The sequence below is a fragment of the Dendronephthya gigantea genome, unplaced genomic scaffold (genome assembly GCF_004324835.1).
Source record: "Dendronephthya gigantea isolate DGI-Jeju-01 unplaced genomic scaffold, DenGig_1.0 000004F, whole genome shotgun sequence".
Taxonomy (NCBI): domain Eukaryota; kingdom Metazoa; phylum Cnidaria; class Anthozoa; order Malacalcyonacea; family Nephtheidae; genus Dendronephthya; species Dendronephthya gigantea.
In genome coordinates, this window is record NW_021163014.1 from 3,694,952 (window position 1) to 3,767,040 (window position 72,089).

The 72,089-nt window shown below is 36.9% G+C and overlaps 3 protein-coding genes across 3 annotated transcripts in view; all 3 read right to left on the reverse strand.

Moving 5' to 3' along the window:
- Positions 1-20,191: 20,191 nt before the first annotated feature.
- Positions 20,192-46,782, reverse strand: LOC114515555 (matrilin-2-like). The gene is made up of 22 exons (XM_028534838.1): positions 46,656-46,782; positions 45,668-45,784; positions 44,985-45,323; positions 42,904-43,020; positions 41,964-42,305; positions 41,236-41,475; positions 41,112-41,135; positions 40,684-40,829; positions 39,594-39,795; positions 34,365-34,516; positions 32,992-33,193; positions 31,881-32,032; positions 30,574-30,775; positions 28,528-28,767; positions 28,181-28,207; positions 27,682-27,827; positions 27,045-27,246; positions 26,256-26,372; positions 23,962-24,078; positions 22,265-22,396; positions 20,485-20,600; positions 20,192-20,266 (listed from the first exon to the last, which is right to left on the reverse strand). Exons 1-22 carry the CDS (start codon positions 46,780-46,782, stop codon positions 20,192-20,194), a joined length of 3,534 nt encoding a protein of 1,177 aa, XP_028390639.1.
- Positions 46,783-47,200: 418 nt separating this feature from the next.
- LOC114515556 (tolloid-like protein 2) lies at positions 47,201-49,578 on the reverse strand. Its single transcript, XM_028534839.1, has 5 exons — positions 49,533-49,578; positions 49,339-49,365; positions 49,091-49,236; positions 48,558-48,759; positions 47,201-47,265 (listed from the first exon to the last, which is right to left on the reverse strand). Exons 1-5 carry the CDS (start codon positions 49,576-49,578, stop codon positions 47,201-47,203), a joined length of 486 nt encoding a protein of 161 aa, XP_028390640.1.
- Positions 49,579-69,060: 19,482 nt separating this feature from the next.
- LOC114515557 (cubilin-like) overlaps positions 69,061-72,089 on the reverse strand; it is a 15,666-nt gene continuing 12,637 nt past the window's right edge. The window contains exons 14-17 of the mRNA XM_028534840.1: positions 71,839-71,984; positions 71,261-71,462; positions 69,749-69,894; positions 69,061-69,372 (exon numbers count right to left, since the gene is read on the reverse strand). Coding sequence (XP_028390641.1) covers positions 69,169-69,372; positions 69,749-69,894; positions 71,261-71,462; positions 71,839-71,984 — 698 coding nt within the window. The 3' untranslated portion in view covers positions 69,061-69,168. The remainder of the gene's footprint in view (positions 69,373-69,748; positions 69,895-71,260; positions 71,463-71,838; positions 71,985-72,089) is intronic.

Below are 72,089 nucleotides of genomic sequence, written 5' to 3' on the forward strand. Positions count from 1 at the left end.
ATCACATCACTTGCACACTGTGTTCATGTGGTCTCAAATTCCTCTTTAGCATACACACCTGTGTCTAATTTCGCACGCCCCTTTTTTACATCCACAACGTGGAGAAAAACAGAATAGAAACATATCGCTTCTAAATACTACCAATAGGTGCATTATCAACATGCATATTGGATATAAATGGAGTTATTTTCCTAGACTTGAGGAAAGCCTTTGATTGTGTAAATCATAATATTCTCATGAGTGAAAATACACTTATATTTTTAAGGAACGTACGTGGTATTCGCTGTGGTGTACCACAAGGCCCCACTTTTTCTGCTCAGTTATGTAAAAACTTTCCAAGTTGCCTATCTCACTCAGTAGGTAGTATGTTTGCCAATGATACGAATGTAACGTTGAAATCTCACGCAACTGCATCCGGGTGAACGGTGAGCGTATTTTCCGTATGACAGCGGAGGGGACACTTTTCTGCGCATGCGCTGGTAGGAAATAGCGTGGTGTACACGATATGCGCGATTTTCGCGGGAAATTTAAAGTTCAATTAATTTCTAAATAAACAAACTGCTTGCATAATATACATTTACTTAATGGTTTCCGTGTTTGGATGGCCTGATCCAAACACGCGGGAATGTTGCGAGAGTTAAGAAAAGCGCGCGAAACACGAGCCGAAGGCCAGTAACCATAATAAATTTGTTTTTAAATTCCCGCGAAATTTCCGTGTTTGGATGGCCTGATCCACGAGGCCCAAACACGGGCTTAAACCAATCAGAACAGGCGTTATATACATGTTATTTTATAAATAAATTTACTGCGATATGAAAAAGTATAAAAAAGGTGACAATACTTTCTATAGGTGTTTTAACATTGATAAACAAATACGTGCATGGAGAGCAGTTTTGCTATCCCAGCCGAAAGTCTACAAAGGCGAAATACATTTTTCCAGAGAAATATGCAAGGGCAATTTAATGATCTTTAATGTCGTTCTTTCTGAATTTTTGATTGTATAAAAACTAGTTTTATTTAATAGACAATAAATTCAACTTTAAAATCAAGCATAAATTTTTGTGGTGATATAGGCTAGTTTTTTTGCAGAGAGCGATACAGTACTCGGAAATGACTTTTTGTTTATGAACAAAAGCCTAAAATAAATTCAGCACGCTTCGATATTTAGAGATCACGCTTATTACTATTATTTTATGGATAGACATTCAACCTAGTTCCTTTGGAACTGATCCTAGAATACAAACAAGAAATCGAAAAGCATGCTGCAACGAAAAATGACCATGAAAAAAGGGTCTCGGAACTGTCAATTTGCACCGAATGGCCAGGTGCTGTGCAAAGAACGCCCATTTCCCGAACTTTCCTGCAGTCGATCATAGGGCAAATATGTCAAGAATTATAAATACTTCAACATAAAAAGTAGATTTTAAAAAAACCCCGACTATATTGTCTTACACGAACGAAGCGATAATTTGAGGCATTCAATACATACGCAAACCAAAATCGGCACAAATATTCAAAAAAGAAAAAAATCCACACATTTAAAGATTTTGGAAATGTAACTGGCATTCCAAAGAAACGTTAACTTACCTAAATTATATCTAACACGACTACTAAACTGATGCGAAGCTCTTTCAAACACGCGTGTCACACAAAACTGTAGGTTATTTTGTGGTATCGAACTCGCCAAAGTATCGAAAGCAATTCGTAGCAATTTTAAACACCTAAGTGTACAAATCATGTGAGTTATGATGCCAAAAACAACGGATAACAAAATCTACCACCTTGTACGGTAATTCCTTGCAAGGATTTACTTAAGATCCAAAATCCGATCATATCATGTTCTCACTGCACATAGTAAATAATAGTCCAACAAAAAATCGCCAGTCATCTTCCTCGTGTCAGAATATATATGTTTTATTACCAAGTGTTTAAATTTGGAAACACTCTTTAGGTTCTTGATGAGTTACTCTACAACTTCCAACAAAGAAAATATCAAGACTTTCGAGAACCAGTGAAAGCGCAATGCTGAAAACTTCAACAATCTTGAAAATTGCAAGCAAAATATCGAAAACAAAAATAAGCAATATAAAGCAAAATTTCGCATCGTTTTCGTTTTTTTACTTTTGACTTTGGAAGCAAGTTGCCAGCAATTCCTGACTTCATTTGTAAAAAAAATAGATATAGTTAGTGTCCAACAAATATATGAGTAAACGCAAACGGTTAGAAAGACATTTTATTATATGACTAGTGTTTGTTTTTGTAAATCCTGCAATTTGATTGGCTGCTGACGAGGCGGGATTTTCCCAATACGCTCAATTTTTATTGACCGGATGTAATGGAAATGAATTATTATTCGTGTTTATGGTTTTCCCAAATTAAGTCATATAATAAATAACTTACTGACTTCGATTGTTCGGTCTGTACGGTAAAATATCAAACCTCGGTCGTGCCGTATTGACCTCGCTATCGCTCGGTCAATACGGCACGACCTCGGTTTGATATTTTACCGTACAGACCTCACTCTCAGTCAGTAAGTTCTTAGTATTCCCTATTGCCCAATTTGGAAATTATTTCCCCAATCGTCTTCTACAGGGGTCGCGAGGCGATATCAAAACTCCTTCGTGATTCGCTCTCGACGGATGAAACGCTCACAATCGCAAAACTTTGACAAGCTTAAGTGGCATATATAATAACTCTCATTAATCATTTTTTGCGAACTGAATTCCCCGCATTCTTCGATGGCCACTTATGAAAGGTTTGTCATCGGAAAGCAATATAAAAGCGGAATCGTTATTCGTTAGACTATTATACGTCAGCTCATTCTTTTGTGTGTTATTCATGATTTATGGCCAAAAGAATTAGTAATGTTAAATATGATGTAAAGTCCGTTCTGCGCATATATTCCGCGCAGCAACACGTTCCATTAGTGCGGAGCGCAACACCGCGGAAAAACGTCTGCGCACGCGTCAATTCTGCTTGTAAGTGAGATTAAAAATAATTAAAAAGCGGTTCCGAACGTTTCCGAAAGCTAAAAATTGCGGCAAAAAGGAGTGATTTCATTCGTGTCTTCAAATCCATATTTCGAGGGCATAAATAAACACTGCATTATAGAAACTAAGAGAAAAAACGTCCAGAGAGTCCTAGAAGTGGCATCCTACAAAAACACCTGTAAAAGGTGACTGTTAACAAATTTTTCGTCTCAAACATTTTGTTTATCAAATAAGCAACGACAGTTTCCGATCTTTTAATTGAGACACGTTTTATTAAAAAAAAATATGTCGCTAGATACGAGACGTTTGCGTGTTCTCAAGGATTGAAAATTAAGATGTATTTTACAATTTAAATCGATTAGAAAGCTTAACTTTCAGCGGGTTTTCTTAAATTTTAGGTTTAAACTTTTGTTTTCGAAAAATATTCTAAAACCACCCCGTAAAAAAAGGAAAATTTACCGTGAATTCCAGTTCGTTCGATACTCTAAATGCTAGAAGGCTTTTAATTTATGTTCTGTCTGGCCATCTTGTATATTTTTACCTTTTCTTAACTTATATTTGATCAAATAATGGGCATGTTTTGTTCCAAAAGTTGATATTTAGATTTACCATCATATTTTGATATTTCGGCGCGTGCGCAGACGTTTTTCCGCGGTGTTGCGGAGCGCTGTATTACAAACAGACAGTTCGGGGGCACAATTATTTTATTTTATGTCGCAAGGCGAAGAGGCTGCAATTGCGAGTGACGAAGATAAAGCTGCTAGAAAAAAGCAATATATTGTGCTGAAAGGAGTGCTTCAAGAATTTATTTGTTGCCGCCATTTGTCGTCGCTACAGACGCTACTTTCTCGCTTGTCCTATACAATTACAAAAATATAAAGTTTTAAATAAAGGTTTATTTACAAGCTTTGCTTTATATCTTCTTCAAAATATAATATAAAATAAGCATATTCATCCCATGCAGTCGGTCGAGCGAGAACAAAAAGAAAATAAGAAAATTAAAACGACACATACGTCAAGTAAAGATTATATAACAAACGTAAACAAACATTCTTATGCACGGTATATATGCGCAGAACGGACTTTACATCATCTTCAACTATTAACGATTTTGAATGTTGTGAAATTTGATACATTTACTAATGCTTCTACTACTAATATGTCCATAAGTTATGGAATGTTTTAACCCAGGCCTCAATTTAACGAAACAATCAATCAGTTTTCCCGTTTCTTATGCTCTGTTCACAGGATAAAGATTCTTTCCTATCATTCAAAATATATTTTTGTATGCTATACAACTCCTCTCTATATTGCATATACGTGTATAACAGATCGCAATCTGTATGTTTATGACTGAGTAACTGAATCTTGCTATGATTGGCAGTAGCGTAGCCAGCCTGACGATTTAGTCATACTATGCAAATTTTACGTTATTATCATTATTCATGTCTTTAGAAATTCATTGTTTTCACAGGCAATAAACACCAAAATATTGGCACAGCATGACTAATATGTCGGGCTAGCTATACGCCACTGATGACTGGTCAGACAGTAGCTAGGTTTCCTTGCATTTTGGTTTACCTATTTGCTGGTAAAATTTGTCGATTTTAAGCGTTTTTGAGCATCTTTCTGTCTTATATTTACTTCCGTGAGATTATAATTGTTGCGTTTCCTTGGTTTCGGACGAGTTATAAAAAAAGTTTTTCGTCGCACATTCACCTCGCGTATGGCTTGCTCTCTTTCGCAATTTCTCGACTGATTGGCACAGAAATGTAAGATCTTCGGTTAGATCTTTTAGATCTATATGTGTGTATGTATGCATGTGTACTCCAACACAGCTCTCAAAGTTACATTCAGAATCACATGACAAACTACTTGACTTTGATTTCAATCGAAGCAATTTTATCCCGCTGTTTCCTTATTCGCTGCATCATGCTGTAAATATTATTTAGGCTGGTTTCTTTTGTAGTTTTTCTTCCCATTTCCATTTCGCACTCAAGTTTTGGTAATGGAAATGGAAATGGAAAAAACTTTATTTAAACAGGGTAACCCCTTCAGCACGAAGGCTGGTATCCATAGGGGCCCTGCAAAGGGGCCTTGGTAGGGTAGCTATTCCTGTTTAAACTCGTTTATTTGCCGTACTGATGTTTGAATTGTAAGTTAATGCCTACACAGCGTTCTCAGTGCGCGATATAAAGCTGTTTAGCCATATAGTGGAATGATATGAAAATGCCCTGGTTCTGAGAGTGTATTGGACCGCACTTCATGTTTTTGCCAATATTCTTGCGAAAAATAGTGAGGAATCAGCATGAAAAGGGGAATTAAATCGACTGCGTGATCATTTTTATTCAAATATATTGAAGTGAATCCTAGAAAGTATTTAGGTCCGTTCGAATAAACCAAACATATTATTAATGACCAGTACAATGATATAGTATAATATGCAAAGAAGAGGTGACATTGCTAGTTACCTTCAATATCTTTAGTTTAGATCTTCCCCAGTTCTGCAAAGTGTAAAACAAGAATTAATGTTTCTTTGCATGTATCTGCGTAGAAGATAATTATATTGCTTTCTGCTTGATCACTGTTCACTTCTAGCCAATCAACGACTTGTATATAAGCATTACGTCATTCTACCTAGTAAAATTCCGCGTCACCTGATGAGTAGGAAGTTTACGCTTCACGACGCTGCCAGCTCGACGACGCGCTTGCAAACCAAAGAAACTCCACACGCGAGACAATATGTATGCATGATTTGTGGTCTCATGACAGCGTTGTCATTCTTACGACGCCTTTTAACGAAGCATTTTCATGGCCTCTGGATGACATGAAAGCAGCCTCAACGTGATAGCTTGAATGAAACTGCAATATCAGCTAGATATAGTAGGAGGTTCTTTGCACAATTAAAACGTTTGTATGGTTATCTCAGAGTCCTATTTGGCAGCAAAATCAATTTCCTGTAGCTTATTTCTAGCAAAATATTGACTAGCGACTTGTTAGAAATTAAAATTAGTGCTTGCTAGAAATTAATCCACTTGAATCTGTTAACGCATCAGCCTCTAAGCACGCGAAATAGTCTGATCGCGAAAAATGCATGAACTTGCTTGAAACTACAAAAGGACCGCAGCAGGCTTCAACGGTAACTGAACAGTGCTAGAATGCATATTTCAAGAGGATTATACAGCGCGACCAGTAGAAACGCTCCTTGTCAAAAAGCTATCACCTCCTGCTTAAAGTACGCGACTATTTCAAAACACAGACACAAATTTGCAAGTGAACACACGATTTTAAGAAATATTAGAATGGAAAAAACACCAAACGTAACGCGTCCGAATTAAAATGCTTCGTATCCATTTTACCCCAAAGAGGCATTTCCTCAATTCGTCCGACACACGAATTGGATGAATACACCAAACCGTTCGCAGTCATTCTATGGCGGTGGATATTTCCCTCATGTTGCACAGCCACCGACTTTTCCAGGAAACGCCCAATCTGACAGTTCGAATGGCTCGAGCAATGCGGATGATTCAGATACGGCAGTTCCCATCAATACAAGCTCACACGAAATTGGCGCCAAGCTCACAAGTACAACATGAAGGGAAGAGCAAACGACTGTGTTGATGCATCGTTAAAGGAATTTGAGCAATTTCTCTTATGTCAAACCGTTTCGGATCTCCTCGCTGTCATTGCGGTTAGATTTATCTCTACGGATCAATTAACGCATCCTTAAAACGGACACGATTAATTAAGAGCAATTAACGTTAAATACCTATGGCTTCTAAACAGGAACAACTTCAACAATTGAAGAAAGCGCGCAGTTTGGCAAAGGCAAACGTAACCAGAAAAAAGAATAAAATTAGAGAATTGATAGACAATTCTGATAATCTGCAAGCTATAAAGGATCTTTTGCCTGATGTTTTAAATGATTGATTTCATACGGCAAACAGGGCTTATCTTTCCTAGATTTGTGACTAAAACGAGTTGCATGACTCCGAAGAATATCGCTACGCCGTCAAGATATCCGTTACAGAGCTCGAGCGTGACTTCGACGCACTGGTTAAACAAGTGCAACTGAACATTGAAAAATCTTTCAATGATTATCACATTTTCGACCCCCACGGTCATAAAGAGCTCATCCTGCAACAACAAAAGAAAGTTACAGCTGAGCGGAAAAATAGCTCAAGAAGCTCAAGAGCTTTTAAGCTCTTGAAAGCAATCCGACCCTTTCCTGCAATTAGACGCTCGTATTGGAAGGTCAAACAATCAACATCAAGGTATGGAAAATACCCCTCCCCCCCAAGATCAATTCAAAGCAATTATCGAAGGCATGGCTTTGCTAGCAACCCAACATAAACTCCACGTGACGAATCGCTCCGACGAATTGTGGAAATACAAGATCAACAAAGCAACGCTCTTCAACAACTTATCCGCCAACAACAACAGGATGTCTTGGCTTTGACTCTGCCCCAATCAAGTATGCCAGTCTTCAGCGGAAACCCTGTCGACTATTGCGATATCATCCGCTCCCTCGAGCATCTGATCGAATCGAAAACCACAAGCCCAAGTGCACGACTCCTACCTTCAACGGCTGGTCGACGGTCCATCAATCAAAAGCGAAGACGCGGACGCTCTGCAGCAATTTGCGATACAACTAACCAGTTAAACAAACACGTACAAAAATGGGAGAAGATCGTGTACTTAAATAAGTTAAATAACTCGGAAAACCTGAAGAAGATAGTCGAGCGCCTAGCTGACGCGATGAGAATAAAATGGCGAGATACGGTAGATCGGATTGTTGAAATAGAACAGCGCGATGTCACAATAAAGGACATCAACAAATTTGTAACTTCCAAGGCAAGAGCTGCAAATCATCCAGTCTTCATAGATCGCCATAGAGAAACCCAAACCGCTCAAGCAGATTCAGAGAACATCACAATATGGAAAGGCTTCAGGATTCACAATCTAATCAACCTCGCAATCACCCAAATGTCCACAATGTGGCTCCAACCATTAGCTGTCTCGCTGTGATAAGTTTAAAAAACAGTCTCTAGTAAGAGACAGAAGTTGTCGGGAAATTAAACCTTTCGACCCACAAGCAATGGATTTACGTGTACACTCGTTCAACCACCACGGCTCTAGACGACGACCCCGAAGTAAAGCACGCGATTGGTTCGTTTGTTTGCGCTGCTAGCATAGCGCACGTTTCTAAAGAACAGTTTGCCGATCAACTAATCGAATCAACTAACTCGATCATGGAGCAGGCCAAGAAGAGTATTCGCCCTTAATTATACTATGTAACTACGCTGTATAAGAAATCTGCGTTCGCGTACCCAATCTCAACAGGAAGGTGGGCAAAATCACTACTCTCGGCAGATATCCCACCGACTAGTTTGACAAAATTAGCCAATTTCGAACATGAAGTATTGAAACTCATACAGCAGGGCTCTTTTGAGGAAGAGTATCGACATGTTGAAAACAAAAGATACAACAATTTGTTTAGCAATTGTAGCAGCATTCCAAAACTGGATCCTATCCTAGTCGACGGCCTCATTCCGGGTTATTCAGGAAACGAATTAGAATCTATTCAAAGAAGGAGTCTGCAAATAATTGGGCTTCCTTGTGACACTTTGCCTTCCTTGGAAGAAAGAAGGAAAGCAATGACGTCTTGTGAATTGAGAAGAATAGAGAAAGATATAAACCATCCGTGCCGCGCATTAATTCCAGAACAAATGAATCGTCAGTATAATTTAAGAACAAACAAGCTATATCATTCTGTAAAATAAGGCACCGAGAGACATAAACACTCATTCATACCTAGAGAAATTTCCCTAATTAATTGCTAGGTTTTCATCTATATCATAATTGTATTATAATGATAACTGTATTCAATCTATATAATATTGTATTATTTAGCCTTGTAAATATTTTTCTTAACATTGACCGATTTGTAAGGTAGAATTCCTATCTGTAATATATATAATTCAACATCTTGTACATGTAAATCCACTGTATCCTTTATCTTAAAATGGGTAGTAAGTACTATTATTATTATAAAAAAAAACAAAAAAAAAACAAAAAAACAAACTCGATCGTATGCTAGTCGACGGCCTCATTCGCGTTGAAGGTCGTATCCAACGAACACAGATCAGTGAGGACGCTCGTCACCCAATTATCTTTCCTAAAACCCACCACGTAGTCACCCTAATCACCAAATATTACCACGACGTCTCTGGTCACCCTGGCATAAAATACACGTTCTTTTTATTAAGAGAGCGATTTTGGATTATCAACAAAAGATGGCAGCCCTCCCGGCAGACCGCGTAACTTACGGAAAACCTCAGTTTTCCTTTACTGGTGTAGATTGCTTCGGTCCGTTCTCCGTATACGCTGCAGCAGAACAAGTGCGAAACGATATGGTATTATCTTCACCTGTTTAACAACTCGAGCTATCCATGTGGAAGTAGCGAATTCATTGGATACAGATTCGTTCATAAATGCTTTACGAAGATTCATCGCAAGACGGGGCCAACATGAACTGCGGAGGTAATTTCCTGAAAGGCGAAAGATAACTTTGGCAAGAAATCGAAAAATGGAACCAAAATCAAATCCATGACTTCCCGTGCAACGTAGCATTAAATGGACATTTAATCCGCCTGCCGGTTCACACCACGGCGGGGTGTGGGAGCGATGTATAAGAACAGTTCGAAAGGTAATCAGAACTATTACGAAGGAACAGTTACTCGATGACGAAGGCCTCGACACTTTGATGTGCGAGGTCGAAGCTATTGTGAATCGATGGCCATTGACAAAGTTGTCAGACGACCCACACGATCTGCAACCTCTAACCCCCAGCCATCTTCTATTGCTCACATGGAAATTTTTCAAAGGTTGACTGTTGCAGCACAAGGCGATGGCGAAAAGTACAATATCTGGCCAATGTACTTTGGATTTCACGAAAGCAATAAAATGTTTATTCGCGCGCTGTTTTTTTACTTTCGCGGTGCAGCTCATATAGTAAGATAAATTTATGAAGACCAATACTCTGGTGGCAATGATAGGCCGGGTGAGCTCTGTTTTCTGTGTGAGGACCAAATTTAAAGAATTATAACATTCTCCGGTTTGGATAAGTAAATGGCAGTGTGCCAAAACACAATGCCGGTTTATTAAGCAAATGTAGCAAATTACGGAAAAGTGTGCGCGTGGCACCGCAGAACCAGAAGGCATCCTGAACAGCGGGCCATCCGATGCGCCTCGTACGGATAAATATTCCAGTAAGTATTGAACCGGGCATATATCGGAACGACGTAACAGCTAATGACAATGCAACAGGGTGTTTTTTATAAGAATGTTTGAAATCGTGAAATGTAAGCTTAAAACCCACGATAAAACCGGATGTCATTACAATCTTAAGAACCTGGTCTGATCGAAGAACAGACGGGGAGAGAGTGCAGGTGGTAGTTTTCCCGATGCGCAAAAACGCAAAAAATGCAGTAGAGCACATGGCAGTAAAGAGGCGCCGCTCGAACTCGCCAGAACAGATGGCGCATATTGATACTTAAACATGTAACCAATAAATAAAATTGAATCGGTAAGGGTTAACGGAAGCGAAACAACGGCCCCACGAAGTGATCTCATGTGCCTTTGAATGTCCTAGCGACCGAAATTGAACATCATAAAATTTCCAATCGGCCTCCTGCATAGCTAAATCGCGCACTACCTCCTCATTTTTCGATAAGGCTGGTGCTTCCTGGGGAAATTTACTGGTGTAAACTGCTACGAAAATCTGGAAGGCTGAAGTCCACGCATCAATAGTGGTTATATAGGTTTAGTTTTATTTGCTGGCTCTAAAGAAAGTGTGGGAACGACTATTCTCCCGATGCCAGAGAAAGCTGGTATCGTGTTTCCCCAACATGTGGTTTTAAGAGAGAACCAAAATCAATGAACTCATTAGCCCAGATGTTAGCCTTCACTTTAGGACTGACCAGGGCATCGATAGGAATGTTAACCGAATTAAAGGGGAAACCAGAACCAGATGATGCTGGACGCACAACCGCCATATTAACGTGCTCGCCTGTAAGGTGCTCTAAGACTGATGCTACCGGCCCCTGCATTTGGGCATCAGCCTCATTGCTATTTTGAATGGGTACCTTTCGGGTATCAGCAACCGATGGAACTGGTGAAGACTGTATAGCTGCAACAACTGCCTGGGCAATCGCCGATGCAGCCCTGGTTACGGTTTCGTCTGCTAGACCTGAAAGAGTTGCGACAGCCATGGGGAGAATTTGCCGGATCCAGGGAGCAAGAGGCCACAGAAGAATTAGCCTGATCAGGGGAGCCCAAAGATACATTGGTATTGGGTGCTAAGTGTCTGGCTGCATTGAGATTGGTTGTTCGTCGAGACCCTGCAGGTGTTGAAGGATTGGCACGACGTTGTATCCGAGTACTCGGACGTGTGGCAGGCATAGTCTAAAAAAAAAAAACTAAAAAAAGCCCTTGCAACCAATTATGTTATCTAGGAATGAAGGTCACTATGTAACACTATATCACACAACAAGCACATATACACCAACAAGAAAACTCAAATTATGAGCGGACAAGACAGGTTTCATATGAGCATGGCATACCACAAGGTAGCCGAATACAGAATTGGGTATAACAGCACATAACAACATGATGGCAACCATCTGTGTATTGAACCCAGCAATGGGCATCTGCAGTAAACATTGCTATCCCATGTATGCATACTAATCCATTAGTGGAGAGGCAACGTATGTAAATTCCCCACTGAATGTAATTGCTGAGTTCTCAACAGGGGTCATAACAACCGCAACCATATATGTACCCGAAACATTCATGCTTAGATCTTACCCATAAGGGTAAGTTCTATTCCCCATTGCCTCAGGATGTTACCTTTAGCCACCAAGAAGTGCTCCCAAAAAGGGGAAAACACTTGTTTGAATAAATAATCAGTCGTAACATTTAACAAGAAATAGCATATACCATGTCCATAATAAAATAAATATCATCATATATAAAAACAAAGATCACCAGTATAAACCTATCATATTAACCATCAAACATCAAAATGGTGAGAAGTATTAACCAACAAATAATATAACAAATATAAACAAAAACATGCAAACATAGATCCGGGCTGGGCAAAGGTGGTAGAGTCCCAAGCAAGGGCAAATAAGGTAAAAACTTGAGAGCCTTCAGGATGGCCCCCTGATAACTTTTATATAAATAAAACTGCTCTTTTGGGTTACAGTGCACCCCATCCGGAGATAGTAAACTATGTCCAGCTTTATGGAATGGTCGATGTTCCCATAGGAGAACACCAGGCATCTGATCAAGCACCACAGATAAATATTGCCGCAAAAGTGCTGCCTTGTTGTTAAAAACGTTATCAGGCGTTTGTGAATGTGAGATATAACGGTCAATTACTTGGCAAACAACGACAACACTAACATGCAGAGTATCACGTAAAAATACGGTTAATTCTTCCAAACGCGAGCCAGCCGCCTCAGGAGACATAACGGACAAGTCATTTGTGCCTAATTCTATAATAATAATGTCCGGCCGTTGACTTTTTAGATATGGCAGGTCATATTCAAAGACCTTGTCAACAGTGCGACCGCCCACGCCGTGTAAATACACGCCTGCGGAAGACGCCAAATTAAAATTTTGTTTGGCACGTAAATTAAATACATTATCTTAAAGGAATACCAAATGATTTTCCGTGCAGGATTGCGTGATCCATGCACGCGGGATGTTGCGAGACTTTCGGAAAGCGTGAAAATACACGAGCCGTAGGCGAGTGTATTTTCACGCTTTCCGAAAGTCGAGCAACATCCCAAGTGCATGGATCACGCAATCCTGCACGGAAAATCATTTGGTAATTGTTTTATAAAATAACTGTAGTGAAACAACGGTTAACTTTATTAAAATTAAATTTCGCGTGCAGGATTGTCTAAAACGCGTGCAGGATTGTCTGATCCTGCACGGCTATTGACCAATCACATTGCGTGTTTCACTATAGTTATTATATAAAAGTCATTCTGCATACGACGGACAAACGAATGGCCAAAAATTAAAACCTGAGGTACTGAACCATCCATAGTTACAACACAAATAATAAAATGAAAGGTACGATACCTGTTAATAATGAATGAGCGATATTCAGGCTGAGAGTTGAAATGTTAATCAATGACCTTGAACTAACAGTTCATGTTCTCTTTTTTACGGTAGGCTCATGTATTCACGTGAATCGTGATACGTAAATTTACTGAAATGTCGCAATATTCCACGGGAAAATCAACAGGTTGTAAAGTTTAATTGCGATGAATATATAACCAAAAACCCCATTTCACGTTCCCCACAGTCCTTGAATAGCCCCTATAATCCCCACGAAAGCAATAAGATGTTTATTCGCTTAAGGAAATAACTTTTTTATTGTTCATCTGTATGGTCAGGAACAAGTGCGGAAAACGTGGGAAATTGCAGCTTGTCCAGAACTTTGCAACTCGTATACTTTCTGACATGTTAAAGTATGAACATATAACACCCACACTCAAAGAATTTAACTTTTTACCGATAGCTAAACTTCTATATTTAAAGGACGCCGTCCTAATATTTAAATGCATGAATGGTTTAGCACCTGATTGTTTGTCATCCATTTTTAAATTAAGATCCGAAGTGCATAGTCGAAACACTCGAAACTGTGACAAATTACAAATCTCGAAGTGCAGAACTTCGCTAGACCAACAGGCCTTCCATTACAGAGCTGTGCACATTTGGAACTCTCTTCCTAATAATATAACAGAGATCGACGCTGCGAAACCTTTTAAGCGGGCATTAAAAAAGCTCCTCATAGAGAACTGGAAGTCCGAGTAAAATTAGTAATTAACTGTTAACACGTGCGAGATTGAACTATAAATTAATTCATATAGCAGCCAGTTTTACCTAGTTTTTATACACTTGTAATATTCATACTTATACACGAAATCTTTATTGTAAATTAAGTCTAAAAAGCCCAGTTTGGGAGACTAATTAAAATATTGTATTGTATTGTATTGTATTGATTTCATTCACTGGCGTCGCCAGCATCGATAAGTGGGGTTACATATTCATATATTCATGTTCAGAGACCGTTAAAAAATCAATTTGGAAATAGAAATGAATAATGTGATACACGAATATATGAATATCCCCCCCCCCCACACCCACACACACACACATCTACACACATGCACACATATCAAGCTGGCGAAGTCACTGATTTGATTTTATCTTGGTCAATATTAAAACGGAGTTTATAAAAAATAATTATAATGTCGTTTTTCACGTAGCGCATTCAGATTTATAGTGCATAACTAGACTGTTGTTTTTACCAAAAACGAATGACTTTATAAAGCGCTAGCTGTGCGCTAGGGCTGAAATAATTTCAAATGTAAATATTCCAACTTCATTGTACCCTGTAAATTCGGTCGAAATTTGTTCCTGTTAACTGTGTTAAACCGTAAAAGTCGGACACTGAAGCCTTTCTTAATTGTAGATATGATCCAGTCCTCCGGAGCGAAAATATTGTTGGTAAAATGACGACAATTGTATTATGTATTATGTATCAATTGTATTAGATTTCTTGTTTACTCCCCTAAGTCTCAAGTACAATACAATAAACCCCCCAAATAAATGAATTCAGAAACTCTGTAACTCACGTGACGTTATGATCATTTAATTTAGATAATGTCCGACAAGTGGCTTCACCCTTCCTGACCAGCCCACGCACGTGTTTTATTTTCCGCCATCTTGGCTTCACTGATTAGTGAGGGAAAAGTCAGAGAGCTAGCGTTCCAGTTTTATTCGAGTTCACTGCTTTTATTTATATCCCAGGGGAATTAGTAGTACCTTCACCTAACGTCACGAGGATAATAGGCCCTTCTTTTAATGACGTCAAACGCGAAAAATCTGAGGTTACACGAAATTTGATTGGCTCCACAAAACTATCGAGCGAATCAAACTTCGTGTAACATCATGCTTTCCGCATTTTGACGTCATTATAAAAAAGGTCGATAGCGAGAAAGGTGCTTGTTGATAAATTGTTGGAAAATTGTTCGCTATATTGAATTACGGCAACAACGCGCCACGCATTGTTGCGGAGTAGTATCTAAAGTGTAGCGAAATATTAACGATGTAGTGTTTACACAACGCCATGTAGCGCTCTGTTTTCGTTCGACCACGTTTAGAAAGTGTGGTCGTGTTGCTACGGCAAAGGTAACGTTTTCGAACAAATCCGATCCGTTGCTGTGTAAACGCAACTCCGTTTTGATACTTTTTTGCACCGTTTTCAGACCGATCCGGAGTAGTGTAAACGTAGTCTTATACAGAATAAAGCTCTGTATCTTAGAATTAAAGTGTCAGAGGCATGGCGTTGTTAATTCCTTAATTATTTAAGCGTTATTAAAGCAGCGGGAAACGGAAACGGCGATAAAACGATGAAATAGGGATAACGAAACGCAACTTAAACAAAAAATTAAGAAGAACAAAGTTTTTTCTTTGAAATTGATGCAATATAACAAGGGGACAGCGTGGCAGCGTCTTCAAACAACTTTGCATCAAATGTGGTATAACAAGTACTGCCTAAAATAGACAAAGAAACTTCTCGAGATTTCGACCGGAGGGAGTTAGTTACTCTCCTAACGGAGGCCCTCAGGTCGAAGCGTCGAGAAGTGTTTTCTCTATTTTAGGGAGTTGTTATATCACATTTGATGCTAAGACACATTCAGTGCAGAATATCAGAGTTTGTTACGAAGATTTGGACCTGGAAAAACGATTGGAACGTTTCTGTCTTTTCAATTTAGCATTCGTACAGTTAATATCAATAAAAAGAAAATTATCTTCGTCATTTTTAATTCATCAACTTAGTACACTTTGCTGAAGAATAAAATCGTCATTTCATTGTTTCCGCTCGCTCTGCGCGCGGATAGATGTAAATAATTTATACTGTTACACAATTATTAAAGTTTGAGTTGCTTTGCGAATACAGGGAATTGACCGAAAGAGTTAGATAATGTAGAATACGTGGAAAATATGCATGTCGCCTTTGGAGAGAAAAGCTTCAGTTTATTTCACTAATAAAATATTGATGTGAGTGGTTTTAGCCAATCAATTTTTACTATCTTGCCGTTTTTGCTCCGTCGGCTTAGTGCAAGCTGCTGAAGATTGGAAATAACTATTTTGAGAAGGTGCCGAATAAAAATGTGGCTTTCCTTAAAGGTTTAAACCCATAAATCATTTCATTGTTTCCGCTTGGTATCAAGCGCAAAACATGCATGGAAACAATTGTTTCACAAAAAGCAATGAAGGTGGGGTATCACTTCCATATTTATACTCCAACATAGTTTCATCTTTGAACTTTAAACACATATATATAAACGTGGGGCAGCGACTCGATTTTGAGCAGTGGAAAGAGAGGCTACCAATAACTTCGCGCGAATTGTTTTACTGAATTCGAGATCCGGTGCTTTCCAAGTGGTGTGGACGTAGATATTTTCTCAAAAATAGGTTTTTATTCAGAGACACTTTACGAGATAATTATTCATCTATCTTTGTTAGAAATTTTTTTATTTCAAAGTCAATGAACTAATCCATCTATTATGCATGCTAATAATTATAGTGAAAGCAAAGAGTCAGGGTTAATTATACGCTTCTAGTTATGCAAACGTGCATTTGACTATTAGCCATAGCGGCTTGTCTATGCTATGTATAGTGTGTGGATAAGAATACATTCATTTTTTCTTGATTTATGAATCATTTCCGTGTAAATTAATCATTATGCATGTGATTGTCGCTTAGCAACTTCTACTTCTAACTTTAATTTTAGCTAAAAATTATATGCTAATCAAATTTTATAAGAAATTGTTCCTTAGTTCAGCGAAACTTTTCCTTTCTATAAAAATGCCTGCTTTCTTCGTCTCGTGGCGTTAAGCTATTTTAGACTTCCATAAGTGTTCTCGGGATCTCTTACATCACTCAACTCTTCATAAGGTGGAGAACTCTCGCGGCTGGCAGTCCCCCCAGACTCATAAACGTTGTCCTCAAGTTTCGCAACATCTAATTCGTAAACTGAATTCTGATATGAATGTTGAACATCGGCATTACATAAAACTTTTCTTTTCAAATATCGACGACGAAGGCATGCCACAACATATGCAATTAAAAGCCCGATGACAATTCCAGCCACAATTATTATTACGAAGATATACCATTTAGTTCCGTGCTCAGTCGGTTCCTTCGATATTTCTGAAACTGTGAATATACTCATTAGAACGATTACTTTATTATGATTTTTGCTATTTTCTTTGGGGATAAAGTTCCAAACACAACAATTGTGTGATTAAGGTTGTTCACTAAAAATCTCAAATATTGAACACTGAGTGCGCAATGGATGATAGGTTGTCAACATTATCAGCTCGTTAATGGACATTGCAATAAAAATATTTTTGTCTTTTTGAAAAGGAAACTTACATTTCCGATATAAAGCCTGTTTTTTATTAACGGTTGACGCCTCATGATCAAAAATAACAACTGCATGCATGTTTACTCAATTCAAACGTTATATAATTTGAGATACGTGCGATCAGTGGCGTAGCCAGCCTGACGATTTTGTCCCGCTATGTAGATTTCGAGTGATTATAATTATTCATTTCTTTAGAAATTTATTATTTTCACAGTCAATAAACACCAAAATATTAGCATAGCGGGACAAATCGACAGGCTGGCTATACGCTATACTGCGTGCGATTGTAATACCCTTAAGCTATCATTTCGAGCGGGATCGTTAATTTGAAATTTGAATACGAAACAAAATTTACCCAGGTAAAGACGCCATGCATATCAGATGAAGAATATATGCATGTCCCAGTTCGCGCGGATGGCTGAAAATTTCATTCAAAAATATCTTGAGAAGTGATAAAGTCAACAAACTATCCATAAATTAATTTGGTAAATAATCATCTCGTTCCTTTAGAACGATAACCCAAAATAATTTTAATGGTGTTTTTTAAGCTCTTTAATTCAAATTCCTAATTCGTAATTATGTACATCATCCCTTGCACCTCTCGGGTTTTTTTTAATAATGTTTTGATTAAGAGAAACTACTGTATATGAAATTAGCTAGCTAGAGGAAGTACATCATAGGCCATGGTCTGTGTGAAATTATTTACCGGTTAGAAACTGTGAACTAACCTTGACAAATTGTCCCATTACCAACGTATCCAGAATTACAGGAACATATGAAAGATCCGATTGTATTTTTACATTCAGAATTAGGCGGGCAGGAATTACTATCCTCGGAACACTCGTCGATATCTAAAAGTGCGTAAATGACATTGTTTTGACATGCATGGCATGAGGCATCGTTAATAACATCTCTTCCAACCAGGGAAACGTGTCACAAAGAGCGTGTCGTTACTAAAGGCGGTTTTCCATCAGGCAGAATTTTTCGATCGAACGAAATTTTTCGCTCGATTTTCTTTTCAAATGCAAGAATTCGACCGTAGCGGATTCCCTTCACCAGTCAAAATTGAGAGAAAATCAAGCTATATTGCTACTGCCTTTACCACCAAGCCTCGCTTTAGTATAAGTGCTATTATAAGGACGACTAATAATTTTTACTCCTTCGGCATCTGCAAGTTTAGAATGATGTATGACAAAATTATTTTATTGGTCATAAAACTTAATTTCCCTCTAAGGAATTTAGTGTCATGCGACGTGATGCATTCCAGTTGGCGCGGATGCATGGCTGACAATTTCATTCCAAAATATCTTGAGATATAATAAACTTAACAAAAATCCGTAAGTGAATTTTGTAAATAATCATGTCGTTCCTTTAAAATGATAGAAAAGTTCAGAGTGGTGCTAGTTCTCATTATGTGGCTGATCGAAAAATGTGGAGGTGTGAATTTACCACGCTTACTTCCCTCTAACGATTTTAGCGTTATTTGACGCAATATAAACAAACAATTGAAAACTATTCGCGGATACACTGTTCCCTCACTTCGCAATAATAAAGCTACGGAAGAATTTTGAACGGGCTGGTCGAACAGGAAGATGTTAAAAATGCTTCGCGAATTACAAATTTAATGTTTAATGTTCCCGGCAACATTCTTTCATCTAATTTCCTATATAAGCGTGCAAACGTGCAAAAATTTCATTGCATTTACTTTACTGGTTTTCTTTCCTTTTTACCTTGAACTCTCAGACGTTTTCCCACTTCAGTGATATTCGTACTGTCGCTTATTTTGAGACCGTTGCCAAGGAATGTTCCATCATGTGTGACTTGTAGTGAATGTGCCAGCTCATCCTGAATATTTTCCAGATCTATGCCCTTTTTATCGCTGAATGTTGCCACGTAATCGAAGCCAACCGACCCAGGACTAGAATTTTAATTTTTTTAATTTAAAGCATTTTTCAATTTCTCTTATTACTGAGCTACATATTGAACAAGAAATTTTTAGGAATTCATAGAAACCACGAAAGGATTCAAATCGTTAAGTATCATTCTAAAACTTGTCCTAATTTACATAAAATTTGAACTCTGAATTTCAAAGCTTGCATCGCAAAAATTCGTAATGTTTACGACATTAACGGCGTCGCTAGAAGCTTAATTGGGAGAGGTGCATATTCATATATTCGTGTTATACCCAAATTTTATTTTGTCATTTCTTTTATTTGTATATAGTTGTATACGAACATGAATATAATATTATACCCCCCATCCCATTTAGCTTCTAGCGACGGCCATGGATGTGTGTGTCTGGTTTGCATAAGATCAATAACAACTGAAAACATTTCCTAAAGTCTAAGCAATTTTGGTAACATTCCAATGTACTCTCTCTTTTAAGCCTGGTTCTCGTCGGTGATATATAAGAACCACGCGTAACGAGGGGGCGGTATACCAGACGAATAATGGATAATATAGCAATACAGCAAGTTTTATAGGAAATTCGGCTTGTATCAAATAATATATATATTTTGGGATAAAACATATAACCAGGCTCGAATTTTATTAAACTTTTTGATTGAAGGACTACCAGATTTTTTACAGTGCTAGATTTCGTGAGCTATGATCAGGGGATGTTGCAAGTGGAAAGCGTGAACTGAAATAAAATGGATAGTCGTCACGATAGTCACAAAAGTACTCACAACAGTCGTAATATGATGATTAAACGGAAGGTGGAGTGTATTTTCGGTGTCCTCCTGTAAAGGCTTGTTAGCTAAATGGACGGTAATTAAGTATAGCTTTTATTAGTATTCAGACTGAAGTACTAAAACCACCAAATTGGTCACAGGAAAGGTGCAACTGAAGGCAAGGAAGAAACTCCTCTTCATAAATACTGCATTCTGTTCCTTCCCTTCCCAATGGTAAAATTGTATTACCCGATATTTAGGTAATAGTTGTATAAATAAATTATATTGACGACATGATACACACCTCATTAATTAACATTTCAGTAAACTCAAAATACTCTGCGCTGTTTTTATTATTAAAGGCAGGGATGTATTTGCGATTTATTATTCGGAATTCACCTTGAACGGATGCCTGAATATCTATGAAGAAGAGTGAAAGATTGCACGGAATGAAGGCAGAGATAAAATAATTAGCATCATCTATCTTTATTGTGACTCGTTAATTTAATCAACTTTTTAACAGTCGACTGATTTGCCATGCATGTGATTTTCTTTTCCTGGCGGCCATGTTTTGTCGAGTTAAATGATTTTTTTCAGTGCTACACACCGCTAAAACCTAGCCTAACGTTAGTCTCTAATGTAGTCGTCATTGTTAACGTTTATTTATATATACTAGCAGTAATCACAGATTAGTGATGTGCGTTCGGAATGTGTTGATTTCGGTTAACGATCATTAACAAAAATTTTAACATTAAACGTCACAGGCTCACAGCGTATGTGATTCAAAAGGTTACCCGCAAAATGAGTAAAAATGTCAAAATAGAGCGAGCACATGGTCTCCAGTTACTCTGACGACACATCAGAACGAGGCAAATCTGACATCGCAAATCTCGATATGACACGGCTAGGAAGCGTTCTCCTTCGTCGAACGCAATCACAGCAAAAAATCGTTTTCTTCTTCCAGGAAAAGAAACTTGTTTCAAGAAATATTTTCTTGAAACAAGACATTTCTTGCTTTAGGAGATCAGCGAGAAAAAAATTTTAATTAAAAGAATTTGTGCAAGAAAATATTTCTCATAATAAGAAAAATAGATTTCTTGTTTTAGAACTAGAAATACATGGATGCAGCAACCCCTCGCAATTTTAAACGAAACAAAATATTTCGTGCGTTACCCAGACCTAACTTTCTACGCTAATTTTATGAAATAACTCGTGCAACACACAGTTGATAGAAATTGTCGATAACAAAAAGTCGATCACGCGACATTTTGCATTCAATGGAAAATCGCCTTTACACACGGACAGCGAAGAAAATTTGAAAAAGGACGCGCTTCTTAACTCCGTTAGCGCTATTTGTTGGAACCGCGGGATCACGCGCGATATGTCGCGCACTCGACACGACGTTATGTGGCAATCAATGCTCCTTTCCATGATATTTTGAAATTGTGATACATTTCTCTCATGATGACATTTGTTTCTAAAGAGTTCTATATTGTAAAAATTGTTTGTACAAAAGACTTAGCCAGATATAATTTACAATGGCAGGCGGAAATTATAGTATTTTTTTACTATACCCCATTTAGCTCTTTTTTTCTTATTATCTTCTTATTCCAAGAAATTATTTTCTTGAAACGAGGATCAGATAAGACAAGCTTTCCTATTTTAAGAAATATTTGGGATATTGCTTAAGATGAATTTTCTCATATTGAGAATTTCAGAAGTTAAGATAATCTTTCTTATATCAAGAAATTATTTTTTCAGTTTAAGAAAAAAATTCCAATTCATAAGAATATAATTTCTTGTGTTAAAATCTGTAAATTTGTGGCCTGACTAATTTCTTATTTTAAGAAATTACTTTCTAAACGAGATTTTATATCCTAGAGTTAGAAAAAATAATTATCTGTTGAAGAAAAATTCTTCTTTACATAAGAAGAAAATTCTTAATATAGATATATTCTCTCGACAAGAAAATGATTTTTTGCTGCATATATATGCGGTGAATAAAGTGGGCAAAATATCCACCAACTTTCTAACGTTGTCAAATAACTGAAGTCACCTAAGATTGTGGATTAAATTATACACACCAGTACACTTGTTATCAATAAATTGCTGGCCTGAACTGATACACCCACAGCGGTATCGTCCGGGATAGTTGGTACACGATTCACCTGCACCCGTGCATTTCTGTGGTTGGTCTCTACATTCATCTATATCGTCTATAAAAAACAATGAAATTAGCATATGGCTATGTATCCCCGAAAGCTATAATCATGATCAAAGATAGCTATAACCACGTACTGTCCTGGAAAATAGGACATTTTTAACTAAATCGGCGTGGAGTTCCATAAAAAATATCTGGAGGGTGTCGCATATGATCTGTGACCGACTTACGCAATGTTTATTTTTATTTGGTATTTTTATTGGCACAGTACGGCCAGACCTGGTCATATCCGTGTCCAATTCATTAGTGTACGGGTTAAGATTTTTTATGAGACTATCTATCACTGCAAAAACTACCCGATTTGGTGAACAGATGAAAGCGTAATTCTGTTAAATGCCACCGCCCCGCTGTGATAAATTCACTCTCAAGGGCTGAGATTGAACTTGATTGCTCTAGATTTCCATAACCGAGCATTAATTTTTTTCAGGTCTTTTTATCACAGCGTTTTTCTTGAAAATTTGATCAACTGATGAATGACACAATTTTAAATTTTAAACATTTTATCTCATTTTTGAGGGGACTAAAAGGAGTTTGCAGGAAGACAGTTAAAACTTTATCTATTGTGCATTTTCTGGTTATTCTTGTCAAAGGTTTGAGACAAAAAAGTTCCTTCGAGTTTAAACAAGTCAGATATCATCGGATATGAATCATATGATATCCTTTTGTCATCGGATGCAGGCTTTCGGATCGACTTTTAAGGCAGATTTCACAAACGCTGGAGGGGGGGGGGGACTGCAGAGTGTCACTCGCGACAAAATTCAAGGCTGAAAAATATTAGGTATGCTTAAGTATTCTTAGGTATATTTAGGTACATTTATCGTTTTGCATATTAGGGAATCTTGTAAAAGAAAACCATTGAGTTTAAAGTGCGGGAACTATACTGAGTATTTTGGTAAAATGTAAAATATTAAAATAAAAACTCCGTAAAAAACCGTGTACTTTAAAAACGATTAACTTCTTATTAACCGAGCGCGAGATCTTTACCGAGAAATATAGGGACCGAGGCCTTTTCAAACAGACCTAGCTCGAAGAGCAAAGTTTGTACAAAAATATTGAGGTCCGATATTTCTCGGTAAAGACCGATTTTGTACAAATATTATATATAGTTCGATTCAATTACAAATTCTCATTACATCGCTTTGCTTGTCAAGTTCGGCGGGAAAATTCCCGTGTTTCTATACAGTTTTAGTATACACCAGACTCTTGTCTTTTACAAATCCAACATTCTGATTGTCTACTCAACCATTGTCTATTCGTGATGGGAAAAATTCACTCGCGCGACCGTATAAAATTGAATTATTTAAATTATTTTTCGGTGTAATTGCGGGATATCGATTATTTTCTCGAAATAAATATATCTAGGTACAGGGTGTATACTAAAACAATTAGACAACTCGCCTTCGTTGTCTAATTGTTAAGTAGAAACACGCTTCTCGACCAATCAACACGCACGAACTATAAATGTTATACTTATTATAATGTTTTATATTTTATACATTAAGTTTAATATCTTGATTATTTTGAGCATGCGACAGTATTTTAAAAGATAAAGTTACTTACCACAACGAGTTCCATCACCGTGATATCCATGACTACAATCACACGTGTACGACCCGACTACATTATGACAGACAGCGTTCGGGGAACAGTTATTAGGGCCATTACATTCATCGATATCTTAAAATAGATGCGAACCAAGGTATACCAACTGGAACTGATCCTAACTCATGACAATCAGTGGCAATAAATTTAATTTAAACTGTAAAATATAGCGTGTGTTTGGATAAAATTTGATTTTGCACGGTTTTTCATGCATTTTATTATTTTTTTGTTATGGGTTTGCTTTGGCATGTATAGGCTGAGACAATTGGGGTCAGCCGTAATTGCGCTCCGTATAATTATTAGATGAAACTGAAAAGGTGTTGCATTATTGTCTCGAGACTCTAAAGTGCATGGTTACTTAAGTGGTGGACGTAGATCTGATTGGATGAATTTTCTGTCAAAAAATCATAATTTACGTGTTAATGCAATGTGTACTTGTACATTGGCAGCCGTTGCCTTCATACCAACTCTCAGCAGGAACATTTACAGTACCCGGGATATGGCACAATTAATTTTCATTTTAAAGACTATTATCCGATAATCGTTCAGGGCCAGTACGCGTATAAATATTAATCATCTACAGCGAATTCCCTAACAAAGGCATTGCACCCTCATGTGATCATGAGTGCTTAGTATAGTTAATGTGTTACGTAAAAATAAGATCACTTCGCAACCTACTGAACAAAATAAAGGCCCTAAGCCAAATTTCCTTTAAGAAAGCGAAGCTCTATAGCCATGTGACGAGCTGTCCGGAAGGGTGTATTGCTAGAAATTAAATAGCGAATACTAATCTGATGTAAACTTTTTTCATTTGCCTCATAAATGTAATAAAGTTTGTATTTAGATCACAAGGACTTTCTCGCACTCAATGAGGTTGAGAAAAAGTCACATCTATTTTCTTTCAACCACAAAAAATCAGCTAATTGTGATTATCGAGAAAACTTATATCTCATAGAAAACTTATATCTATGAAGAGAAAATGAATGAAGTGTCAAGGGTTATTAATCTAAAATGGATTTAAAGTAACGCAGTATTGAAGAAGCAACTTGCTGCTGGATTAAAGTGCCTATATCACTTGTGGGATCTTTACGGATTTAAATAGCTTGAAAAATTAGTTTATAAGTTCTACAACTCTTTTTGGTATAATTAAATAGTTTCAAAAATACGTTGGTTGGGGGGACTGGGACTCAGGAATGATTTGCAAACACGCCGTCTTTTATAATGTAAACATGAAGAGTTTCACTAGCGATATAGTTTGCGCTTTTCAAGAAAAAAATGTGGGAACGGTGCGTTGTTTATAGCTGTAGCAACTGGGCGAGTTTTTCTCAAAATATTTTACATTATTGGAAAATCGAAGTAAAATTACAATTGATTATATCATGTTTGACAAGAACTCGGTTCCTGAGTCCCAGCGGCTCCCGAGCACCACCGAAATTTACCCAAATCGTCATGTTAGATGCAAATACTTTCAAAACTATTTAACTATATCAAAAAGAGTTGTAGAACTTATAAACTAATTTTCAAGCTCTATTCAAATCCGTAAGATCCCACAAGTGATATAGGCACTTTAAGTTCAGAAGGGATAGATTTTATTCCAACTTATATTGGGTAACGAGAAACGAAGGATCAAATCTAAGGTTAATTTCAGTGTTTTGCGGAGAATTTGCCTGACCTAACGATAAAATGACGGCATTATATGTAATTACTTTCCTCCTAGATCTATTCTAAATCATGCGTAACATATACCCCTGTTTTTGTTTTGTCGAAGAAGGTTAATTAATCTTATATTATCTTAACATTTCAGAATACGGTCAATTGATAATTAATTTTATGCGCTTCACTATACAATGAATCCTAAGCTTTTATTTTGTAACCAATTGGTTTTTTTACCCTATAATAATGTTTTTCAGGAAGATCTGAAGCGTGAAAAACGCATTTGTTTAGGCCAATAGATCACAGTTTGTTCGTCATGAAAAAAAGAACCATGCAGCGCCATTCACCGAAACCTCAAATTTGTATTAGAAGAAAGCTTTGGTTTCCTCCCACCCTTCAAAAAATTTTCACAATACACTATACATTGTGCTGTGAATTTGTCAATATTCAAACGTGAAACCTGTGCGATCTCCACGGTTTGGACACACGTCGTTAAAAAATCATTGACAGAATCGGTTCACGGGCATAACGGGTACATATAGATGGAGCTTCATAACATAATAGAACTTCATGTAGAAATAGCAAGGTGACTTTTATACCTGTACAGCTTGTCCCATTTCCTATATATCCAGGTTTACATACACAAACGTACGAACCATTAATTTTTGTGCAGTTTGCATAGGGAGCACACGGGGCTCCAGAACATTTATTGGTATCTTTAAAGGAAATAGAACAATGTATTAGTAGTTTATAATTAATATTCTATTAATTTTGTACTATTTTCTACATTTTTGTGGTGTATAAGTCACCAATATTTTCATGCACACAATCTTCTCCTCAGAAATAACGAATCGTCAAATTCCAATAGCAAAATACTGATCCTGCTTTCACCTAAGGGATCAAATAACCCGATCAAATAATAGATTTTCCAGTTATAAAAGCTATCCAATTTGACCATTAATAATATCTGATTATTACAGAAAATGTTGGAGAGATTTTTCAAGTAGAATAAGAATAAATTTTGTATAATAACTACAGTGAAACATGCAATTTGATGCAGGATCAGCATGAGGAATTCACGGGGAATTAATAAGCACTCGCGGGAAAAACGAGTTTAAGACTATTTGGCAATCTTTTACTCAAATATACCATGGAAGCCAGGCTAGAGCTAGGGGAAATTATAAATAAAAGACTCCTATAATAATAAAAGTTTATCACAAGAATTTCCGTTCTCTCATAAAGAAAATCTCGTAGAAACGAATGTGGTAAATTTTTATCTGAGAAATTTACAGGTAATAGTAAGAATGCGTGACATGAAGATAAAGTTGAAGCACAATAAGAATATAACTGTAAAACAACTTGAGATGAAAAAATTTAAAATTTCGTACCATTTGTGTCTGTGTAGTTGAGCACAAACCCTTGTTTCTGAATACTACTGTCCGTATGAAATAAGATTAAGAGCTTTGAACCAGATGATACCAGTTTTCTTGGCAATTGCTGCCCACAGAACCTCCCCAGTTTTTTTGCATACATAGAATTACCATCATAGACGTCCAAATAATCATATGGACAACTCGAACCGCCTTCCAGCTATAAGTTAAGAAATTCCATATCAAAGTTGTAGTACCACCACTACAGAGGTTTTAACTATTATAGAGTTTTTTTTTAATTACTGAATAAATATTTAAACTTTTAATATTTATTTAAAATATATTTGCTTAAATAGGATCGTTCAATTTCGTCAAGGCATTATTTGTAATTAGGACTATTTAGTAGAAACAATGTGCAGTCCTTTCATAAGATTTAAAAATAAGGTTTGTTGAAAGTTTCATATAAGAATAATTCCAGGCGATGATTGAAGAAGATTATTGCTTTGGAACAATGTTCAGAATTTAGAGTGATCATTAATTTAATTAATATCATTTGTAAACAAAGGGCTTGATTATAATCTTTGACGACGTTTACCGCGCACACACTCATAGGGCAAAAAGACATATTACGAAGGTATAGTTAAATGTGACGTACCGAGAAGAATGAAAATTGCAGTAAAACATATGTCCCATTTGTACTAGAAATAATCCAAGTACAATTCGTGTTGCTCAAGTAATCGTTAGGATAAAAAGGACTTGTGAGTATGCCAGGAGTATACAGATAAATATTACCACATGAAGCTGAAAAAGAAAAGCAAAAAAAGTAGAACGGGTAAAACTCCAGTTGCTGCAAATATTGAGTTATGTGAATTTTTTTTCATATCTAATGTATTCACTACGCAGTACATGAGTTATAATGGTACCTCTATTGGGGAGTGGTGTGGATGAGACTATAAAAGAAGAAAAGAAAGAGCCTTATACCGCATTAACTTCGTTTGTATAATATAATTTATCAGATATTTAATCTATTCTTTTCAGTGCTCACCCCATTACTGAAATATTATTTTAAAATTTCTTTAACAAATCCATTTTCTATTGTTTCTTAAATATTTAAGATATTCACTACGCAGTACATGAATGAGTTATAATGGTACCTGTATTGAGATGTGGTGTGGTGGAGGCTATAAAAGAAGAAAAGAAAGAGCCTTATACCCCATTAACTTCGTTTGTATAATATAATTTATCAGATATTTAATCTATTCTTTTCAGTGCTCACCCCATTACTGAAACATTATTTTAAAATTTCTTTAACAAATCCATTTTCTATTGTTTCTTAAAATAACTTAACTTTATAAAATAATGTTAAAAAGTTACCGCGCGTTATGTTAGTGGTGTTACCTGTAACAAAAAAAGATCCGTTTAATTTCAACACTACATGAATGAGAGATATAATACCATTTTACCAATTCTTTTCAATGCACAACAGATGTTAATAACATACCATTGCAAGCATTAAATGACATATTGTGAGCCAAATGTGCGAATTGATTGAAATTGTGGAGTAGGAACACGTGGTCTTTTGCAGGAGAGGAAGCCATTGTTTTGAGCTCTAAAACATCGATTCCTGAACCAACTCCAATTGAGAATATTATGACACCCATGTCTTTCAGTTGTTGAGAAGGATAATAAACATTTCCACTGCTTTTTCCATCAGTGAAAACTATTAAAATTCTCTTTATTCCTAAATATTATTAATAGCAAGCATAAGAACAAAAATACGGAAGTTTTGCAAAAACGGCTTTTGCTGATCTGCGTTCGTTTAATATGTTAGATGACAACGCAGTTTCCCTGTATTTTGCTGGTGGGCAAATTTATCTCTTTCGTCCCATCGCAAAATTCGTTGATTTGGTATGAGTGACACAGGTTTTGATAAGTCCGGTGAAAAATGGTAGAGTTTTGCCGGCCGATACAATTTAATGAAATAAACTTTTGTACTTAAAACTAGAAGTAAATAGTCGACATTCTTTTGAAAGTCTCGTTTCTCGAAATATTGATTTAAAACTAAACATACAGTACTGTCCAGAAATAACCTATTACAAAAACAGCGGTTAACCTAGGTCAAACCTCGGTCTCATAGCAGATGAAGCGAGGTCAGACCGAGGTCGAACCGCGGTGAAACAGATGTTATAGCTCGGCTCGGTTGGACAGGCATTTCCTAAGGGTTTTTTTAATTGGTTATGGTATTGTCGTCCTCAACTGTTTATAACATTTCGTTCGGAAGCAAACGGCCACTGCGATGAAATTTTTTCCCTTACGGTCGTCTGCGGTTTCTATCGGTCGAAAGCAACCGAACCGCGACCGAACCGCAATCGAACCGCACAACCGCAGTGTTAGGTTATTTCTGGACAGTACTGTATACTATGCCAGAGAAAAAACATAAGTTGAAATTGGTATCGTAATTAATTTGTTTACAATCTATGATATTTGTAAGACCAGCTTACATATAATAATAGCACGAGATTTTTTGAAATATAATAAGTAAAATGATTAATAATTACAAAATCAAATGATCAAATACCTGAAATTCTAGCACCATTCCGTGTATCAAACATATCTATATATGCTTTTGTTAAAGCCCTTGCGGTGTTCGTTCCCCCTCCGCTGTATGGAATGTTATCTATTGCCAAATAAAGATCTTGTCGCGTTTTGAATATTCGAGAAAATCGAAAATGTAATGTTGGCCATGTCGCATATGTTATCACAGACGCTCTTGTTTCGTTTGGAGAAATTTTGAAATAATCCGTAAAATCTTTTAAAAACGATTTGCTTTTGTTAAAATTATCAAATCCAATGCTGCCAGAACTGTCCATTACAAACCCAAGATCGATCTTTTTCGTGCAGATTGTTACGTTTCTACCTATATAAAACGTGATAGATAGCATTAAGACAACACATTAATAGCACAGTTACAGTGGGCATGCACCGAAACGCTAAAAGATGCAGGAGCATATCTAGATGGTTACTATGGTGTTATATTTATAGATTAATGTATATATTTAGTTTGATTGAATAGGTGACCTTAGAATATGACATCCAACCTCAAATTGAATTCGTCCTTTGGCCTCGTGCAATTTTGAGGTCTTTGAAAAACTCACGCGTGCATGTTACATACATCCAAATTGCACTCGAAACCATACTATTACTCATACAAATAACCCGTTCTGAGGTCAGAATACATTTTTTAGTTACAAAGGCTATCCAATTCGTCTACTAATAATGTCAGATTATTACTGACAACGTAAGCAGGGATTTTTCAACTAGAAGAGGAATAAATTTTCAATGACCATGTAAGTCTGCCAAGCGCTAGGGGAAATTTTATATAATAAAAGAAAATATGACACGTTATAGGCAAAATCTCGTAGAAAAAACGTGGTAATTTTTTATCTGGGAAATTTACAGGTAATAGTAAGAATGCGTGACATGATAAAAAAGTTGAAGCACCATAAGAATATAACTGTAAAACAACTTGAGCTGTAACTATTCCTACCAATTGTGCTTGTGTAGTCGAGAACAAACCCTTGTTCCTGATCACTACCGTCCGTATGAAATACGATGAAAAGCTTTGAACCAGATGACACCAGTTTTCTTGGAAACTGCTGGCCACAGAATCTCCCGAGTTTTTTTGCATACATGGAATTACCATCATAAACGTCCAGATAATCATATCGACAACTCGAACCGCCTTCCAGCTATAAGTTAAGAAATTTAATGTCGCAGTTGTAATTCAACCATTTAAAATGTTTCTGGCTCAATCAATTAATTTTAGTGTTTGATATGAACTAGCTGACATAAATTTTACAGACTTTATTTGACAACCGTTGAAAATTTTGCACTGAAGAAAGATAAATATAATCAGTGGCGTAACTGGAATGATAATTGGGAGGGGGGGGGTGTGTGTTGATGAATATTCATATAATGCATCCAGTTCTGCCAAACGGATTTCTTTTGTAAGTGCAATAGCTTACATTAAAAATCCGTCAGGGAGAATAAATGTATGAATTAATATATCCCCCCCCCAATGATCGTTTAGTTACACCCCAGAATTAAAAATTATATACGTAAATTTTTGATAAGTTAATTTTTCCGGATGGTTATGTGTATCAAATATTGTACAACAACTGCCTAAAATAGACAAAATACTTCTCGGCGTTTCGGTCCGAGGGCCATAGTCAGTTAAATTAGTAACTCTAGAAGTGGTGCGATACAGCGAGATATCATAGAAAATTGAAGACCAGGGCGGAGGAGCAGGGGGCTGATATTCATATATTCCTGTGAACAAACCGTGAAAAAAATTTAACGTAGATATATAAATATTGGCGCCCTCAGTTAAGGATCTTACACGGCGTCTGGCACCTTACAATAGATCAGGATGAAATCATTCACAGACACTGTAGTGTTTTTGAATCAATTAAATATTTGTAGTAAAGCAAACGTTGGTTAAATTTTGTTTCAATTTTGTAAAAGAAGGCGTTATTTGTAGTTAGGACCATTTCGTTTGAACAATATGCAATCCTTCCATCAGAGTTCAAAAACAAGGTTGGTTGAAATATTGTTTCATGTAGGAATAATTAGGAATAATAGGCGATGATTTAGGAAAATTATTTCTTCGGAATAAGGTTCAGAATTTAGAGTGATCATTATTTGAATCAATGTTTTTTATAGGCAAAGATTGCTTGATTATATTCTTTGACGACGTTTTCCGCCCACTCGCGAAAAATATTACGGCAAAAATAATATACCAATACTATCGAAGATGAAAAAGATATATTACGAAGGTAGCTAAATGTGACGTACCCAGAAGAATGAAAATTTCAGTAAAACATTTGTCGCATTGTTACTAGAAATATTCCAAGTGCAATCCGTGTTTCTTGGGTAATTATAGGGATAACGAGGACTTGTGAGTCTGCCAGGAGTATACAGATAAGAATTTCCACATGAATCTGAATCTGAAGAAAAAAAGTGAATTAAGTAGCGGGTAAAACTCTAGTTGCTATTTGTTTATACCTAATATTCTATTAATTTTGTGCTATTTTCCTTATTGGTTTTTCGTGGTTTAAGTCACCCAAATGTTAGAAAATTCCTCATCATGCACACATTCGTGTCTGCGTAATTAAGAACCATCACATTCCAATAACACAATTTCAAAAAACTGAACCAGCTTTCACCTAAGAGATCAAAATTGATAACACGTTCTGAGGGCAGAATAGATTTTCCAGTTATAATGGCAATCCAATGAGACGATTAAAAATGTCTGATTATTACAGATGTTGTTGAAAAGATTTTTCAACAAGAATAAGGATAAATTTTATATAACAACTACACTGAAACCCGCAATTTGATGCAGGATCAGGCAAGCCATGCAGGAACATGTAATCCTTCATTAGGAATTTAAAAGCACTCGAAGGATTTTCTTGGGATTCTCAAAATATTGTTTTTTCACTGTAGTTATTTTATAAAACTTTTACCAAGAGTTTTTTCGCGCAAAATAGCGTCATCCATGCATGTATTCGGGATGTTGCTCGACTTTCGGAAAGCGTATAAAAACACTCCCCTGCGGCTCGCAACATCCCTCGTACGTACATGGATCACTCCATCTTGCGGGGAAAACCATTTGGTAATACTTTACTCAAATATATCCTTAAAGCCTGCCTAAGGCTAGAAGAAATCATGAATAAAAGATCTAGAAAATATAACTTATTATATAGCTTGAATGCCATAATATAATAATAAAAATTTCTAACCAGAACTTCGGTTCTCTCATAAAGCAAAATCTCGTAGACACAAATGTGGTAAATTTTTATCTGGGAAATTTACAGGTAGTAGTAAGAATGCGTGACATGATAAAAAAGTTGAAGCACAGTAAGAATATAACTGTAAAATAAACTTGAGCTGTAACTATTCGTACCAGTTGTGCTTGTGTAGTTGAGAACAAACCCTTGTTTCTGAACACCACCGTCCGTATGAAATACGATGAAGAGCTTTGAACCAGATGACCACAGTTTTCTTGGCAATTGCTGCCCACAGAACCTCCCGAGTTTTCTTGCATACATAGAATTACCATCATAAACGTCCAAATAATCATATTGACAACTCGAACTGTATTCCAGCTATAAATTAAGAAATTTCATGTCGAAGTTGTAATTCAACAATTTAGAATGTTTCTGGCTCAATCAATTAGTTTGAGTGTTTGACATGAACTAGCTGACATAAATTTTACAGACGTTATTTGACAACCGTTGAAAATTTTGCACTGAAGAAAGATAATTATAATCAGTGGCGTAATAGAACGATAATTAGGGGGGGGGATGAATATTCATAGTATAACCAGCTCTGCCATGCGGATTTCTTTGCAAGTGCAATAGCTTACAATACAAATCCGTCAGGCGGAACAGAATGATTATATGAATATTCACCCTCCCCCCACTTATCGTTCTGGTTACGCCACTGATTACAATCATTTTGGTCCTGGGAAAAAAATTGAACATTGCAAAAAAATGATATACGTAAATTTTTATATATTAATGTTTTCGATTGGTTATGTGTTGAATTATGTGATTTAAAAAACCCAATTTGTAAGAACATGCAGAAGTAACTTAAGATCAAATGTTGTGTAACAACTGCCTAAAATAGACAAAACATTTCTCGGCGTTTCGACTTGAGGGCATTCGTTAGGAGAGTTAGTAACTTTAAAAGTACTGTGAAAATATCATAGTAAATTGAACACCTGGGAGGAGAAGCAGTGGGCTGATGATATTCATATATTCTTGTGAACAAACCGTAAAAATCAATTAAAAAGAAACTGATAATGCTGAACGTGAATATATAAATATAGGCCCCTCAGTTAAGGAACTTACACGGCCCGTGACACTTTAAAATGGATAAGGTCGAAATTATTCACTGAAGTGTGTTTTGAATCAGTTCAATATCTGTAGTCAAGAAAACGTTGGTTAGAATTTTGTTTCAATTTCGTAAGGGCATGCGTTATTTGTAATTAGGACAATTTAGTTGGAACAATATGCAATCCTTTCATCAGATTTAAAAACAAGATTATTTGAAATCTTGTTTCATGTAGGAATAATTAGGAATAGTTAATAGCTAGGCAAAGACTTAAGAAGATTATTTCTCAAGAATATTTTTTATTGACAAAGATTGCGTAATTATAATCTTTGACGACGTTCACCGCCCCCTCGTGAAAAATACTACTGACGGCAAAAATAATATACCAATACTATCGAAGTTAAAAAAGATATATTACGAAGGTAGCAAAATGTGACGTACCGAGAAGAATGAAAATTGCAGTAAAACATTTGCCGCACTGGTACTAGAAATAATCCAAGTACAATCCGTGTTTCTTGGGTAATAATAGGGATGAAGAGGACTTGTGAGTCTGCCAGGAGTATACAGGTAAAAATTTCCACATGAATCTGAATCTGAAGAAAAAAAGTCAATTTAGTAGTGAGTGAAAATCTAGTTGCTAGTTTTTCAGTTATACTTAATATTTTATTAAATTTGTGCCATTTTCCGTCTTCGTTTCTTTGTGGTTTAAGTCACCCAAATGTTAGAAAATCCGTCATCAAACAATCATTCTTTTCTGCGGAAATAACGAACCGTTACATTCGAATTGTAAAAGCCGGATTCAAAATACTAATCCTGCTTTTACTGTCTAATAATTTATATAAAAGCATTACTTTACTGTGATTGGTTGATTTCAATTAGGTTAATCCTAAACCACAGTGCAAATGTCTGTAATGACAGTGCAATTTTATGTAATTACAATTTTCTGTAGTCACAGAGCAATTTTGTACAATCACTGTGAACCAATTGATCACTTGCGTTTTAGCTGATGCCCGCTAAAGATGAGGGTAGGAGTCTGTTGGTTGCTTTCGAACGAAATGACTGCAGCCTGAGCAAGCGATTTTGTTCGGAAGAAGAAACGACATCTTTTTGACAACATTTTTCATGGATCCATACCTTTTTTGTGTGGAAAATTACGAGGATATTTGGCACTGCTCATAGAGAAAATTCGAAGAAAATCTTTGCATTAGTGGCGAAGAAATTTTGTTGCGAAGACATCAAGTTGCCAACACGCTTCCTCTAAATTTCTTCGCAAAAACGTATGAACAGGAACTAAAACAGGTTTGTTGGTTTCCTACTTGCGATCGGCTACGTGTTAAAAAGAATAAGCTCAACCGATAGTTTTTCTCACTGTAACTCAAGGTTATTTGAAAATTATTGTTTTAAAAATGCAATTTTGAGCGTTATGAAAATGATATATCTTTGCCAAAATTTTGTTCGAATTTACGATTTCAAAGGTCGTAGTCTGGCAAAATGTTTTGAAGTGGTTCTTGCGCAAAAATATGTCTGACTTTAAATTAGTTGCTTGTAGCGATAACACGAAAATATAAGTTGGATATGTTTATCATCGTTTTCTGCTGCCGTTTGTCTTCGAGTTGAGGTAGGCTTTGGTTCATTTCCTCCTTTGTGAGTTGTAGAATTAATATTTTGATACTTTAGCTAGAGTACTCTCTCCTCCGCAGAGGTTTTTGTCGGGTTAGTCGGGTTTGTAAAGGGTTTTAAACCGCAGGAAATTGAAGCGCGGGCGGCGGAACAGCTGGGGAGGGAGATTTATACTAAAGTTACTAACGTTTACTTTTTATTTACTTTCTACTCGCGTCGTTATTTTTTTATATAAGCGTCGTTTTTGGACGTTATTGCTATAGAGAGTTGGGGTCGACGACTCTTGCGAGTTCTGAAATCCGATATATTGGACGTATCAATTCAAAACATTTGTCTGGTTTCAGGTACCACAAATTCACGCAGTGAATCAATACCTTCATTTATTGTCACATCGCTAAAATCCGCGCATTTATGCATCATTCTGTAATGATGCTGAAGGCCATTATTTTATAAAAAACGTGGCTAGTCTTCGCTACAACAAATTCAGCAACAAGTCTTTCCGCTCCACCAAAATACAAGAAATTCTCTGCAAGGACATGAATTATTCAAATTTAGAAACGCCATGTTGCCTCTTTGTTCGTGAATTATGGAGATCGCAAGATCGCACGGTTTGATCGCCATATTGGGCCTCAAATCTGGCAGAAGTTTTCGCCTCTCTTGCCTTCTCCCCCTCCGCTGTTCCGCCGCCCGCGCTTCAATTTCCTGTGGTTTAAAACCCTTTACAAACCCGACTAACCCAACAAAAACCTCTGCAGAGGAGAGAGGCTTGAGTATAAGCATTGAGATTCATTAAGATAGGATTGTTATAATTAGAAAGACATGTAAATAATTCATTTTAAAACTGCATAAATAAGTTATATCGTAAATACATGCAAGATACACAGAATTAAACAACTCATATATAACATTTAGTACAAAGGTTTAAATAATATTATATATGGTGGGTGAAACAAGCACTGCACATGAAGCAAATGCAAGCACCTCACATGAAACTGTTGGGGTCACTTGAATGTGGCAATTATATTGCTGAATACCACACTGACAATGTCAGAGCAATAACAGAAGGAATCTAGAGTTATCATTTCATAAAATTCAAACATAAAGAAATAAAGAAAAAAATGGGTACATATATTCCCATTTAAATGCAATGTTCTCATAAAGAACTGGCTTGTCTGAATCATCTCTCCTTGGAACATGCTGCGGTACTTGGATACAAGTAGGTTGATCTGGCATTTCTGTCAGGGTTAATTGTTTGTAGCTACTCACTTATTTGAAAGAGTAGAGCAGCAATATGTTTGCATTTCCCACCCTTCCCTGCAGTGCATGTGAACTTGGTATAAACAGCCTCTGACTTAGCTTTGTTTAAATGAACATCAGTATACAATATAGATATCATTGTTCTTCATTGCGGCATTTACACGGCCCCTAAGAAGAGCAACATTGTTCCTTTGGTAACATTTTTTTAACTTCTACTTTCCCAAGATATTTATCTTTAAACAGTTGATAGCATACTTTCTTGTCTTTTTGTGCACCAGGTTGCTCAGTACCACAATATTTCATTTACGGCTCATAAGTAAATGTTGGAGGACATGTACATCCCTTGTCCACCTTTTAGACTCTGTATACCATTGTTGCCTCATGTGAAGTGCTTCACATGAGGCAAACAATGGTACAAGGTACATGTTATATATGACTTGTTTAATTCTGTGTATCTTGCATGTATTTAAAATATAATTTATTTATGGCATTTCAAAATGAATTATTCATATATCATTCTAATTATAACAATCCTACCTCAATGAATCTCAATGTTTATACTCTAGCTAAAATATCAAAATATTAATTCTACAGCTCACAAAGGAGGAAACGAACCAAAGCCTACCTCAACTCGAGGAAAAAAGGCAGCAGAAAACGATGATAAACATATTCAACTTATATTCTCCTGTTATCGCTACAAGCAACTGATTTAAATTAATTCAGATATATTTTCGCGCAAAAACCACTTCAAAACATTTTGCCAAACTAAGTTTTCGGGAAGAAATTTAGAGAAAGCGCGTTGACAACTTGATGTCTTTGCAACAAAATTTCTTCGCCACTAATGCAACGATTTTCTTCTAATTTTCTCTATGAGCAGTGCCAAATAGCCTCGTAATTTTCCGCCCAAAAAGGTATGGATCCATGCAAAATGTTGTCAAAAAGAAGCTGTTTCTTCTCCCGGACAAAATCGCTTGCTAATCCCGCAGCCATTTCGTTCGAAAGCAGCCTACAGACTCCTAACGTCATCCTTAGCGGGCATCAGCTAATACGCAAGTGGTCAATTAAATTATATATACTAGAAATACATGCTTGCAGCAACCCCTCGCCATTTCAAACGAAGCAAAATACTTCCTGAGCTAGCCAGACCTAACCTTCAATATTATGAAATGTCCTAAATGTAAAGCCGATAGCTGATGTTTCAAATTTTTCAGAAACAAACACAGTCGTAAAGGTGAAGTGAAATCACCCGTTTTCCTGCTGCTTTCCGTTGCATTAAGTTATAGACTTTCACAGTTTAAGTGGGAGTTAATACTCCATTATAGCTAAACCTTCAAAACATTAAAACAGCGCAAATAGTATAAATAAGCAGTGAACGTCGAATGTTGTTTTTCGATTATTAAATTCATGCAGTGATTGCAGTCGACTCTATAAACCTTTAAAGTGATATTTGTTATATTAAACTCCAAAATACACGTTTAAGAACTCTTTTTGAAGGTAAAACGATGATGTAAAGCCTTAAATAGTCGGTCACGTCTTCGCAAAACAGAGCAAAACGACATACTGTACCAAGGTCATAAAATGTATTCGTACAGCAAACACGAAAGAAACCTCCAAATAAACAAAATAGACTCCTACCATTTCAAGGATTATAAACCAGTTCTTCCTTTTCACCGCTAATTCTTCCAGTTCTGATAATACTTTAAACTCTTCCCAGTGTTTTATCTGTTATTTCATTCAACATTTCATATTGTGTTTTCGAAACATTTTTTTAAAAGAATAGTTTGCAAAATGACAGTTAAATTGCTGACGTTTTTCACTGAAACACGAACGTTTCGTGTCAGCCAATCAGCAAGTTGCTAATTACCATTCGTCACTCGTTCAAAATTTGCGCGTGCGCACAAGTACCATGACCATTGAACGTCCATGGTCCAAATTTAGGCGACTTTGGATTCCGCTATGTTCCCCCGGGTCCCGGGTGTAATTCCTAATCTCCGGGCGGAATTAGTACCCTCGCACGGTGCTCCGCACCGGCTCGGGGATTAGTATAGGTAATAGCATGGGCTCGAGTGCAATTTGGATATAACATGCACTCGGCAATTTTTCAAAAACCTCAAATAGCATTCGTCCTTCGGCCTCGTGCTATTTTGACGTCTTTAAAAACTCACTCGTGCATGTTACATATATCCAATTTGCACCCAAAACCATAGGCCTACTATTAGTGGGGTAGCCAGCCTGACGATTTTGTCCCGCTATGTAGATTTTGAATTATTATAATTATTCATTTCCCTAGAAATTTATTGTTTTGAAAGACAATGAACACCAAAATATTAGCATAGCAAAACACATCGTCAACCTGGCTACACTACTGCCTACTATTACCTATACAAATAACCCGTTCTGAGTGCAGAATAGATTTTCTAGTTACAAAGGCAATTAAATTTGTCTATATTAAAATTGTCAGATTATTACAGACTGTAGTATAAAAATAAATTTTAAATGACCATGTAAGTCTGCGTAAGGCTAGAAGAAATTCTATATAATATAATAAAAGAAACTATAGCACGTTATAGCTTGGTTGCAACGATAATAAAATTTTATAACCTTGCAGAATTTCCGTTCTCTCATAAAGGAAATATCGTAGAAATTAATGTGGTAAACTTTTATCTGGGTTATTACAGGTAATAGTAAGAATCGTGACATGAAGATAAAGTGAAGCACAATAAGAATATAACTCTAAAAAAACTTGAGCTGTGCAAAGAAATAGAAATAAATATTGAAATAACTATTTCATACCATTTGTGTCCGTGTAGTTGAGAACGAACCCTTGTTTCTGAATAATACTGTCCGTATGAAATACGACGAAGAGCGTTGAACCAGATGATACCAGCTTTCTTGGCGATTGCTGCCCACAAAACCTCCCCAGTTTTTTCGCATATATAGAATTGCCATCATAAACGTCCAAATAATCATATTGACAACTTGAACCGCCTTCCAGCTATAAATGAAATGAATTTGCAGTTGCACCATGCATGCATTTAATTTTTTTGGCTCAAAATAAATTATATGAACTGACACAAATTTTACAGACTATTATTTGACAATGGAGGAAATGATTGCGGTTAGGATTTGGCGCTTATTTCAAATGCTTTCTTCGCGACACCATGATCATACAGCCTTTGTTATTCCTTACATACACTTACATAATTATCTCGTCGGTGAAAACTAGAGACAATAGTGAATACACATAATAAAAAATGATGTAATTGTACATGTTAGCGATAACAGTAGCTGTATAATTACATGGTATAATCCTCAGAGGGTATAATCTAATTTATAAAATCATTTGCGTTCTACGTTTCGTCTGGTTGACACTGCGTTCTCGTTCCGTATGCGAAGCCAAAGTGAAAAGTTTAAACCTTGGCAAATACTGAGATATACCATGACTGTACCCGTGCTTGTATTGGTAAATATATATCCCTTATAAGGTGTTAGTATTCCCTTAGACGTCAGTTAGTTCTTTCTCATAAGATATCTAAGGCTTTCCATTTACATAGGCTACGGCCGACTAGTGATGCGTGAACTTAGCAATACTGAAAAAATTAGCATATAACGTTACATCAATAAATCAATGAAAAATAAACAAGTAATGATGAACGTGAATATATATGAATATTGGCGCCCTCAGTAAAAGATCCTACACGGCCATTTTTCAAAAAAATATTTTAAAAACAAAGTTTGCTTGGTCATAATCTTTGACGGCGTTTACTTCCAACTCACTATCAAAATGAAATGCTGATTAATTTGAAAACCCAGCGACACTAGGGGAAAAATAATATTCCTATACTATCGAAGTCAAAAAATATATATTTCAATTGTGACGTACCGAGAACACTGAAAATTGCAGTGAAACATATGTTGCATTGGTACTAGAAATTATCCAAGAACAATTTAATTGTCTTGGGTACTCGTAAGGATAACGAGGACTTGTGAGTCTGCCAGGAGTGTACAGATGAGTATTTCCACATGAATCTGAATAAGAAAAAAAGTCAAGAAGAATGTGTTAAACTATAGCTGCTGCGAATATTGCGTTATGTGAATTTACATGAGTTATCATGGTACCTCGAGATGGTTTAGACTGTTTTGTGGGATGTGGCGTGGTGGAGAGTATAAAAGAGGAAAAGTTTTTGCCATATCCCCTTCTTAGTGCTCAACCCATTACTGAAATTATTTTTTTTCTAATATTTTAACAAATCCATTTTCCATTTTCTCTTAAAATAACGTTGACTACAAAAAAATTTTTTAAAAAATTACCTCGCGTTATGTTTGTGGTAATACCTGTAACAGGAAAACATCAGTTTAAAAACACTTTATAAATGAGAAATATAATACCATTTTACCCATTCTTTTCAACGCCTAACAGATGTTAATAACATACCATTGCAAGCAATAAATGAAATATTGTGAGCCAAATGTGCGAATTCACTGAAATTGCGGAGTAGGAACACATGATCTTTTGCAGGAGAGGAAGCCATTGTTTCGAGCTGTAAAACATCGATCCCTGAACCAACTCCAATTGAGAATATTACGACACCCATGTTTTTCAGTTGTTGAGAAGGATAATAAACATTTCCACTGCTTCTTCCATCAGTGAAAACTATTAAAATTCTCTTTATTCCTAAATATTATTAGCAAGCATAAGAAAAAAATACGGAAGATTTGTAAAAACAGCTTTTGCTGATCTGTCTTCGTTTAATATGTTAAGACAACGCAGTTTCCTTGTATTTTGTTAGTGAGCAAATTTAACTCTTCCGTCTTATCGCAAATTTCCTAGATCTGGAATGTGTGACACAGGTTTTAATGAAGTCCGGTGGAAAATGGTAAAGTTTTGCCGCGCGGATAAAATCCAATGAATTAACTTTTTTACTATTAAGTCAGGCCATTATCCGTTTACTAAGTACTAGAAGTAAATAAACCACACTTTCTTGAACGTCTTGTTTCTGGAAATATTGATCTAATTACGGCAAAGAAAGAACTTAAGTTGAAATTTTCATCGGAATTAATTTGTTTACAATGTAAGATCAGCTTACATATAATAATATATAGACGCAATTTAAAAAAATGAGTAAAAGGATTGATGATGACCAAAATCAAATGATCAAATACCTGAAATCCGGGCACCATTCTGGGTATCAAACATATCTATATATGCTTTTGTTAAAGCCCTTTCGGTGTCCGCTCCCCAATATCCTGTGTATGGAATGTTATCTATCTCTGAATAAAGATCCTGTCGGGTGGTGAATTTTCGAGAAAATCCAAACTGTAATGTTGGCCATGTCGCGTACGTTATCACCGACACTCTCGTTCCGTTTTCAGAAATTTTGAAATAATCGGTAAAATCTTTTATAAACAATTTGGTTTGGTTAAAATTATAATGTCCAATGCTGCTTGAACTGTCCATTACAAACCCAAGATCAATCTTCTTCGCGCAGATTGTCAGGTTTCTACCTATAAAACGTGATAGATAGCATTAAGACAACGCACAAAAAGCACAGTTAAAGTGGCTATCGAAACGCTAAAAGATGCAGGGACATCCCTAGATGGTTATTATGGGGCTATACTTAAATAAATTATTGTTTATATAGTATAATTAAACAGGTGATCGTTAAAAATTCTGGCCTCTGATTGGTCGAGCGACCTCAGATTATTGCGCCAAATTCACCTAAGCAAATTTTTCAAACTGGCGGCGAGTGTGGTAAAGTAAATGAAAATGCGGTTACAAAAAAAAACACACACACAAGTAAAGCTGTTTAAACGCAATGTATTATCTAGAACAGCTTCGCTTTTTTTTCAACAAAACACCTGTGTAAGTATGCTAAAACCATTATTCACCAAAGAAGAGGTGCTTGAATGTCGCTGAATAAAAATCTCCTCTCGGTTTGAATTAATTGAGCGATATTTAGATCGCTTTTAGCAAAAAAATGGTAAACTGACAGTCTCTGGTAGTGGGAGAAAACTTTATTTGTGGTCACTGCAGAATAAGGACTTTAGTCAGAGATATCAGTGGATATTTTGCTAATCACGCATTTGTTAATATCTACTGTACATTTTATTCCATCTCCAACATATCCAACGTTGCAAGCACATCTAAATGAGCCAATGGTATTGTTGCACGACGCGTTACTATTGCAGTTGTTTGTTCCAATTTCACATTCATTCACATCTGAAATACAACATTCACATTTGAAGTACAAGATTCTAACCTATTGAAGGTCAATTGCAGTATATGTATTATGCAATATAAATTCAAATTGCACAATAGAAATTCAAATTGCCAAAACAAAAAACATTATTTGTATCATGTGACGAGGACATTTTTCGCGGTATCGCGTCCAAGACTCCTATCTCCGAGTTGGGGGTGTGACATTAAATTTATCACACTGTGATATTAAATTTATCCCACACGACATTTTGCAAGAACTACACGCACACACTCGAAATAATTGCGGGAATAGTGTTGTTGTTTGTTTGAAATCAAGAAATTAACGATTCTGCCAAGGCAATTAACCGTATTGTCGACGAAAGACATAAGCCGCGTTTACACTTCAGGCCTAGACCTGGCCTGGCCCAGGTCTAGGAAAAGTTCAGGTAATTTGTGCCACGTTCACACTGTCTTCCTTGTTGATGATATCAGATAACCAAAGTAATTGATAAAGACTTAGAAAAAGACCCCAAAAAAGCCGAAAAGTTGTAATACTGTATGAATCCTATTCAAATCATCCTATTAAGTTCAAAAATTGTTTAAGAAACTAGGGCTATAGGTAAAGCATGTTCACATTACCAAAATCTTGCCCCACCTTCTGCAGTTGGCTTGGGTTTTGTGGCCTACACCAGGTCCAGAGCTGGTCTAGCCTGGATAAACCACGTTCACATCTAGGCCTAGGCCTGGTCCTGGTCAGGTCAAATCACGTAGTATAAACGCAGATATAATTTCATAACTTCGGAAAATATTTCGCCGATTCCCCGTCAGTGGAGGTATATAAATGATAAATGTCAAAGTCAATGCGGAATTTTGGAAAACATACCGGTACATGTCAGTCCATTTCCAGTGTAACCAACGTTACAAAAGCACTGAAACGAGCCATTGGATTTGAGACACGATGCATGAATATCGCAGCGGTAACATTCAAAATTATCTGGAAGGTAATGTTCAGAATGTACTTCTCGTAGTAATGTAAATCATAATTTCTTTTAAAAAGCAGGATTTATTAGATATTAATTATTGTAACAGTATTATTCTGGGCAAGATAGCATCCATTCAACCCGTTAAAAAGCCATATTTGAGCACGTTTTAAAACATTACCGTTGCAAGCAGAATATGAAATATTCCTCTCCAATGTTGATAATTGATGAAAATTTCGCAAAAGGAAAACATGATTATTCGCAGGAGAAGAAGCCATCGTTCTCAACTCTGGCATATGGACTCCATTTCCAACTCCGAAAGAATATATTACAACACCCATATTCTTCAGTTGCTGGGAAGGTTGGTATACATTTCCAAAGCTATGGCCATCCGTAAAAACGATCAAAACTTTCTTTACACCTAAAGATAGTTGGCTGGTGTTACACAAAATAATTAAAGTGATTTAACTGAGTAGACAGAACAAAAGGCGAAACATTTTGCGATGCAATGGCGAGCTTCTTTTTTAATTTACCTAATCCAAAACTGACATTTATCGTCTCCCCCTCCCCCACCCCTGTGCAGTGTGTAGTTCAAACGCGTAAATTGAGCGCTGCTTTGAGACTTAATTCCGGGAGACTCGAAGTAGAAAAAGCGCCGGGAGCTCAGGAAATATCGGTGAAAAGACGGCTGAAAATTACTGAAAATATTTCTTGGCTTAGGTATTTTGGGGGATGTTAGTGTTAGTGTTATACCACACACTTCCTAGCAGCAGTCACGCGGCCCTGAACGTGTTCTGATGTTACCGATTACTTCTATTTCTTAACTTTTCAATGAATGTAGGCCAAAAAATGCATTTTCAAAATGACAATTCTTTTGTGCTCAAATATTACTTTTTTCAATTGGTTGCTTTTTTTAGATTAAATACTAGACAATTCGCTCAAGTTGTTTCATTTCTAAAAACTTGCAATTTCTACTGCAATGAAAAATTCTGATACCAAACCAACCTGTGACTCGGGAACCATTTTTTGCATTAAACATATCTGTATACGCTCTTAACAACGCCAGATGGGTGTTCGTCCCACCTCCACTGTATGGAATGTTATCTATTGCTGAATAAAGATTTTGTCGGGTTCCAAATACTCGAGAAAAGCGAAAATGCAATGTTGCCCCTGTGGCATATGACATCACTGACACTCTGGTGCTGTTTTGAGAAATCGTGAAAAATTTCGTGAGATCTTTCACAAATGACTTCGTTTGATCAAAGCTGTAACGACCAATGCTGCCAGAACTGTCCAATATAAATCCAAGATCGATTCTTTTTGGGCATATTGTTATTTCTTCACCTAAAATAATTTTTTTACATGAATCGCTCCTGAAATTTGGTTGCGGTTATGGTAATCGACAAGTTGAGTAACTATTTCCTAACAATAATGTAGTAGTTTTCACATAAAAAGTCATTCAAATTCCTTTTCTTTGCAAGATGTTCTTGCGGACACTGTAGGATTAATTTACCTCAAAACCATCTTGTGGGGTTAAATGTAAACTCATTTATATATATGTGTGTAAGCACGTGCACTTATAAATTAACAAAAAAACTGGAAGACATGGTGTTTTTTGAACTTCTTAACTAACATTTTGCTTTAGTTTGATGAATATTGTTTTTAATTGTATTAAAAATGTACTTTACATGTTGTTCCATCGCCAACAAAGCCTATATTGCAAACACAGTTAAACGAGCCAATGGTATTGTTGCAAGACGCGTTGCCATTGCAGTTGTTTGTTCCAATTTCACATTCATTGACATCTGAAATATAATATAGAAAAAATATGTAGAAATACAACAGCATCAAAGATAAATATTCGTCAACACCGCAGAAGTTGGAGTTAGATGTTTCAACCCGAAAATCCAATCACTGGTTTACAATTACATGTGCCTTTCTGTATATCAAATAGAAAACTTTTGAATATCTTTAAAAAGTTGAAAACACATTTTTCGATCTTTTAACACATCATCGTTCACATCTGACAGCCGTGAAGAGGTCATTTGGAGGCTTAAAATGTATACAGAATGTTATTAATTTGGACTATTGGTTTTTGCCGTGTGCAAGCTTCAAATCTTTTGTGCAAGTAAATTTTAACAATATTCTAAAAATTTTTTTAGCATGTTTTAAGTAAATTAATAACTTGTAGATACGCCACGTGGTGTACTCACAAGCTATTTCACTCATTTGTAATTGTTACCATGAGCAATTACAAGAGCAAGAAAACTTATTTTTTTGTTGAGTCTTTTTCTTGACGGTTGGATTCTGTTGAACGTTAGGTGTGCTTTTTCTGCCATAAAGTTAATTTAAAAAAACTTAGAAGGTTTTAAGCTTTTACGTGCGTGTACGTACGTGCAAAAAACGCGGCAGTGGAAAGCAGCCCTAATTTCCGCGGTGTCATGGTGATCTAAGTATAAACCCCTAAATCCACGGGCTAAATTTTTAAGCGAAATGCGGAATATTTCGCCTGCTTCTTTTAAATTGTGAGCAATGTAGCAAAATCAATCTATTAAAGTGGTCGAAATTCAAAAGAAACAGGCGAAATATTTCCCATTTCGCCGAGTAAAAGCACCCGTGGAATTAGGCTCTGAAATATAAAGAATATATGAAAATATCACTATAAGAGAAACGCACCTGTGCATGAAGATCCATTTCCAGTGAAACCGTTGTTGCAAGAGCAGTGGAGCGTTCCATTGGTATTAATACACGACGCTTGCTTGTGGCATTCGTAACATTCATATTTTTCTAAAAGGCAATTCATTTCCAGCAATTATAGCGACAAGATGGCTTAATGATTCAATAATAATTTAGGAACTTTATCGCTTTTCGAGCATTTTTAGAACGATTTAAAAAAATACTATCCGGGTCTCATACAACCGGCCCCCGATGGATATATAGGACTTATCCGTGGGATAATTTTCCTGTCTTTCGAACATGCAACTGACCCCTGTAAGATTGCGATGAAGAGCAGCTGAACATGAGAAAAATACATATTTTCCCTTTGAAACACCGCGTTAACCTTTTGCAGATTGTGATCATATGAATAATTTGGAGAGATAATGGCCAGTGGTCTTTTCCAAGTCATCACTCAAATATTTCAGTTGTATATGATCTGACAGCAGTGGAATGCTTGTCAACAATATTGTAATTGAGGTCTAATACAGGAACAGATAAAAATTCTAATTTCGTTTGCTGGCACCCCACAGCGCTTTAATAATACCAAGAAATAGATCCGCTAATTCACCTATATTAATATATAATTAGTTTTTATGAATATTCCACTGACGATCGGATGAGATAAACGCAAGATCTTTTGGTATTTGACGACGTAAAGTGGTTACCATTCACTAATAAAGGGCCGAAATTATGCTCAGAATGTTAAAGTCAATGATGAGTTCTTTGCATTTCATCGCAGTTCCAATGTACAATTCTACTACAAAGTCTTAAGCAAACTTAAAAATAGTTTGTGTAAATGAAATGGGACGGAAGTGGTTATTAACATCCTCAACTGGGCCTTGTTTAGGTATAGGTATTACATTAGCTATTATTAGTTTCCAGGAGGATGGAAGACATTGATCGGCGAATGAACTGTTTACAACATGACAAATGGGATCTGAAAGTATTACAGCGTATTCTTTAAGGATCCAATTTGGAATTCCGTGTGGTTCAAAAGGGGAGGATCAACCTTTTGAAAAGTTTGCATCTGTTCAAGGAAAGCTTTATTTACCATGTTCGCATGTTCCTGTGGCAAAAGTGAATCGGTGCTTGGGATTTGCAATTTGGAAAGCAGTGACTCTGAATCGCAGGAGGATGTTATCACTGCTACACGCTTAACAGAGGTCCACCACTGATTTGGTTTTGTGTCCTTAAGATGCTGGACTTTAGACGCGAAATATTTCTTTCTAAGATTTCTCCGGTAATAGCGATATGTTTCGCTTTCGTCGTTTGAAAAAGCAAGCTGACGAGATTTGATTGATGTTTTTAAGTCAGAATCGACCCATTGCAGATCATTTACATGAAGTTTTAACTTCCTTTGGGGCATGATTCATGATTGTATTCTATACCGATGGTAATTAAATCAACCAGAAGTTTTGATTTGATTTATGGTCAGAGTTTGTGTAAGTGACGATTGTTCAAACGAGAGAACGACTAGAGAAATTTCAAATGTCGTTATACTATACATGTATGGAACAGCGTTTCCACAACTTATTTGCATAAGGCTGTCCTCATGGAGAAATGGTAATAAGAAAGAGAGAAACAAGAAACAATTGAAATGAATTTATAATAATATATTCTATTAAGACTAATCCCTCCCTCCCTCATGGTTGACATTTTGAAGGAAATTTCTTTTAATTGTGGAAACGCTGGTATGGAAACAGTATGGATTTGCTTAATCAGCTAATGATATGGATCGATGCATGCTATTTGCATACATACATATAAATGCTCCCGTATGAATATTTAGACAGTTTTATAATTTATGGATTTTAGTGTTCGTTAGGTTATCCTGAAGTTAAATTTGTACATAAAACTTACCAAATTTATTTGTGAAATTCAAAACGAATCCTTGTTTTTGTTGACTACCATCCGAGTGGAACGCAATAAAGAGGTGGGATCCAGATGATATGATACTTTGTGGTAATTGACTTCCACAATATCGCCCAAGCTTTTTTGCATACGATGAGTCACCGTCATAAACGTCCAAGTAATCATAATTACAAAGTGAATGACTTTCCAACTAAGGTGAAACAGAAACAAAAATGCTTTGCTCGCCTTTTTGAAGTACGTGAAAGCGAAGTTTTATTTTGCGTGCGGGGTCCGCAAGCTTTGAAAGAATTGATGGCAGTGTAGATATCGACATGGGAAAAATTAATAACATTTTGGAGCCATAAAAAAATAATGTTCGAAGGATAAAGTTAGATTTTCAGACGAGAGAGCAGATAATGTCTAACATAGTAAACAAACAACCCGAAATTATTCATAATCAAAGTGATGGCTATGCGTCCTGATTTCTCCAAGATTAAAAGGGCTATCCTCTTTTGAATTAAAAATACCTGATTGTGACCTACCGAAAAAGATGAAAACGTCAACAGAATCCTTGATCCATTGGTGTATGAAATAGTCCAGTTACAGTCGATCGAGTTAGGGTAGGAACTGGGATAAAGCGGACTTTTAAGTGTAGCAGGAGCATACAGGTGGCTAATCCCACATGGACCTGCAAGAAAAGGGAGAAATAATGTTTGAAATGACAACGCTTTTTCAAGTTTGATAGGATTTTATGAGATACTTTTTCATCAGAAATATGGAATGTTACTACCTGGAGATGTTGAAGACGTAGCGATGCCTTTAAAAGAAGAAAGACAAACCAGATTTATATTAGAGTTAATAAAATGAAGTAAATGTAGTTAATACAATTAAGTACTGTATATAGTACGCTGTAATAAATATCTTGATTAGCCGCGGGACACAAGGGGAAAAAAACTAATACCAGCCAACAATTTCACAAAATACATAAATTCATAATCTGAAGACCAACATGTTCAAACCGAAAGTCCATGTTAAATAAAATAACTCGAGAAAATTCCGTGATACATTTTTCCAAATCATCTTCAGATTGCCTATTTGCTACAATGATTTATATGTATACCGCATCTCAAATTATAAAGATTGTTAATCCGTGACGTTATACTTATTTCTGGATAAAATGTGAATGCCAGGTAACGAGGAAAATTCAGTTATTTGCTAGGTTCAGGTGCAGAATTTAAATCAGGTAAAGGATATTTAAGCACGCTATTTATTTTTAAGGGATAAGCATCAAAGGGAAATTATTAAGGTGGTGTTTGGAGGAAGGTTTGAAATAAATGTGTAAACGTATTTGTAACTTTATTAAATGTCGTCTACCGAATCTAAATTCTAGACTCAACCCAACCCACCCACTTGTTTTGTTTATCACCATGCAAAATTATATCGACCAAATTTTGAAATACTGCATGAGCATGCATTGATGAATTTAAAACTACAGTATTGTCCAGAAATAATACAATTTCGATTTGATCATTGTGTTGTCATTCTCATCAGTTCAACACATTCCGTTCGGAAGTCAACGGCGACGCGATCGAATTTTTCCCCTTGCGGTCGTGTACGGTTGCGGTTCGGTTGCAGTCGTCCAATAGAAACCGCGTTTGGACATAACGGATTAGAAAAGGCGCCAACATGTCGCGATTTTACCTTAAAGCACGATGAAGAAATTCCGCTTCCAAGTTGTTAACATCAAAATTAAACTAACATCGCAGTCGATCATATATATTATTATTATGATTTCATAAAAAAAACAAGCACAAGAATAATTCGAGCAAGCAAAACAACTTACCTAGTATGAATACTAGGCCACAGAGCAGTCGAGTTGCTGTGAAAGCAATCATCACTACAAAATATTAAAAATATAAAACATAAGTATGTCTATGAGGTTATTCGGGAAATTCATCACTATAAAGAAGATGGTCACTATAAGAGAGCAAGGATTTGAGCGGTAGTGGCTACCTTTTATGATGAAATACCCGTCACTCTCTCCTCTAGATACTGGGCCAAACTTTTTAGCGAACGTTTTTTTGCCTATCAGACGTACCAAGCGAAGTCTAATAGAACTTTCGATACTGCTGTCGTCGGTGTTTAACTATAATTGGCCGTATAGTCTGACTAAGACACTGTTTATATTAGAACGAAAGTTTCCGGATTCATCACGAAAGCGGAATGTTTTTAGTATATGTTGCTGTCTACACACGCAGCAACGAATCCGATAGAAAATATACTCAGTTTTAAGCCGTATCCGGAAACTTTGAATCCGTAAAAGTTTGTGGAAACTTCGTATCCAGAAACATTTGAATCCGGAAAATTTTCTTGTGTAAACGCTTTGGACGACGAATCCAAAGAAATGGCAATATGACGACCAAACAATTCTCCAAGAACAAGTAATGTGAGTGTAAACGGACAAATCCGCATACAGAGACAACTAAAGTGTAGTGTAAACACCTGACGAATCCGATACATGTGTGTAACAATGAATCCGAATTTTACAAATCCGGAAACTTTCGTTCTAGTGTAAACAGGATCTAATTGGACTAGTTTGCAAATAGCGCAGTCGACGTTGACGACTTGGCGGAAAAATTAAGTTTCATGCAATATTTCTTTCCGCTTTGACGGAAAGGATCTCGTGAATAATCACTTTTGTATTTCTAAAGTTGACCTAATTATATTAATTTTGTTGATGTAAGCTATGATCTGTATGAAGCTTTGTTTATATAAATTATATACATTAGAAATCGTTCTCAATATTCAAGCCTAAACAAGGATGCATTGTTGTAGGTGTTGTAGGTCTATTGATCCATATAACATTTCTCTAGTTGTTGGTTCTGCTCGTTTGTTTTGACAATTGTTTAAAACTATATCACAATCACTGCATGGTTAAGCTATATTATGCTCCTCCGGTAAGAAATGCGAAAGGAAAGACGCCTTCGCGTGCGCTTTGTTGGACATATTGATATCTTTAGCTCAGTTACGTGTACGACAACCCTCTAACGGCAAACAGACAAATTTATTTCGAACTCTCAAAACAAACGCTAGGTTTCTGAGGCCAAGAAAATTAGTGTATTATTTTCATTATATATCGGCCTCCAGTGGAAACTGACAAAAAATAATAATAATAATAATAATAAACATAGAGTAACTTTTGAGATTAATTGTGGCCGAGAAAGAGCCGAAATCTAATTTTAAATGTTATTTGAAATTAGCCGCTTGCTGTTCGCGGTTTGGTATTGGTAAAGGTCTCTATTATCAAAAATGAAAAAAAAAACAAAAAACATTTCAGTCAGTTATTTTTACCATTTTTACAGTACATATCCGTATATTGACCAACATTATTTAATTGTCTCCTACATTTACCATCAACTGTGCACCTAAAAGTGTCGTTCTCTTGAATATTTTGACATGTTAAGCATCTAGTGCCTATTACATTCCTTACATACTTTTACTCTCACTATTGGCGGTACCTTAGCTCGATATTAACTTTCTCAGGAGTAAAAACCTTACGAGCTTCTGTATCTAAATATTACAACAATTGCAAATTTTTCTTAATAACCATAAACCGAAGTGCTCCAACTCTTTTACAGCCTCGTACCGAGGCGCTTTAGGTAATTATACATTATAGGCCCACGACAGGCCGTCGCACGCTTCCCAAAATTCCCTGCGCGCTCGCTTAGCATAGCCACAGATCTATCAAAAAGCCTGTAGTTTTGACTAGTAAATAGTAAATACCCCTCCCCCCCCGCCCATGTTGACATAAAAGTGTGCCGACACAATAGGTTCACGTTAAGAAAAATCACGATACACCTGGACAAAGACCATGAGGTTGCACGTTAACTTTGATTATGTTAACAAAGAAGTCATGATTCGCGTGGACAATGACCATGAGGGTACATGAGAACAGGGATCATAGATCATGTGGGATGGAGATTTCTATCATGTGAATAGCGATCAGTGAACATGTGTACAGTAGGATACATTTTGAGTGTTTACACGTCGTCGACGCAAATGAATAATCCTTGAAAGTAATATGGGTTACAATTTTGTGGAATGAGCCGACGCACACATGTGCATAAGTAATGCGGCATAAGTGCTCATAATTGCTCGTAACTGCTCATAACTGCTCACGAGAACATGCTCAACTGCTCCTAGCCATTTTAACACCAAACTATTAAATAGTATTAATGTTAGATTTGGGTAGATTTTGAAGGCAAAATGGGTTACAATTTTGAGCAATGAGCGCATGAGCATGTGCTCATAACTGCTCATAAATGTTCATAACTGCTCGTGGACACATTCTCATATCTGCTCATATAGCTGCTCATAGCTGCTTGTAGCTGCTCATAGCTGCTCATAGCTGCTCATAGCTGCTCCTAGCTGCTTATAGCTTCTTATAGCTTCTTATAGCTGCTTATAGCTGCTTATAGCTGCTTATAGCTGCTTATAGCTGCTTATAGCTGCTCATAGATGCTCATAGCTGCTTATGACTTCATGCTTCTGTCCTCATAAAATTCAGTTACTGTTCAATAACAAAGCATTTTTACAGAATCAGTCCTAAGAGAATGAGCTCCAGTTTTGCGGGAAACACTTTAGACGCGGTTACAATCTGCGCAGACACGAACGGGAATCTTGTTCACTAAGAGAGCAAGAAAGAAGCATGTCTCGAAGAGACACAAACAGTCAAGAACGGACGATGCATCTACCTCTTCATCTGCAAAGTCTGAAAGTTCGATGACGACTGACTCAGAAACTGAAAAAGAAATGGATCCATTCATGGATACCGCTAATAGAAGAAGCAAAGGCGAGAAAGTAATACTGATTTTGAAGAAATGAAAGAAAGCGTTATAAACACTGGCATGGATGACTTTCTGCTACGGAGAAAGCTTACTCGAATGTTATGGATATACTCCAGAAAAAAATGGAAAATATAATTTGGAACGCCTTCTGTGGATGAGACAACTAAAGAAAGATCCATTACATAAGAAAATAATGCACACAAAAGATGCATTAATTTTGTTGAAAATGACGATTTTGATCACGAACAAGCAATAGAAGCATCTGAGCAGACATGAGCAGCTATGAGTAGCTATGCATATGAGCAGATATGAGCAGCCATGAGCAGCTATGAGCAGCTTTCAGCAGCTAAGAGCAGCTATGAGCAGCTGTGAGCAGCTATGAGCAGCTATGGGTAGCTACGCAAATGAGCAGCTATGAGCAGATATGAGCAGCTATGAGCAGATATGAGCAGCTTTGAGCAGATATGAGCAGATATGAGCAGATATGAGCAGATATGAGCAGATATGAGCAGATATGAGCAGTTTTGAGCATCTATGAGCATCTATGAGCAGCTATGAGCAGCTATGAGCAGCTATGAACAGCTATGAACAGCTATGGGTTGCTATGCATATGAGCAGCTATGAGCAGATATGAGCAGCTTTGAGCATCTATGAGCATCTTTGAGCAGCTATGAGCAGATTTGAGCCGATATGAGCAGATACGAGCAGATATGAGCAGATATGAGCAGCTATATTAGTAGCTATGCATATGAGCAGCTATGAGCAGCTATGAGCAGCTATGAGCAGCTATGAGCAGCTATGAGCAGCTATGAGCAGCTTTCAGCAGCTATGAGCAGCTATGAGCAGCTATGAGCAGCTATGAGCAGCTATGAGCAGCTATGAGCAGCTATGAGCAGCTATGAGCAGCTATGAGCAGCTATGAGCAGCTATGAGCAGCTATGAGCAGCTATGAGCAGCTATGAGCAGCTATGAGCTGCTATGAGCAGCTATGAGCAGCTTTCAGCAGCTATGAGCAGCTTTCAGCAGCTAAGAGCAGCTATGAGCACCTATGAGAAGCTATGAGCAGCTATGGGTAGCTACGCAAATGAGCAGCTATGAGCAGATATGAGCAGCTATGAGCAGATATGAGCAGCTTTGAGCAGATATGAGCAGATATGAGCAGATATGAGCAGATATGAGCAGATATGAGCAGATATGAGCAGATATGAGCAGATATGAGCAGTTTTGAGCATCTATGAGCATCTATGAGCAGCTATGAGCAGCTATGAGCAGCTATGAACAGCTATGGGTTGCTATGCATATGAGCAGCTATGAGCAGATATGAGCAGCTTTGAGCATCTATGAGCATCTTTGAGCAGCTATGAGCAGATTTGAGCCGATATGAGCAGATACGAGCAGATATGAGCAGATATGAGCAGCTATATTAGTAGCTATGCATATGAGCAGCTATGAGCAGCTATGAGCAGCTATGAGCAGCTATGAGCAGCTATGAGCAGCTATGAGCAGCTTTCAGCAGCTATGAGCAGCTATGAGCAGCTATGAGCAGCTATGAGCAGCTATGAGCAACTATGAGCAGCTATGAGCAGCTATGAGCAGCTATGAGCAGCTATGAGCAGCTATGAGCAGCTATGAGCAGCTATGAGCAGCTATGAGCAGCTATGAGCAGCTATGAGCAGCTATGAGCAGCTATGAGCAGCTTTCAGCAGCTATGAGCAGCTATGAGCAGCTATGAGCAGCTATGAGCAGCTATGAGCAGCTATGAGCAGCTATGAGCAGCTATGAGCAGCTATGAGCAGCTATGAGCAGCTATGAACAGCTATGAGCAGTTATGAGCAGCTATGAGCAGCTATGAACAGATATGAGCAGATATGCACATGAGCAGATATGAGCAGCTATGAGCAGATTTGAGCAGAAATGAGCAGATATGAGCAGATTTGAGCAGATATGAGCAGATATGAGCAGATTTGAGCAGATATGAGCAGATATGAGCAGATATGAGCAGGTATGAGCAGATATGAGCAGATATGAGCAGATATGAGCAGATATAAGCGGCTATGAGCAGATATAAGCAGATATGAGCAGCTATAAGCAGATATGAGCAGATATGAGCAGATATGAGCAGATATGCACATGAGCAGATATGAGCAGCTATGAGCAGCTTTGAGCAGCTATGAGCAGCTATAACTCATGTTTCTTTCAAGGTACTTGAAAGTAACATGTAACCCATGCTACTTTCAAGAATTATTCATTTGCGTGGACGACGTGTTAATTACATCACTTGCACACTATGTTCATGTGGTCTCAAATTCCTCTTTAGCATACTCACGTGTGTCTAATTTCGCACGCCCCTTATTTACATCCACAACGTGTTCTCTCCATGCATATCATTTTGCTAGCGACTCATTTACATCCACAACGTGCTCTCCTCACGCATATCATTTTGCAAGCGCCTAATTTACATCCCCAAAGTAGGCTCTTAGTCCTGATTCGCATAATCACGCGACATCAAAATTAATCATGTCAACGGGAGTTTCGCCTTTAAACGTTTGGTAGCATGGTTACTTTAGCATGATCTGACAAACGAAAAAAGTTCTGGGGGACAGATATACGGTAAAACAACTTAAACTGATGTCGTGACCATGCAAATCGGGTACAGTGTAAAAAGGATCTCACTTGATGCGCTCAACCTTGGGAAATCCCATCATTTACATTTCTTAAGCACCAATTTACTCATGCTAAAATGACTCATTTATTTAAACAAATGTACCGTGCTGATATAACAACGGTAAAAACTTTAACCAGAGTTGAGATTATGCATGCTAACATTGTAATAAATGTGATAAAGAAGAAATTAAAATTGAAAACATCAGCAAAATGAGCCCAGATCGCTAGGTTGGTGGATATGCGTAAATGAGACAAAAGCAGAGGAAAACAAAACTATATAAGCTTTGGCAAGCAGTTGGCGCCGGAAGCATATGATGTGCTAAAGTACCGCAAATCCACAATACCGAATTTGAACAAATATTCGCGATGCTATACTTGCAATTGATGGCCGTATACTCTGAACTAATTTAGCAAAATGTTTAGAGTATTTCGTGGACTATATTAATTTTCTTGTATTGTGAACTGGAATATTCCGTGTAGGAATTGTCGGTTTTTTTAAAAAATATTTTTAGACCATATTAAAATTATAAAATACTTGTTGGCTGGTAGATCACCGTGAACGAGGCAAAGGCAGAAGAAACTTGTGAATTAAATAATTTATTCAATATAAGAATAAAAAATTGTCGTATCTTTTAAATTTTATAACCTATTAAAATACTTGTAAATGACCTCATTTGCACTCTAAATGCATCCTACTGTACACATGTTCAATGATCGCTATTAACATGATGGAAATCTCCATCCCACATGATGTATGATTCCTGTTCACATGTACCCTCATGGTCATTGTCCACGTGAATCATGACTTCTTTATTCACATGATCAATGACCCATCCCCACGGGCAACCTCATGGTCTTTGTCCACGTGAATCGTGATTTTTGTTCACGTGAACCTATTGTGTTGGCACCCTTTCATGTCTATATGGGGGGGGGTTATCTACTCTGGCTCTTTTAGACATTGATATAAATCCCTTTTGTGGGACCAAACTTACAGGAAAAACCAAGTTTTGAACCTGGTATCAGGAGAAAAACTGAATAGAAACATATCGCTTCTAAATACTACCAATAGGTGCATTATCAACATGGATATTGGATATATAATGGAGTTATTTTCCTAGACTTGAGGAAAGCCTTTGATTGTGTAAATAATAATATTCTTATGAGTGAAAATACACTTATATTTTTAAGGAACGTACGTGGTATTCGCTGTGGTGTACCACAAGGCTCCAGTTTGGGGCATCTATAATTTCTGCTTTATGTAAAAATCTTTCCAAGTTGCCTATCTCACTCAGTAGGTAGTATGTTTTCCAATGATACGAATGTAACGTAGAAATCACACGCAAGTGCATCCGGGTGTACGGTGAGCATATTTTCCGTATGACAACAGAGGGCGCACTTGTCTGCGCATGCGCTGGTAGGAAATAGCGTGGTGTACACGATATGCGCGACTTTCGTGGGAAATTTAAGGTTCAATTAATTTCTAAATAAACAAACTGCTTGCATAAATAAATATACTGCGATATGAAAAAGTATAAAAAAGGTGAAATACTTTCAATAGGTGTTTTAACATTAATAAACAAATACGTGCACGGAGAACAGATTTGCTATCCCAGCCGAAAATCCGCAAAGGCGAAATGACTGAATTCTTAGCATTGTGACATCTTCGAATATTTTTCCAGAGAAATATGCAAGTGCAATGTAATTCTCCTTAAAGTCGTTCTTTCCGAATTTTTGATTGTATAAAAACTAGTTTCATTTAATATACAATATATTCAACTTTAAAATCAAGCATAAATTTTTGTGGTGATATAGGCTACTTTTTTTGCAGAAAGCGATACAGTACTCGGGAACGACTTGTGGTTTATGAACAAAAGCCTAAAATAAACTCAGCACGCTTCGATATTTAGACATCACGCTTAATACTATTATTTTAAGGAAAGACATTCAACCTAGTTCCTTTGGAACTGATCCTACAATACAAACAAGAAATCCAAAAGCATGCTGCAACGAAAAACGATCATGAAAATAGGGTCTCGGAACTGCCAATTTGCATTGAACGGCCAGGTGCTGTGCAAAGAACGCCCCTTTCCGAAACTTTCCTGCAGTCGATCACAGACTTTGGAAGCAAGTTGCCAGCAATTCAATTCCTGACTTCATTTGTAAAAAAATAGATATAGTTAGTATCCAACAAATATATGAGTAAATGCAAACGGTTAGAAAGACATTGTATTCTCTATTGCTGTAAAATAATACAATTAGATAAACAATTTAATACTTATTGATAAACGAATTAATTGTAAATAGAATGATGACAAAAGAACGATGCGCCGCACGTGTTTAAAGTTGTTATTTCCCCAATCTTCTTCTACAGGGGTCGCGAGGCGACATCAAAACTCCTTCGTGATTCGCTCTCGACGGATGAAACGCTTACCATCGCAAAATTTTGACAAGCTTAAGTGGCATATAATAACTCGCATTAATCATTTTTGGTGAACTGAATTCCCCGCATTCTTCGATGGCCACTTATGAAAGGTTTATAATCGGAAAGCAATATAAAAGCCGGAATTGTTATTCGTTAGAGTATTATACGTCAGCTCATTCTTTTGTGTGTTATTCATGATTTATGGCCAAAAAATTAGTAATGTTAAATATGATGTAAAGTCCGTTCTGCGCATATATTCCGCGCAGCAACACATTCCATTAGTGCGGAGCGCTGTATTACAAACGAACAGTTTGAGGGCACAATTATTTTATTTTATTCTATGAGGCTCGAATTGCGAGTGACGAAGATAAAGCTGCTAGAAAAAGCAATATTGTGCTGAAAGGAGTGTTTCAAGAATTTATTTGTTGAATGACCACACGAGATGGCGACGCTATTTGTCGTCGCTACAGACGCTACTTTCTCGCTTGTCCTATACAATTACAAATATATAAAGTTTTAAAAGACGGTTTGGTTTATTTACAAGCTTTGCTTTATATCTTCTTCAAAATATAACATAAGATAAGCATATTCATCACAGTCGGTCCAGCGAGAACAAGAAGAAAATAAGAAAATTAAAACGACACATGCGTCAAGTAAAGATTATATAACAAACGTAAGCAAACATTCTGCGGGGTATATATGCGCAGAAAGGACTTTACATCATCTTCAACTATCAACGTGTAGATTTTGAATGTTGTGAAATTTGATACATTTACTAATGCTTCTACTACTATTATGTCCATAAGTTATGGAATGTTTTAACCTAGGCCTCAATTTAACGAAATTGTCAATCAGTTTTCCCGTTTCTTATGCTCTGTTCACAGGATAAAGATTCTTTCCTATCATTCAAAAGATTTTTTGTATACTATACAACTCCTCTCTGTATTACATATACGTGTATAACAGATAGCAATCGATCTGTATGTTTATGACTGAGTAACTGTATCTTGCTTTGACTGGCAGTGGCGTAGCGAACCTGACGATTTAGTCATGCTATGCAAATTTTACGTTATTATCATTATTCATGTCTTTAGAAATTCATTGTTTTCACAGGCAATAAACACCAAAATATTGGCACAGCATGACTAATATGTCGGGCTGGCTATACGCCACTGATGACTGGTCAGACAGTAGGTTTCCTTGCATTTTGGTTTACCTATTTGCTGGTAAAATTTGTCGATTTTAAGCGTTTTTGAGCATCTTCCTCTCTTATGTTTACTTCTGTGAGATTATAGTTGTTGCGTTTCCTTGGTTTCGGACGAGTTATAAAAAAAGTTTTTCGTCGCACATTTACCTCGCGTATGGCTTGCTCTCTTTCGCAATTTCTCGACTGATTGGCTCAGAAATGTAAGATCTTCGGTTAGATCTTTTAGATCTAGATGTGTCGGTGTTTGTATGCATGTGTACTCAAACACAGCTCTCAAAGTTATACATTCAGAATCACATGACAAACTACTTGACTTTGATTTCATTGGAAGCAAGTTTATCCAGCTGTTTCCTTATTCGCTTCATTATGCTGTAAATATTATTTAGGTTGGTTTCTTTTGTAGTTTTTCTTCCTATTTCTACTTCGCCATCCAGTTTTGGTAGGGTAGCTATTCCTGTTTAAACTCGTTTAGTTGCCGTACTGATGTTTGAATTTTAGGTTAATGCTTACACAGCGTTCTCAGTGCGCGATATAAAGCTTTTTAGCCATACAGTGGAATGATATGAAAATGCCCTGGTTCTGAAAGTCTATTGGACCGCACTTGATGTTTTTGCCAAAGTTCTTGCGAAAAATAGCAAGGAATAAGCATGAAAAGGGGAATTAAATCGACTGCGTGATCACTTTTATTCCATTATATTGAAGTAAAACCTTGTAAGTATTTAGGTCCGTTCGAATAAACCGAACATATTATGAATGACCAGTACAATAATATAGTATAATATGTAAAGAAGACATATATTGCTACTTACCTTCAATCTGTTGAGCTTAGATCTTCCCCTGTCCTGCAAAGTGTAAAACAAGAATGATTGTGTCTTTGTATCTACGTAGCAGATATATTGCTATAGGCTTGATCACTGTTCACTTCTGGCCAATCAATGACAATCAAGAGTATATAAGCAGCATTAAAAAAAAAGTATATAAGCATTACGTCATTTTACCAGTCGCGACGAAATTGATTTATCGCGCTTTCGAGTTTCCTTTCCAAAATTCCTACGTCGAGTTCGTTTTATTCTACGCACTGCGTCTACCCCTGTAGATTTGTTGGTAACTTGTTGACATTGATAGGTTATAGTCACACTTACTCTATCTAAAATCGTGCTTGCTGGAAGTTAAACCACTTGAATCTGTCAACGCATCAGCCCCTATAAGCACGCGAAATAGTCTGATCGCAAATAATGCATAATGTGCATGAACTTGCTTGAAACTACAAAAGAACCGCAGCAGGCTTCAACGGTGACTGAACTGTGCTAGAATGCATATCTCAAGAGGATTATACAGCGCGACCAATAGAAACGCTCCTTGTCAAAAAGGTAGGACTTCCTGCTTAAATTACGCGCCTATTTCAAAACACAGACACAAATTTGCAAGTGAACACACGATTTTTTGTATAAGAGAAGAAATATTAGAATGGAAAAACACCAAATGTAACGCGTCCGAATTAAAATGCTTCGTATCCATATTACCCCCAAGAGGCCTTTCCTCAATTCGTCCCACACACCAGTTGGATGAATACACCACATTTTATGGCGGTGGATATTTCTTTTATGTATAGCCACAGCCACCGACTTTTCCAGGAAACGCCCCATCTCACAGTTCGAAGGGCTCGAGCAATGCGGATGATTCAGATACGGCAGTTCCCATCAATACAAGCTCACACGAAATTGGCGCCAAACTCACAAGTACAAGATGGAGGGAAGAGCAAACGACTGTGTTGGTGCATCGTTAAAGGAATTTGAGCCATTTCCCCAATGTCAAACCGTTTCGGATCTCGTCGCTGTCGTTGGGGTTAGATTTATCTCTACGGATCAATCTACGGATCCTTAAAACGGCACGATTAATTAAGAGCAATTAACGTTAAATATCTATGGCTTCTAAAAAGGAACAACTTCAACAATTGAAGAAAGCGCGCAGTTTGGCAAAGGCAAACGTAACCAGAAAGATAAATAAAATTAGGGAATTGATGGACAATTCTGATGATCTGCAATCTATAAAGGATCTTTTGACAAAATTGCCTGATGTTTTAAATGATTGATTTCATACGGCGCACAGGGCTTATCATTCCTAAATTTGTGACTAAAACGAGTTGCATGACTCCGAAGAATATCGCTACGCCGTCGAGCTATCCGTTACAGAGCTCGAGCGTGACTTCGACGCACTGGTTAAACAAGTGCAACTGAACATTGAAAAATCTTTCAAGGATTATCACATTTTTTACCCCCACGGTCATAAAGAGCTCATCTGCATCCTGCAACAACAAAAGAAAGTTACAGCTGAGCGCAGAAATAGCTCAAGAAGCTCAAGAGCTTTTAAGCTCTTGAAAGCAATCCGACCCTTTCCTGCAATTAGACGCTCGTATCGGAAGGTGAAATAATCCCTTCGCAACTGAACCCACAATGGACAATCAACATCAAGGTATGGAAAATACCCCCCCCCCCCCAAGATCAATTCAAGGCAATTATAGAAGGCATGGCTTCGCCAGCAACCAAACATCAACTCCACGTGACGAATCGTTCCGATGAATTGTGAAAATAGAAGACCGATAAAGGAACGCTCTCCAACAACTTATCCGCCAACAACAACAGGGTGTCTTGGCCGGCTTTGACCCTGCCCCAATCAAGTATGCCTGTCTTCAGCTGAAACCCTGTCGACTATTGCGATTTCATCCGCTCCCTCCAGCATCTGATCAAATCGAAAACCACAAGCCCAAGTGCACGACTCCTACCTTCGACGGCTGGTCGACGGTCCATCAATCAAAAGCGAAGACGCGAACGCCCTGCAGCAATTTGCGATACAACTAACCAGTTAAACAAACACGCACAAACATGGGAGAAGATCGTGTACTTGAATAAGTCAAATAACTCGGAAAACCTGAAGAAGATAGTCGAACGCCTACCTGATGCGATGAGAGTAAAATGACGAGACACGGTAGGTCGAATTGTTGAAATAGAACAGCGCGATGTCACAAGAAAAGACATTAACAAATTTGTAACTTCCAAGGCAAGAGCTGCAAACATCCAGTCTTCATAGATCGCCATAGAGAAACCCAAACCGCTCAAGCAGAATCAGAGGACATCACAATATGGAAATGCTTCAGGATTCGCAATCCAATAAACGTTGCAATCACCCAAATGTCCACAGTGGGGCTCCAACCATTAGCTGTCTCGCTTTGATAGTTTAAAAAAAGTCTCTAGAAAGAGACAGAATTAAGTTTGTCGGGAAATTAAACCTTTCGACCCCAAAGCAATGGATTTACATGTACACTCGTTCAACCACCATGGCCCTAGACGACGACCCGGCCGAAGTAAAGCACGGTTCGTTTGTTTGCGCTTCTAGCATAGCGCACGTTTCTAAAGAATTATTAGTTATTTAGGACACGAATTAGAACGTATTCAAAAAAGGAGTCTGCAAATAATTGGGCTTCCTTCTGACACTTTGCCTTCCTTGGAAGAAAGAAGGAAAGCAATGACGTCTTGTGAATTGAGAAGAATAGAGAAAGATATAAACCATCCGTGCCGCGCATTAATTCCAGAACAAATGAATCGTCAGTATAATTTGAGAACAAACAAGCTATATCATTATGTGAAATAAGGCACCTAGAGGCATAAACACTCTTTCGCACGTAAAGAAATTTCCCTAATTAATTGCTAGGTTCTCATCTATATCATAATTGTATTATAATGATAACTGTATTCAACCTATATAGTACTGTATTATTTAGCATTGTAAGTATTTTTCTTAACATTGACCGATTTATAAGGTAGAATTCGTATCTGTAATATATATAATTCAACATCTTGTACATGTAAACCCACTGTATTTTTTATACTAAAATGGGTAAAAAGATTATTATTTTTATGAAAAAAAAACAACAAAAAAACAAAAAAACAAAAACAAAAAAAACTCGATCGTATGCTAGTCGACGGCCTCATTCACGTTGAAGATCGTATCCAACGAAGACAGATCAGCGAGGACGCTCGTCACCCAATTATCCTTCCTAAAACCCACCACGTATTCACCCTAATCACCAAATATTGCCGCCACGTCTCTAGTCACTCTGGCATAAAATACACGTTATCTTTATTAAGAGCCTCCCGGCAGACCGCGTAACTTACGGAAAACCTCCGTTTTCCTTTACTGGTGTAGATTGCTTCGGTCCTTTCTCTGTATACGCTGCAGCAGAACAAGTGCGAAACGATATGGTATTATCTTCACCTGTTTAACAACTCGAGCTATCCATGTGGAAGTAGCGAATTCATTGGATACAGATTCGTTCATAAATACTTTACGAAGATTCATCGCAAGACGGGCCAACCTGTAGAAATGCGATCGGACAGCGGAGATAATTTCCTGAAAGGCGAAAGAGAACTTTGGCAAGAAATCGAAAAATGGAACCAAAATCAAATCCAAGACTTCCCGTGCAACGTAGCATTAAATGGACATTTAATCCGCCTGCAGGCTCACACCACGGCGGGGTGTGAGAGCGATGTATAAGAACAGTTCGAAAGATAATCAGAACTATTACCAAGGAACAGTTACTCGATGACGAAGGCCTCGACACTTTGATATGCGAGGTCGAAGCTATTGTCAATCGATGGCCATTGACAAAGTTGTCAGACGATCCCAACGATCTGCAACCCCTAACCCCCAGCCATCTTCTATTGCTCCGAAGCGGAACAAATTTATCACCTGGAAATTTTTCAAAGGACGACTGTTGCAGCACGAGGCGATGGCGAAAAGTACAATATCTGGCCAATGTACTTTGGAGGCGATGGATTAGAGAGTATTTACTTTCATTTAAAGAACGGCAGAAATGCTTTAGGAATCGATGAAATCTAGAAGTCGTGATATTGTCTTAATCCTCGACGAGAAAGCTCCAAGCTGTAGCTGGCCAATGAGACGCGTCCTTGACGTCTATTCCAACATTCGGAATACGATCCGTGAAAGTATAAAGACAAGCTTATCAGTGTTGGTTCGACTAGTGGACAAGATTAGCTTGATCTTCGAATCTGAAACTGCCCCAACAGATGATAAGTAGAAAGTAATTAAGATTTAATAGACAATAGGCAGGCAATAGCTAGGAGCAATACATACAGATATATACACATACTAGAAATATACGCATGTCGCAACCCCTTGCCTCGGTTAAAAGAAGGATGGTAACATGATGATTAAAAAATTTATTTGGGTTGGGAGTTTGGAGGGTACGTGGTATGTGAGAAAAACTATGAAAATATTTTTCTGGGCTTGGAAGCACTGTAGTCGTAGCAACTCGCAAAGGCCGTATATTTTCAAAGAATCAAAATTTACTCTCATTTTTTTGTGAAAATATGGCAAAAATACAAAAAGATTCTTGCCTTTTTCTGGCAGTTAAGTTACTCATCTATAGTCAGTGTTATGGTAAATTATTTAAATTATTAATCACCATGAAATTTAACATCTGACGTCTCATACAACTCCGAAGTTTTATTTTACGCCTCCACTGGTTTTTCCACGCGAATATTTTTATTTGATTTTCTTTTGTCATTTTGAATTGAGTTTTTATCGCTTTCGCGGTGCAGCTCATGTAGTAAAATAAATTTATGAAGACCAATACTCTGGTGGCAATGATAGACCGGGTGAGCTCAGTTTTCTGTGTGAGGACAGTATTTAAAGAATTATAACATAGTCCGGTTTGGATAAATAAATGGCAGTGTGCCAAAACACAATGCCGGTTTATTAGGCAAATGTAGCAATTACAGAAAATTGTTACAGTGTTTTATAATTATGCCAAGCACAGAAAAGGTGGGGAGCTAAAAAACGCCCCACGTGAAGTCAATTATAAAGTAGGAAACCCAAAAAGGGTCAGTGGAGGGAGGGAGGGTGGATAAGCGATATTGAGGCTGAGAGTCGAAATGTTAATCAATAACCTTGAACTAACAGTCATGCTCACTTTTATACGGTAGGCTCACGTATTCACGTGAATCTTGATACGTAAATTTACTGAAATGTCGCAATATTCCACGGGAAAATCAACAGGTTGTACAAGTTTAATTGCGATGAATATATAACCTAAAACCCCATTCCACGTTCCCCAATATCCTTGAATATAGCCCATATAATCCCCACGAAAGCAATAAAATGTTTATTCGCTTTAGCAAATAACTTATTTATCGCTTTCGCGGTGCAACTCATATAGTAAAATAAATTTATGAAGACCAATACTCTCACTGGTGGCAATGATAGACCGGGTGAGCTCTGTTTTCTGTGTGAGGACCAACTTTAAAGAATTATAGCATACTTCGGTTTGGATAAATAAATGGCAGTGTGCCAAAACACAATGCCGGTTTATTAAGCAAATGTAGCAAATTACAGAAAATTGTTACAATATTTTATAATTATGCCAAGCACAGAAAAATTGGGAAGCTAAAAAACGCCACAAGCCGATAAAAATGAGGCACCCCACCCCATCCGGGCGAAAATTGCCACCAAAGCAGTTATAAACTAGGTATAAAAACTTGGTACAAATAGGGATAGTATGAGTGACTATACCTAATGGCTAAGATACCGCGAAACAAAGAATAAAGTGGAGACAAAACTATTACAAGCAAAGCTCTGACGCCGAGCGTGAACACAGCCCCTGCATTAGCCCACGCTACAGCAACAAAGCATCATAATCAATTCATGTTTTAAAGATATAATCCACGAAGAATTTAGCGACATGTAATCGCAATTATAATAAAGCCGAACTTAAGCTGGGTGTGCGAATGTGTTTGAGAAAGACATCGGATCGCCAGCGCCCCATCGCGTAGATTTGCGGGTCGGAAAACCCGCATTCTGCCGCGTAAGTCACCGCGCCAATACGGAAACTGTGGCCCTTATATTTCGCGCCATAGAGACCACTGCTATGAAAAAGCAACGATAAAAAATTAGTGAAGTGTACGCGTGGCACCGCAGAACCAGAAGGCATCCTGAACAGCGGGCCATCCGATACGCCTCGTACGGATTAATATTCCAGTAAGTATTGAACCGGGCATATATCGGAACGACATAACAGTGACAATGCAACAGGATGTTGGTTATGAGAATGTTTGAAATCGTGAAAAGTAAGCTTAAAACCCACGATAAAACCGGATGTTATTACAATCTTAAGAACCTGGTCCGATCGAAGAACAGACGGGGAGAGAGTGCAGGTGATAATTTTCCGATGCGCAAAAACGCAAAAAATGCAGTAGAGCACATGGCAGTAAAGAGGCGCCGCTCGAACTCGCCAGAACATGGCATGGGAACCTGATGGAGAATATGCCGAAGAATAGGTAACGTAATGGGCAATCATGTATCGATTCGCGCACCTAACTTTTTATAGCCTTTTAGCATTTCCAGCACCCATCTTGGTGGGGTCTGGTTAACTGCCCTAGGCGTATACGCCAGACCATGCAACTGAGCAATAATGAAGCTTTCAGCGTATTCGTCATTCTTATTCTCTCTTGTTCATGCCCCGCCCCTATGGCCATGCCCATATTTGTATTTGATGGATTTTCTGCTTTATTTCCGTTTTGCATATCATTATCAGCGTTGTGAATAGTTCTTTATATTTTGCGTGTTTGCGATTTATGTTATTTCTGAGGCTAGTTTCATATCCGATGGTTAGTTCTAGTATATATAGGTGGTTGGCCTCTGTTATAATGAGCAAATCAGGACGATACTTGTCACCAGTTATTATTGAGGGGTTAGAAAATGCGGATATATCGGCAAACAAATCTGGAAAATGATCAGAGGGCAGATTATTAGCAACGAGATTTAGAATCGAGTCCTGTCTCCACGTGAATCGATCCAGGTATGAGTTGCAGCTAGCGACTACATGAAGCAAGGTCTCCGGATGGAGGCAAAAAGAACAATCAGAAGATGACGATATTCCCCATTTCGCGAGGTTCTTGCGGGTCGGTAAAGAGTTATTTATGTAGCGGATGGTGAAATTAAAAATGTTTTTGGGCAGTTTTGATTGGCAAGTTGACTAGATAGTATTTACTTTAGATAACGTGAACTTTGAAATACTGGAAAAGAATGATCCTTGACAGAATAATTGATTCTTAAGTTTATCTTCTTGCACTTTATGAAACGATTTAAGGACTTTCTTTGTAGAGTTGTATTGATCTTATTGCAGATTAGTATGGTTATTAGTAGATTTCCACTTATGTGATATAGACTCATTGGAAGACAACTCTAAGGCATTACGAATTGTTGACTGACATTGGACAAATTTCGTTAAAGGTGTGATAATGTTAAGGCCAAACCTATTACGGGTAAGATACACGTTGCTCAATGTTCCTGAGATAGGCACTTCGAGCCATTTACGGATGTGGTCATTGACGATAGAGTCAAGGTCTTCTGTTTTAGAGCTTAGCGATCGTTAAATGCCAAGAAAGTTTGGATAAAACATACCGGGTCTAAAGATAACTTTGTTTTTATAGTGCAATGGCTTCAGGTCAATATCCGACATTAGATTTGTTAGAATAGATATGAGTTCCAATTTATGTTCACTATTAGACGTTTCGAAGTCGAAGTATCTTCCTAAATAGCAAAAAGATTTTCCGAGTTCAATAGTTGGTATAAGACTGTTATTGATAATTAACTTTAGTAGATATTGGACAGATTTAGTGAGGATTTTTTATTCCAAATGTTCTGCATTTGTCGACCCGGACAATCATGTCAGACCATTGACACCAAATTGCGAAACGGTTTAGGAAGTGTTGAATTTCAGCCTCTTGAGTTGTAATTACGGCGGCGTCGTCTGCGAATTGGAACCAATGAACTGGGCTTAAAAGTTAATAGGAAAAACTGCATTGACGATATTTGTCTGACTTTATGTGTTGAACGAAAGTGTTGAAACAGAGAAATGATAATATCCCCTATGCGACATGAAACATAATCCCCTATGGGACATGAAACATTAGGAACAAAGCCCAAACCAAAATAGCTAATTTTTAACGCTTTCCAAAATATTACACAGAAAATTACACAGAAAATAGAAAAACTTAATCCATCTGTCAAATACTTCTAGTTAAACTTCAATGAAACAGACAGAATACGTACCATAAAATACTAGGATTTGTTAACTCACTTTAATATGCCATTTCTAGCTAATTTTTTCACTTTTGGAAAATGTATACTTAATTGAAACTGCGATATCTCAGTTAAAATTGCGTAAAAAACCTCATGCTATATATAAAAATTTAAGTTACACATTAGAGAATATAAAAAACATACTTTTAATGCAACAGTTCCTTTATTTTTGAAATTATACTCAATCAAACCTTTTTTTGCGCCACAAGGTAGTTATAATAATGATAATATTAATAAAATATTACTGCATAATCAGACTGTTTCCATTTATGGATTATCAGTGTTCGTCGTATTATCATATTATCAGTGTTTGTCATATTATCAATTCACTTTAGAAATCCAAAAAACAAATCCTTTTCTTCGTTGACTACCATCCGAGTGGAACGCAATAAACAGGTGGACTCCAGATGATGTCAGACTTTGAGGCAATTGGTTTCCACAATATCGGCCAAGTTTTGATGCATACGAGGAGTCACCATCATAAACGTCCAAATAATCATACCTACAGCGGGAATCACTTTCCAGCTAAAAGTGAAACAAAAAAATGCTTTGCTTGCCGTATCGAAGTAGCTACAAAAAAGCTTAGTTTTTTCCCACTGGCGGGGTCAAGCTTTGAAAAAATTGATACAAGATAACATCGTAATTTAAATATTGAGGTAGGAGGAATTAATAACATTTTCATCCCTAAAGGAATAATGTTTGCAGGACAAAGTAAGATTTTTAACGAGAAAGCGGATAATTTTAAAATAGTAAACCAACTTCACTGCAGGAAAAATACGCACTGGAGCGGATCAATCTGAAATTATTATTCTTAATCAAGGTGATGGCCATGCGTCCTAATTTCTCCAATATTGAAAAGGCTATCCTCTTTCGAATTAAAGTATACCTGATTATGACCTACCGAAAATGATCTAAACGTTAACGAAACCCTTGACCCATTGGTGCCAGAAATAGTCCAGTTACAGTCTATAGAGTTAGGGTACAAACTGGGATAAAGAGGACTTTTAAGTGTAGCAGGAGCATACAGGTGGCTTATACCACATGGACCTGCAATAAAAGGGAGAAATATTGTTTGCAATGAAACCGCTATTTTAAGTTTGATTTAATTTTGAGTTTGTTATTTTATATAGCGACAGTAATTCAGTGTATACCAGCTTTCGTAAATTATACAAATTACTAGAAATACATGCATGCAGAACCCCTCGCTATTTTCAACCAAGAAAATAATCTCTTAGCTGGGCTTAGATAGCTATAACTATAAGTTAATAACTGATGATCTACTCATGACTCATGCATGTTGATATTGTGAAATGAGCGTTTTCTAAAGGCGTTTTATCGACCCTACCAGCTTAGTTAACTGTTAAAATTTTAACATTAGAGGCTTCAGAAAAACATCAAAACAGTACAAAATCATCAAGTACAGAACCTCAAATATTCTTCGAATATATAATTTATGCAGTTAACTGTAAAAGCTTCAGCCTCAGGTAATTTTGAAGCTACAGTTTACATATAAATTTACGTTTTAAAAAACCCTATTTGAAGTTACGAGGTGTGAAAAACCTTTCATAGCCTAATATGACTTTAGAAAACGACGTATACCGCTCATATATATAAATAAACTGCATCCTTCTACATACAGCAAACACAGAATATCAGTATAAACAACTATGCTACTATAAAGTCACGTACCGAATTAAAACATTTCAAAGCTTTATGTAGGGTATAAACCGTTCCTTTTTCATTTTTCAATCTTGAAGGGCAACCCTTTTTGTTTAAAATAAATGTCACGTGATGATTTTCATTCGATCTGTTATTATTTTCCCTATTTTATTTGGTGTAATTTTTAAAAACAGTTTTATGAAATAATTTGGGAATTTGCAGCTAAATTTCTTACGTGATTATTGAAATGCAAATTTCTGATTCAGCTAATAAGAAGATTTCTGATTACCGGTTTGCATTCATTAAATTTCGCGCATGCGCGAAATGCATCACAGCAATATATTATTAATGGGAATTCCTGCACAAACCTTTAAGATATAACGTTAAAACTTTAACATTATACAAAAGAACGTTTTGTGTTATATAATAATGAGATAAAATAAAGTTGGGCACCGTAACCCATTTTAGGTGTGCCGTGCGAAAAAATCGAGTCTATTGTGTAAACAGAGCTTAGGTTTACTTGTATCGTTATAGATAATGTTAGTGACTCGTATACTCACAAGCCAGCAAGACCAGAGAAACTTTAAAAATCCTTACTGTTGAAACAGCATAGATTTGTCTAATTAGTCCATAATATGGATCGATGCATGTACATATACTATGAAAAATATTACTGAATAATTAGTCTGTTTCCATTTATGGATTTTCAGTGTTTGTCATGTTATCATAGAGTTAAATTTGTAGTCAAACTTACCAAATTTATTTGAGAAATCCAAAACAAATCCTTTTCTTTGTTGACTACCATCCGAGTGGAACGCAATAAACAGGTGGACTCCAGATGATGTCAGACTTTGAGGTAATTGGTTTCCACAATATCGGCCAAGTTTTGATGCATACGAGGAGTCACCATCATAAACGTCCAAATAATCATACCTACAGCGGGAATCACTTTCCAGCTAAAAGTGAAACAAAAAAATGCTTTGCTTGCCGTATCGAAGTAGCTACAAAAAAGCTTAGTTTTTTCCCACTGGCGGGGTCAAGCTTTGAAAAAATTGATGCAAGATAACATCGTAATTTAAATATCGAGGTAGGAAGAATTAATAACATTTTCATCCCTAAAGGAATAATGTTTGCAGGACAAAGTCAGATTTTTGACGAGAAAGCGGATAATTGTAAAATAGTAAACCAACTTCACTGCAGGAAAAATACGCACTGGAGCGGATCAATCTGAAATTATTATTCTTAATCAAGGTGATGGCCATGCGTCCTAATTTCTCCAATATTGAAAAGGCTATCCTCTTTCGAATTAAAGTATACCTGATTATGACCTACCGAAAATGATCTAAACGTTAACGAAACCCTTGACCCATTGGTGCCAGAAATAGTCCAGTTACAGTCTATAGAGTTAGGGTACAAACTGGGATAAAGAGGACTTTTAAGTGTAGCAGGAGCATACAGGTGGCTTATACCACATGGACCTGCAATAAAAGGGAGAAATATTGTTTGCAATGAAACCGCTATTTTAAGTTTGATTTAATTTTGAGTTTGTTATTTTATATAGCGACAGTAATTCAGTGTATACC

Excerpts from the sequence above, each read along its gene's own strand:
- LOC114515555 (XM_028534838.1), bottom strand. The coding sequence starts at position 46,782 with ATGAATTGCCTTTTAGAAAAATATGAATGTTACGAATGCCACAAGCAA. Across the intron at positions 34,517-39,593 it reads CAACTACACGGACACAAATG|ATTCAGATTCATGTGGAAAT; the intron begins GTATGAAATAGT and ends TTTTTTCTTCAG. Across the intron at positions 28,768-30,573 it reads CGACTACACAAGCACAATTG|GAATAAAGAGAATTTTAATA; the intron begins GTAGGAATAGTT and ends AATAATATTTAG.
- LOC114515556 (XM_028534839.1), bottom strand. The coding sequence starts at position 49,578 with ATGGACTTTCGGTTTGAACATGTTGGTCTTCAGATTATGAATTTAT. Across the intron at positions 49,366-49,532 it reads TCTTCAGATTATGAATTTAT|GCATCGCTACGTCTTCAACA; the intron begins GTATTTTGTGAA and ends CTTCTTTTAAAG. Across the intron at positions 47,266-48,557 it reads GAATTTCACAAATAAATTTG|GTGAATTAGCGGATCTATTT; the intron begins GTAAGTTTTATG and ends ATATTAATATAG.